Genomic DNA, 72,089 nt, shown 5'->3' with positions numbered 1-72,089 from the left:
GAGTGAGATCAATCTAAAGTCACATAGAAGTGTTTTGGTGGAGTAAGTAAACAACATAACATGAAGTAGAAGCCATACCATTTAATACAAATAAATTGAAGATAAATAAATGACCATTTGTATATGGCATCAAAGAAATTCTAGAACCATGTGTCATAGGAAAATGAATTGCATCAATCTGACATGGCCAACATATGATCATAACTATTTTTGTATAATTCCATCTTCAAAGTTGAGATCATCCAAAATTCAGGATGGAGGAGTCAATCAATCCTTGAATTGTACACTTATTCAAAATTGGAATATGCTAGAGGATTTCACAATTAAACTCAAAATTTGAAGCATTGCTTGCAAATGGGATATGAAGAGAATTTGAATAATAGTTAAACATAACAATAGTCATTCCAACATATGACATGCCCAATCTATCAAAATCAAATTTTCTACATTACTCTTGCCCAATGGGATTTTCTACATTACATGAAGTCAGAGTCATCTATATATAATGTATATCTAAATGTTCGATAACATATCTCTCCATAATCAAATATATATAGTATATAATTGTTAGTTTTCACAATCTCAAATATATGTGTGTGTGTGTGTGTGTGTGTGTGTGTGCGCGCGCGCGCGTGTGTGTTTCCATGTCCAAATTTGATACCATTTAGTACCTAAAAAGGAATGGATTGACATATTTCCAAGGACATGCCTATCCAAATCTAGCCAAAGGATTGATTCCCAAGATAGGGTAGAGGTCAGCATCCCTTTAAAGCCTTGAGGGCATAGTCCAAAGATAGGATAAGGGTTTGGATCTCTAAACTTTAAGGGAACCTATTGTGATTGATATCTAAGAAACTTGGTTATAGCCTAATCTTCCTCTTCATGAACTAAAAGGGTGTTAGTGGTAGTATTAACACTAAGGATCATAAATAGTAAGTTTCCCTAATATGGTTGGTGATTTTTATAACTCTCCTTACTTTGAATAATCAAATAACATAGATTTGGTTCAAGGGAACTTAGTCCATTTAGTTTATGCCAAAAGTATATTAGATAGGACTTAATTCTAGTTATGACATGCCTAAGCATAGAAGGGAACATTACATGCTTGGGCATACTGCTGGGTACAATGAGTCTACAGATTATAGGTGTAACAAACTAATGGTGAGGAGATAATGAGATCCTCAATTTTGACTTGTGTTCTAAATCACTTCCATATTTATTCTTGAAAACCCTATTGATAAGTAATCAACTACATGCTTTGTAATTAGAAACATAGTTGTTCATTTAGAAATAACATTCTAACCCATGTCTCAGAGAAATACAAGCATATAAAATTGTAAAATGGGATCAAATTTATGTCCATTTTTAGGTAGTATAATGAGCATATAAATGTTCCTAGTAAGGAAGATGAGTAAGGATTAGGGCTTTATAACCATAGGATAAGATCCTAAGAGCATGGTGAATCCAAAGTGATAAAAAAGCATCTAGGTACCTAGGAAATCTTGCATGGCCCAAAAATAGTGACCATTCAACTTTTTGTGTTTTTACTCTAATTTAGTATATGTTTTCAGGTTGTATTTTGTCCATTTCTAGTTTCTAGCTTACTGGTTGTGACAATTTTCTTTTTATGGATCACATGATGACTTGACCATTATAATTCCTATGGAAGTTCACTCTAGACAACAATTGGTGCTTCATGTGTTAGATTGGGGCCCTTGCCCTTCTCCAAAGTTATCATTTTTTTCTTTAAACAATATTGTCTTGTGTCAAACCACCACTAAGGATGTGACATTTAGTTTGTTTGAATTTCTATGGCTTTACCATTTTGGATTGTATGCAAGATAAATGAGCTACTTGCTATTTTTATGGTGTTTAGTACTTTATTATATTTGCATTCTTAGGAGAGATTATTTGAGAATTGGCTATGAGATGAAGATCCATTTCACTCATATTTTTTCTCTTGTTAGCCTCATTCTACTTATGTCTTGTGTCCTTCATACCTTGTTCTTGTGTGATGCTTGTGAGCTTAAAGAAAAGGGTAATCCTCTTCACCAAATTTCTAGAATTAAAGTTGAAGCAAAATCTACAAACATTGAAGAAAGTGTGAGTAGTATAAAATTAGATGGAATTTCATTCATGATTTACATTGTGGAAAAAGATCATAGTCTAGGAACTGGGCATGATAATCCTCCTACAACCCCTTAGTGCTTAATCTCGTACTATTTTTCATATGTTTCTTCTCAATTACATTATAGTACTTTGTGTTCATCATAGTGTTTTTCCATGTATCCAAATAGTTTGTGGACATCGTGTATTTAATTTAATATGTCATCTATTACATTTTGATCCAACCCAAAATGTCTCCTTCCACAACACCTTCCATTTGGCTATTTTAGCCATAGGTGTTGCATAAATAAATGTTTATTTTGTTTGTAGGGCTTCTCGATTAAATGTTGTTCAACATTCTATTTTTGGATAAATGGAGGGCATTTCTATTTGATATTTGACAAGAAATACAATTTAGAGTTTATTGGTTAGTTAGAACACTTAACAATGAACAACTTACATTTACTCCTTCATATATGCCATGATTTTTATATAAACCACAAAAATATTATATTTTCTATCTACCTATATAGATATAGAGAGATCATTAATCTTTTTCAAATAACTAAATCAATATGTAAAACATTTTAATGTATACATTGATCCCAAGTAAAACATTTAATAATTTTTTATGTAAACAATGTTCTTCTATAGTTAATATTTCTGAAATCCTGTGTACTCAATATGGGTAGCCATGAGAATGGTATTTTGTATGTGATTTTTTCCATTATAATGTTATATAATTTCATTAATTGTAATATCTCACTAATACATTTCATACCAAATTGCAACGGCAATGCCATTGCATTTTTTCCGTCACAACCTTGTTGTCGCAATTGCGATAATAGGCCATCGCAATTGCGACGACGACAAGGTTGTGATAGAAAAACTACAATGGCACTACTATTACAATTTGGTACCAAATGTATTAGTGTCTTCTCTTCAAATACTGATTTGCTCCATTATAATCATTTCCACATTTCTCTGAAACAAGTGACAATTTTTGGACTTCATCAATTATAGTATTAGAACCAGAATTGGTTTCTTCTTGGCTATCACTATTGTTTGAAATACCACCGTGCCATCTATAGTTTGCATAGTCATGTGCATATTCTCAGAGCGATAATTGGCTATGTACTAATAAGGAGTTAATTTATGTAGAAGGCATCTTCATACAAAATTTCAATGATATGGTCTAGTGAGGATCAGGCAGAATGTCAATTATATTTGTATTTGAATACTTTGAATAGACCTGAAACTTATTTGATTTTAGTTGATATATTTTTGGAACAATATACATCATTTTTTTATGCTCCATGAGACTGATCCTGACTGATACCTGCCAACAAAACTATCACTACTATTTAGTTGTGTCTTTTTTTACTAAAGGCTCTTTTTATATGGTTGAGTCTCGAAATATACTTGTCTCTAAATTCATGCTTTCTTGAGACCATCATGTCTTTAATAATCAATATCAGTCTTGTAGATATCCTTTGTGATAGATCAAACCTATTAGATTAAGAGGCACATAATATCTCATAAAGTCTCCCATGAGAATGCATACTCTCATCTCTATATGGCTATTTATATCCATTCAACATGTTAATTCTTTGTAGATGTCAATGTTACATGAAAATTTCACATCTTTGTAGTGTTCAAATAAGAATCCATAAACAATCTCTTGTTTGAGTAGTGATATGAGGACAAGACATTGATCTCCAATATGTCTTCACAAATGGAGACTCTAAATTTCATGAAAGTCTAGGCTCCATTATATGATAGGAATGGATGAGTGACATCTCTTCATTGTAGCCTCAATGTGAAGCTCTTCATTGCACCTATTGATTGATCAAATAAATAATCTACTTTAGACTTAATTAATGAATTAACCATTCTTTACAAAGTGATTTGTGATCTATTCTCTTGCTGATTGAAAGAAAATAATTGTTATTTTAAAAGTGATGATAACAAATGGATATTATAGTAACTATGATGATCACTCTACCTTGATATATAGTCCACCAAGTATTCTCATTGCTTAAATTAATCATTAATAATATTCGATACTATTCAAAATTATTTATGTTGATCATTGCTAAAGCAATATTTTAGATTTGTGTCATACTTCCTTTGATACCATATTTTTCTTTAGAATATTAATGCAAGGAACTTTACGATCAATATGTAGAATTCCATATAATGGACATGTCAGAACATGAAATCTTTGTTTATTATGTGAACCTTACTGGCTCAATTTAATCATAGGTAATATCATGATCTTCATGTTGATGAGGTTGGTGACTAATAAGATCATTGAACCCAGATCATACTTTGGATAAGCTTAAGTATAGATTGTTCACTGCCACCACTTGGGGGCCACTTCTTGAGATTTAGGACATAGCCATCTCAAAATTTAATAAGCTCTTTGTTCATTCATTGGCATCATTTCAGAGTTTATCTTCAAAATTTTAATGTGTTTTTTATTCTTGTTAAGGAGATGATTTGAGAAATAGTTTCAAAGGTGAAATATCCTCCCTAGTCTTCTGGTTTCTCAAATAAGATAAAGTGTGGTAGTGTATTTCTATTTCGACAAAGTATTTTCTCATTTTTTATTGTTACAAGATTAATCTAAGTTAATTTTGTACGTATAAAGAGTGGGTAATTTCTAATAAGGATTTTTTATGCCAATGATTTGTAGCTTTTAATCTATTAGACTTTTCCTTGTCTATTCCCACTAGATAGTCATTACATTTACTAGTCACTCTAACTACATAAACTTTACATTTACATAAATGAATAGTGGAGTGGTGGAACACTGATCCCATTGAAATTGAAGCTAAAGCAAATGAAATTGGAGGTGTGTCCAATATTTTAGATGCTTTCACTATAAATGGACAACCAAGAGACCTCTATTCATGCTCAACATCAGGTACCTATTTTCTTTTTGTTAGAAATAGCTTTGCATTCAAATGGGTTTAGCTCAATCGGTCAAAAATAGCTAATTCTAAACAGTTCATCCATTTCTAACTAAAAAAATTCAACATAGTGAGCAATGAAATTTGATTTATGTAGGAACAACAAGGTTTAGTAGATACAATAGGGAAAAACATATCTTCTTCGTTTGTCAATGCTGCAATCAATAATCAACTTGTTTTCATGGCTGCATCACACAATCTCATGGTGATATATGTGGATGCCTCCTACACAAAGTCATACACAATGAACACTCTCATGTTAACATCTGGTCAGACTATAGATGTACTTCTCATAGCTAATCAATCCAAACTCAAATACTACATGGTTACCAAAGTATACACTAGTCATTTTGAATCAAATATTGACAATGACACAAAAACTGCCATTTTGAGCTACATGGATTCAAATGCATTTGCCACTCCAATATTTCCAAACCTTCCAATATTAATAGGCTTCCTTATTGACCCCATATCAAAACATGTTTATCAAAGATTTGTTTTTCCATCATCTTGAAATTCTCCTTCATAGTATCAACATCAATAACCAAAGAATTATCCTTTGCTTGAACATTTCAATTAATTGACAAGCAACCATCTACATTTCAACCTTAAGCTGATTACAAGCCTTTCTAAAATTTAATTTTCTCCAAAAAATCATATTTGAGTCCAAGCATCTTCCATACTATACTTGTTTTACCACAGGTGGCATATGTTCTCATTTCCATTCAAAAAACCTTGTTTAGCAATATGTGTATCATTACTTGTTGTAGTTATTTCTTTGAGGTCTTTATGAACTTTAATTCATGTAGACTCCTTTTTATTTGTTCTATCTTTTCTTTGACCTTTGTTCTCTTGATATCAATAATATCACTTTCACTGTATATATATATTTTTTTCCCCAACAAATTTAAGGCTATTTATTATTATTTCCTTGACCGTTTTGCTACTTTTCCATAGGATTATTATTCATAGATCTTTCCAATAATATCCTTATTGCTCTTTGAATTGAGGTCAAAACAATTATCTATTGTGTTCAAAGGGTGAGTTGAACTATTTATCATAGATTTAAGAGAAGAAATCAAGACTCTTGCATGTTTTTAAGTTGATATTTAGTATGTTCATTTTTCTACTACCAGTTTAGTTGCTAAAAATTGGAACTTGTGAATATCCCTTTCATGTGAAGGAGCATTGAGATCTACTTTGGTGATATTTGAAACAGCTAAGAAGCAATCCCTCCCATTTTTTAAATGCATGAAAAATGAGGTTAAAGTCAACTCCAACAAAGTTTGGAAAATAGTCTATTTTATCTAGAAAAAAATAGTCAAACCCTCTATTTTTTGGCCAAAAATTAGATAAAAAAATTACAGATGCTTCCATGAAAAATTTGGAAAACCCATAGTTCCACGGGGCTTGGGAGATGGGGGAACATAGGGATGAGATGAACAAGGGCTCCAATTTGGTTATGGTGAGGGGATAGCAATGGGATGGCATAAGAGCAATGATGGAGGGGGGTAGAACGATATACAAATTGAGGTGAATTGAAAATTTTAATTCACAATCTGCAATATGACATCTTTGTAATGTCCAATTAAAGACAAACTAATTTTTTGATGTTAAAGGTTGTGTTTGGTATGTAATGGCATGTGCCATGTGGAAAGCGAATTTGGGGGTGTGCTAATTGAGGTGGCAGAGGTGGTGGCTTTGCACTTATCTATTGATCTAAAGCAACCATCTTCACATTTCCATGAGTGTTGGAATGAAACTATAGTATTAATATCTTTTTCTTTAAAATATAGATAGAAAAAAAAAATATATATATATATATATATATATATATATATATATATATATATATATATATATATATATATATATATATATATATATATATATATATATATATATATATATATATACAAATCTATTAAAAAAATTGAAGGATGCCCAACACAAGTATGAATATTCCAAGTCCTCTATGTGCATGGACATTGGAACCCAATTTATTGTACAATACTACTCCAAGAACTATGCATGCCACCCTGAAGATGAATCCAAAGACCTAAATACAACATGCAGATGGTACTAGGGTGGATCCCACTATCAAAAGTAGCATGCTATGATTGCACACAACAATGATTCCATTTATATTGAAATCTTGCTATCATGGAAAATCTTCACATGCATCCTTATGGTAGTTGATTCTTTGAAGGGCCTCCCTGAGAATATCAAACTTGACACCCCTAATGGTCTGTGGATTCATACTCTTCTCTTAACGATTCATCTATGGTTGGTGATGTTGCTAATATCTCTGCTCTATTTGACTAGGCTTGCACAATAGAATGTCCCCTATTCACTTCCACAAACATCTCAAGTGCTAGATGCAAGCTCTGCCCTTACCATCACTTTCTAGATCACCACAATGAAACATTGGAACAATAACCACTGTCGAATCACACTCTAAAATTTGTGCCAATGGAGTGAGAAAGAAAAGCATCATTAGGGAGTTGTGCATAGAAAATAGGCTGCTGCTTCATTCCACGCTTATAGATCTAATGTCATTGATTTCTTTTGGAATTTGGTATTACATTCATCCTTTTCTCATTCTTGGAAATGACTCCCTTGTCACTTGTGATAAGTAGAACAACAACTAGATGATGACTCACCCTTCAGATCACTTTCCACGCAACCAAAATGACAACCACTATCAAACCATTCTACAAATTGTACTAATGAAGTTTCATAGAGATGACTTTGGGGAGCCCTTGCATAGCAATTAGGATTATTAATAGCCCTCTAATAGAAAGGATGCTAATGCCAATATTCAAAATCTGGAAATGTATCTTTCTTGAACACCAACACTGATTCTATTGGAGGCTCACTGGGAGCTTTCATTATCAAATCTCTCATTAGCCATGATAGGTTCATAAAAAATTGCTAGAGTGCCAAGTAGCCACCTAATGCTAGAAGAAGGGTCACAATTACACTAACTTTAAAATTCTTGAACAAACAACAATACAATGGCAACCACTTCGGAGCCTCTTCTAAAATTGCACTGGTCCAAGAAGATGATCTAAGAGAGGGTCCATGGGCAAGCATTCATTGGGGGATTCACCAACTTTATTTCTTTTTAAAACTTCATAGTTTGGTCAAAATTTTGACCATATCCTTAAGGTTTTCCACCAACAATTGGTTGAAATTTTGACACACCTTTTGATCATGACCATGGCATTATGGTTGTGGGCTAGGCTAGAATTGGTCAATATTTGAACCAATTCTTGAAAGATTTCCACCAAGATTTGGTTGAAATTTTTACCAACTTGTTGGTCATGACCATGGGATCTTGGTCATGAGATGGGCCAGAATTGGTCAAAATTTTGACCAATTCTTGAAAGTTTTTGACCAAGAGTTGGTGGAGATTTTGAACAATTCTTGTAATTTTTCTATTAATATTTGGTCAAAATTTCTAGCAATTCTTGAAAGTTTTTCACCAAAAATTGGTGGAAATTTTGATCAATTCTTGAAATTTTCTACCAATATTTGATAGAAATTTCCACCAATTCTTGAAAGTTTTTGACCAAAAATTAGTGCAAAGTTTAACCAATTCTTGAATTTTTGTACTAATATTTGGTCAAAATTTCAAGCAATTTTTGGTTGAAATTTCAACCAAGAATGGAAAATCAAAGCGAGCATAGAAAAAGACTTTTCAATGAATGTATTTGTCAAAATTTTTACCAACCTACAAGTTGGTCAAAATTTCAATTAGAAAAATAGTGACAAACTGCTTGGTCAAAGTTTCAACCAACCTAGGTCAAAATCTTGACCAAAATTCATCAAAAATTGAGTCCAAATTTACTAGTGGCTTTATGTTTTGATGAGAGATGTTTACAACTCATTATGAAGCTTGTCACTACTTGTTCCTTGGCTTTTTTGGTTAATGGGATTTCATATGGTATTTTCACACATTCTAGGGGTTTGAGGCAAGATGACTCGATTGCCCCTATTATTTTCACTATTATGGATGAGTGTCTTTGTAGGTATATTGGTCGCCTTGTTAAAGATGGAGAAATTTAGGGTGTGATGCCCTCCTCCTAACCTCTCTTATGCACTCATGAGAAATTTGTGGATGAAACTATTTTTTTTGGAGGGCATCTATTAGGGAGGCTAGGAGTCTTAAAAGGGCTCTAAATTTGTATTCTATAGCTTCAAGAAAATTGGTCAATTGGGATAAAAGATATTTATTCTTCATTCATACCCCTATCCTAGACAAAGGAAGATTGTTGATAGTTTGGGATGTTCTATTTGCACCTTTATGATTATTTATCTTGGCCTCCCTTTGCATAAAAATCCTCTTGATTCCTTCTAGGAAGACCTTGTGGAGAAATTTAATAATAAATTATTGAGCAATGGAAAGGTAATATGCTTAGCCAAGCTAGTAAAGTTACTCTTATGAAGGCTTCTCCTCAAATCCTTCCCACCTATGCTCTTAGTCTCTTCAAAATTCTAGCAAAATATGTAGCTTCCAAAGAAAGAATGCAAAGAATTTTTTTTGTGAACTAGCACTAAAGAAAGAAAAAGGATGACTCTTATAGCTAGGGTGAGTATATGTAAAATTAAGGAAGAAAGGGGCCTAAATATCTAAACCCTAAAATGTATGAATAAATCTCTTCTTGCTAAACAAGGATGGAGAGTGTACCAAGATGATAAGGAATGGAGTTCCATTTGGAAGTATAAATATCTTTATGATTGATGGAGACACAACCAAAGACTAGAAAGAACACATGGGAAAAGGAAAAATATTATGATCAACGAAAAATGCCCTATGAGCTTACAACAATATGATTCTAGAGAAAGAAATCCTCCACACAATACCTTCTCTCTAATGCCACTAAGTGTTGCTTTTACAATGCCAAAAATGTTATTAAATAAGCCCCAAATGGTTTGGAGTTAGGAATACATTCTAGAATATGCCACTTGGCATCCACCGCTAAAACAAAAGGTTCCAAAAATCACTTTATAAGTCAATGTAAAATTAGAAGAATCTAGAAACGGTAGTCAAACTTCTGGGAGGCATAACTTTTGAACCATAGCTCTGATTGACAAACCATTTACATTTCTGGAAAGCTCTCAAAGTGCTCTATAGCCTTATGGACCAGCTTTACTCATTTTCCATTTTCAGCCCTATACAAGGCCGTTCAGTGCCCCATATTTGACTTTGAAGTGCTCTTAGAAGGTCTCCAGGAACCAAAAAATTGCAATAACATTTTAACTATTAAACCTCTTGACCTAATTCTTTTTCTGGAGTTTTCTAAATTACAAATATAACCATTCCTCCAATTTACACCCTCTAACTCACCATAATTATGGCTCAATTACATAGTCCTATTTTTTCAGCATTTACACGTTTCCCATGGTGCTTAAAAACTGTAACCCAGAACACTAATAGTGGAACTGTGAGAGTTAAAACCTTTATTTGACCCAAATGGGTATCCAGAAATGAAAACACATTAAACAAAAACTATTTCTAAGCATATTTTTGGGTGATACAGGATTGCTCTTATACCATTGGATCCTTCTGCATCAATGATGTCCCATCTCTATATGACTTTCTATCTTACTGAGAGATTTCCAATGCTTTGGCCATATGGGGTATGCTGCAAGGGGCCAAATATATTATTAATAAAGGTTATATTGTAGGAAGACACTTAGATTTTGGACCAACCTTTGATGAATTATTACAATGATGCTATTTTCATTGACATGTGTAAATAGATTTTTGGGAGTTTTATTTGCAACTATTGGAGTAATAATGATTGTGTTAATTTTGTGGAGGTTTGTCCTAATTTCATCAATATTCCACTATTCCTAATTCCTCTTGTCTTAATCTTGACTAGTAGGATTGAATGGTGTGGGGTATTTAGTCTAGTGGTATGTTTAAGATGGCCTCTATTTCTAGGGCTAATTTAAATAATAGTCTATCTCCATGGGCTAAAGCTTGGAATGAGGGTCTTATCACTCAAATTGATATCTTCTTCTAGATTTATCTTCAAAATAAAATTTTAACTATTTACCATTTCAAAAGTGAGGTACTTTTATTGTGAACATGTGCAACTTGTGCAATATGGATAGTAAAGACAATAATCACCTTCTCATTCATTATTTTTTCAGCAAGAATGTGTGGAGTATTCTCCTTCACTACTAGAACATCTACTAGGTTCAGCCTAAGAGTCTTTTGGATTTATTTCAAAATTGGAAATGCCTTTTAGATGTCTAGATGTTTTTTCCCTTTGGTTTCTCTCCATTCCTCACCTTTGTTAGGGTCTTTGTAAAGAAAGAAACAATAGGATATTTAGAAACAAAAAATTCCCTTCTTCGGTAGTGGGACAAAAAATCTAAGGGCCATTAAAGAGAACTTCATTTCTTAGAATAAAAGTAAAAGAGATTTAAATATCTTTGACCCTTTTAAAATCAAAGCAAAATAAACAAGATGATAGCTTAAAGTTAACTTTGATGGATCAACTAAAGGGAACTGTGGGAGACATGGGTGTGGTGGAGTCTTAAGGTATGATAATTTTAGGATAGTGGATGTTGCGGTAGTCCATATAGGTTCCTCTACTAGTCAAAGGGTGGAAATCATTACTACCCTTTTCATTATTAGAATTATAGTGGAAATTGGTTATTGGGATCAACTAAAGGAAACCATGGGAGACATGGATGTGGTGGAGTCCTAAGGTACCATAATTGTAGGATAGTGAATATTGTGGTAGTCTAGATAGGTTCCTCTACTAGTTGAAGGGTGGAAATCACTACTACCCTTTTCATTATTAGAATTGTAATGGAAACTAGTTATTGGAATTTATGGTTGGAAGGGAACTCTTTAAACATTATAAAAATGATGAATGATAAAAACTTAGTGAAGTTGAATATTGAAGGAAGTATTGTGGAAATTAAAAAAACTCCTTAATAAATTTGATGATGTCATCATATCAAACATCTATCAAGAAGTCAATAGAGTTGTTGATTGGATTGCCAACAAAATTGTTGGTTCAAATAGAAAGATGATGTGGGCATAGGACCTATGTGAGGAAGTTTATTTAAAGGTGATTATTAATTATAATTTGACAAGAGAAGTCAAAGGAAAGATTACTTGAGATTTCACTGATTGAGAAATTTTGCAGTGGTAATAATAAAGGTCATTATTATTTTATGAGGAAGTACCAGCTCATTATTGTAGTCCTTACATGCCACATTTTTTGGGTAGTCTAGCTTATCGAGTTAAAATATTGTTATTATTTTTCTCTTGTTACCATTTATTTTAGTGTTATAAACATTTGGTAAACTAAGGGAGGTAAGCTAAGGAAGTAGGAACTCTCAAATTGTAATAACTGGAAGGCAAAGCATGCAGAGTGGACTATTCTTCAAAAGGGTAAGGTTGTGTTTCTTGAGAAGTTGCATGGATTAAACTACATATTGTTGGATACAATTGATTAATTGTGTATTATCTTTGATGTTACACAAACTTCATACCATTATCAATCAATAAATTTTGAGCTCACTCAAGTAGTGAAGACAGTTTTCTATGTCTACTGAGTGTTCCTATGGTTTCCCTGTTCAGAAGGCAATGTTTACCGAGTTCACTCAGGTGTCAAAGGAAAGTATGCAGAAGATGAGTGTTAACCGAGCTCACTTAGCTAATGAAGGAAATTTGGATGGAACCAATTCTAACTGAGCTCACTCAATTGCCAAAGGATTTTTGCAAGATTGCAATGTTAACTGAGCTTCTATTGGTTAACACATGAAATCATTTTTAAGTTTCTACCGAGTTGGCTTGGCTAACAAAGGATTTTCTTATTTTGGCATATTAAGCTCAACTGATTTATCTATTGATTCTAGCTGACTAAGGTGATGAATATTAATTATTCTAAGTTGTATTTGAGCAGGCTTGACAATATGAAAGATATAAGTATAAGGTCAAGTTGTGGTTTCAAATTGTGCAAGTATGAAGATGTTATTGAAGATTTAATGATAAGAAGAGGAAGAAAATTTGAAGGATAAGAAAAATATCATTGTGGAGTAGAAAAGCTATATTAGATCAAGAAGGATCAAGTACAAGCTAGAATAGAGATCTATAATTAGTAATTTAGTTATATTCAAATCAGGTCATCTCATTATTACTCTCTAACCATTATAGTAGTGATCTAAATCTCTTAACAGATTTGTCTTAACAACTATTTGCAAATCCTCTAACAATGTGGAAATTCTATTGAATTGTCTAAAGACCTCTAACAAGGCCACTCCTAATAGGGTGATTAAATCCTTTAATAGGGTTACACCTAATAGCATGTTTTTTAAACCTTTAACAGGGTTCTCTCCTAATAGGGCTCACTTTAGAAGAGTGAAAATAGTAACTAGTTGCAATTGGTGGTTTTTTCCAAATTGGGTTTCCATGTTAAATTCTAGTGTCAAATGTGTTCATAGTATTTTCTTTTATTTTTTTGCAACTAAGTTAAAGTAATGGTAATCATAAATAACATATAAACTCTAAGAATTTATCGAGCACATTCAGTAATTACTGAGTTACAATATTTTATGTGTGTTTACCGAGCATCAACAATATTCATTTTTTAGTTTGTATTTTTACTGACATCTAAGGGATTTGGGATTTATTTTAGTAGTAACTAATTCACCCCTTGCATCTTATTTACTCCTCTTATTTTTCCAACAATTGTTATCAAAGATTTTGGTGCTTGTAGAGAAAAGGTTTCAAGGAACTAAGCAAAAGATTAGGATGTCTTAAAGAAGAGAGATCCCCAAGCTGAATAGAGACAATTTTGTAGCATGGAAAGAACTTATAAGGTTAAACTTGGCTATCATTAGTGACTCAAGATGCAAATATCTTGATACAAAATACAAGACTCCACTAGAACTTAATTTGTTGAAGATATTGTTGAAAAGAAAAATTATAACATCATGATGATTGATATTGCATCTACTCTTAGTTATGCTAAATTTGATGAAGTCAAAGACTACAAGATAGCTCATGAGATGTGGATCAAACTAATAGAAATATATGGAGGAGATGAAAATGTAAGAAGAGCTAAGGCTGAAAGTCTTAGAGGTGATTTTGATCAGATGAAAATACGAGATGATGAGAACATTGCAAAATATGTAAAAAGAATCAAAGTAAGTGTAAGTGCAATCAAAGCATTTGGAGGGGACATTGAAGACAAAATATTTGTACGCAAAGTACTTAGAACTCTTCTTCCCATTTATGCAATTAGAGTATCTACTATTCAAGAGATGAGATGTGATCCAAATAATAAAATATCTTTGGATGCTCTAGTTGGAAGATTGATATATTTTGAGTTAGATAATATTGATAACTATGTTCCTAGTTCAAAGGTTATTGAATCTACTTTTAAAGCTAAACTTTCACTCAAAGAAAAGGGTAACAAATCAAAGTCTAGACAATCAAGAAGTGAAGAATAACAATCAAAACAATGTTTAGATAGTGATCTTGAAGTTTTTGAATCCCTACTTGCAAGAAAGTATTCCAAAGGTAGAGGAAAGTACAAAGGTAAAGTTCCTTTGATATGATTTTCCTATGAAGAAGTTGGTCACATTGCTCAAAGGTGTCCAAATAAGGAAATAAAAGATGAAAAGAAAAGTAATCAACACAAAGGCAAGAAGGATTCCAAGAACTAGAAGGACAAAGGTAAGAAATCTTGTTTTATAGATAAAGATGAAATGGTATATATTGTTGTAAAGGATGAATTTGATGATGAAGGAGATAAGATGGAACTTATCTCTCATGTTAGCAAAAATGATATGTGGATTATTGGAAGGGGTTGTTCACATCATATGACTGGAGATAAAAAAGAAATTGAGCACATGGAATATTATGATGGAGGTAGTGTGAGATTTGGAAACAATAAACCTTGTAACATAAAATGAAAAGGATGTATTGTATTGACTAAAGAAATTTTATGTGACAATGCTTATTGGGTTAAAGGACAAAAGCATAATTTATTGAGTGTGGCATAGTTGAATAACATTGGATTCAAGGTAGAATTCATGAATGGAAATGCCAAACTACTAGACGGAAAAGGAAATTTGGTTGGATCTGGCAAGCAAACAAAAGGTAATCTATAATCTATTTTATCTTGATCTCAGTGATTGTTCATGTTTTATTGCTCAATTAAAAGAAAGATGGTTGTGGCTCAAAAGACTATGTCATATATAATTTAGTAATCTAGTTAAGATAAATGAACATAAAAGCATAAGAGGCATTCCTAATTTGAAGAAACCTGATATGGGTCTATGCAAGAATTGCCAAATTGTTAAGATGGGAAAGACTAGTTTCAAAAGAAAAAACTATCAGTTAAAAGAAGTCTTAGAAATTGTTCATATAAACTTATGTAGACCTATTGGAAGAGAGAGTTACAATGAAGAATTTTTTTTCATTTTTTTTGTTGATGTCTATTCTAGTATGATGATTGTAATGTATTTAAAAGAAAAATCAAAAGCCTTTCAAAAATTCAAGTGGTATCTAACAAGAGTAGAAAAAGAAACTAGAAATAGGTTGAAATGTTTAAGATCAGACAGAGGTGGTGAATTCATCTCCAATGAGTTCAATAATTTCTATATTAAAAGAGGAATTAAAAGACAAGTATCAAACCCTAGTACATCACAACAAAATGGTATAGCTGAAAGAAGAAATATATCTATCATGGATTGTGCAAGAACCCTAATGATTGAAAAGAATGTTGCTCTCAAATACTAGAAGGAAGCTATCAGTACTATAGTTCATACCTTGAACAAGGTACAAGTGAAGAAAGATTCAAACAAAACTCCTTATCAACTATGGTATGTCTACAAACCAAATATAAGTTACTTAAAAGTATTTGGTAGAAAATATTATATCTTAAAAGAGTCTAGAAAATAAATTTTTTATGTAAAAGGTGATGAAGGCATATTTCTAGGATACTCTTGTAGAAGTAAAGCATACAAATGTTTGAATTTATCTACTCATAAAATAATAGAAAGTACACATGTTCGAATTGATGAGTTTGTAGAAAAGAGTGAAGAAGAAAGCATCAAGGAGCCATACTATTATAGAAGATTTGTTTACAATGAACCTGATATGCTATCAAATCTATTTGAAAGAAAGAAAGTTTCATCTCTTGAGTCCCCAAAATCTTTGACAATTACCGAGTTGTAGATAGTTCAACCTAAGTTACAGTTTGAAGGACTTGAGTCATAGCCAAAAGCTACTGAGCTAGTTCAAACTAAGTCTGATGGACTTGAGTCATAGACAGAAGGACCTAAGCTTGAAACTAAAGTTCATAATGAAGATAGTAGAACTCATGCAAAGCCCAAAGATCCTATGTTGGTAAGATATGTTAGAAGACATCATGCACCTAATCATATCATTGGAGATAAATTAGATGGAATAATGACAAGAAGCAAATTAAAAGTTACATGTTTACTTGCTGAATTTGAACCTAGAAGTCTTAATGATGCTCTAGATAATGAAAGTTGAATTGAAGAAATGAATGAAGAGATAGAACAGATAGAAAAGAAAAGAAAATTGGACTCTTTTTCCTAGAGCCAAAGATAAAAAAGTAATTGGAACTAAGTGGGTGTTCAAAAATAAGCTAAATGAAGATGGAAAAATTTCAAGAAATAAAGAAAGATTGGTGTGTAAAGGTTATTCTCAAGAAGAAGGTATTGATTATGGTGAGACTTTTCCTCCTATAGCAAGACTAGAATATGTTAGAACTTTACTAGCATATACAACACATAGAGGATTTAAATGATACCAAATGGATATTAAATCTACATTCCTGAATAGAATTCTTGATCACGAATTCTATATTGAGCAATCATAAGGTTTTGTAGATCCTAGCAAAAGAGACATAGTTTGCAAGTTACACAAAGCATTGTATGGTCTCAAACAAGCTTGTAGAGCTCGGTATTAAAGACTTCATAATTAATTGGTACAAATTGGATTTTAAAAAATAAATGATAATAGTAGTCTATACATCAAAGAAGGATTAGACAAGAAGATTGTGTTGGAAGAAATATTTTTTGATGATACTCTATTGACAAGAAATGATGACTTGTGCAAAGCATTTTTAGAAGAAATGAGTAAAGAATTTGAGATGTCCATATTTGGTGAGATAAAATTATTTGTTGGATTGTAGATACAGTAGAACAAAAATGGTATCTACATCTCTCAATCTAAGTATATCAAGGAAATATTGAAGAAGTCTAGAATGGAAGATTCAAGACTAGTTGGAACCCCTACGTCTACTAGACATAAGCTCTCCAGATGTGATGATTCCAGAGAAGTAGATTAGACCACATACAGATCGATGATTGAAAAATTATAGTATGTAGTACATACAAGGCCTGATATTGCTCTAGTAGTTCAAATAGTGGAAAGATTCTTAGCAAATCCTAAAGGAAATCACATGATGGAAATCAAAAGAATCATGAGATATCTGAAAGGTACTAAAGAGTATGGCTTATGGTATAAACATGGAGGAAATTTGGACTTAATGGTATTTACTAATGTTGATTGCACAAGAAGTATTGATGAAAAAAAAAGCACTAGTGGTGGAGCATTCTTTCTTGGTAAAAGACTAGTGTCTTGGACAAGAAAGAAGCAAATTTGTAAATCTCAATCCACAACATAGGCAAAATATGTGGTAGCAATAGTTAATTTTTCTAACATTGTTTGGCTCAAACAATTGTTGGAAGGGATGAAGATAGAAATCAAGGATCCTATAGTCATATATTATGATAGGGTGATCCCACAATAATGGGTTCCACTTTTTGACCAATTTTGACACTGAAATCAATATTTTTGCAACAAACGTCACATTCAAGTGACTATATCTCCAAAACTATAAATAATTTCAAGATGACATAAACTAGTGATTTCGAATACTTTGTTCTTACTTTGTAACTATATTTTTTAATCTAAAAAAAATAAATATTTATGTCAATTTTTTTTATCTCCTCTGAAAAGTGGTACATAATAAAATTCAATATTTTAAAGAGTGACAGTCCGTTTGACACACAACTTTTTTTCTAGAAATGACAATGAAGTAATTCTTTCAGCGTTGGATTTGTAACATCAATATCTAGTGTCTGCATTTGGTTTGATTTATTTTTGTTTAATATTGTATAGTTTATGATGTTTTGAAGTGACACGAATCATAATTTAGACATACGTTCTGTTTGACACAGATCATTTGAAGTCAATTTATCATAAACCTAAATTTTTTTTTTTGAATAGTAAGGTATCTCAATAAGCTAGTACCTACATATTTTTCAAAAAAAATTTGACCTAATTTACTAATTTTCCCGAAGTGTCGAAGTCGGTTGATGTTCAATTGGTAATGAACCGGTAATGAACCTATAATGAGTTAAACTCATATTTGAAAGTCTTAATGACTAAAATATGTATTAAAATTATAGTCGTTGGAAAGCTTCCTTCGAGCAACACATTTTGACATTTTTTATTTTACAGTAGGAGATCATTCTCCTGCAATTATGGGAGTCAAAAGAGAAAAAAATTAAAAAAATTATGAAAAATGAATTCAAATTTTCCTAATTTTTAGCATTTGCTCGAACATTGTGTTTGAGCGAACATATTATGCATGTTCGCATGAACACATGTTTAGGCGAACATGTTTTTTGCACTTTCATGATGGCCAAAAAAATATCTGGCTATGTTTGTGCGAACATAGCTAAAAATTTCGTGTTCGTGCGAACAATCAAAAAAGCCAAAAAATTATCAAAAATGGGCCATGTGCCTACATGCATGAAACATCATTCTATCCACGAAACAAAAACCACCATGTCTCACATTTCAATCATTGATTGCAAATTTTCATTATAGACATCATTTTGTGCCATCAATCTCCATATTTAGTATCAACCTGATAGTGCATTGCAGGCCTATCTTTGTCACAAATTTTGTCCACAGATAAATCGAAGGTAGGTGAGAGATTTCTCAATATTTGGAAATTAATATTCCTCCTATCTTCATTCACACTTTCATCCATATTTCTTATCTTCGTTCACATTTAATTGAATTTTTTAATTTATAACTTGAATTAATAAAAAATATTTAATTTTATTTTCAAATCAAATTCATTAGATAAAAATAAATGTGTCATAACTCTTTATGAATTCTCAATTTCTATAAAGAAATAATCTAAGGTTTTCATTTCCTTCTAGAACATAGATTAGATGATTTTGTGTTACTAATGGTCTCCTTGCAGCATGTGGCAATTGTGGGATGAAGACATGATCATAACAAACTACTAATGTTTGCTTTGTAGGACGTTGTCGAAGACCATTGTGTGTTTGTCAAAACCATGTGTGTGGATTTATTAGATTAAATAACACTTCGTTTGGTGCTTAAAATGAACTCTTTATTTTTTGCCTAGCATATTTACAGTGTTTAAATCCCTAGGAGTTGCATTGGACATATCTTCTCCCCTCGCCATTAGTGGACCTTGGGTGTAAGAGAAATCCATGTAACTTCTATAGGAGGCCTGCCTTGGACCAAGATACTCGATATTGGGTATGCCAAGGGATGACCTCAGAGTGGTAATGGGCCAAAAGCCAGGTCAACATTCCAGCTGCTATATAAAACTCAATTACGGTGAAATTCATGTCAGCGATATTGTTGAGTGATAGCTCTCCTCCAGTATCCTTGTGGTGCGTCTGAAAACCTCGGTTCTCGGGGCTGGGAGACCTTTTGAGGAAGTTTATCACTCACTTTTTGAATGGAATGCCCTTACTAAAAACCATTTTTTAGTGGCCAAAATCCTTTCTATCCACTAGCTCAAGGGGTCACCCATGCCCGTGAAGACATCCTACATTCTCGCAGTCCTTAGTAGAGACAACAGTCCCTTGCGAAGTCATACCCCTTAGGAAGCGGATCTTGGTAGCCCCGAGAAGTGAGTGTACTGTAAGGGGGAGCCTATGGTGCCAAGGTCCTAAGTTGTCCACTCTGGATAAGTGCGGCTGAACTTTGGTTCAAGTAGGAATTCAGTGGATACAGTCCTAAAGCCTAGGTTGTGGTGTGACTGTTCACTTTTAACAACAACTATTCTTGTCTTAATGTGTCTTGCGTGTGTGTAAAACATAATCAAGATAAAAGCCAACATTCAAATTTACACCTTGAAAATTTGCAAAACCTTGTCAAAATATCAAACATTGTCAAAACATTGTCAAAACATTACAAACTTTGGTTTAATACATTCAAACCTTGGAAAACATAGCAACTTGTGCTCCTAAACGTGCTTGGCAAAACATAGATTTCACTCTTGCATAGCATCCACTTGTATTCTTCATAGTTTGAGCCTCATACTTGCATCATATAGACTTCATATAGCACCTTTTTAGTATCCCTCATATTCACATTGCAATCATTGGCATTTAAGCTTGCATCCTTTGCATTTCACCTCAAAAATTATCACTTTGCATCTTCCATCTTGCATCTTTGCATACTCAACCCTCATCTTGACTACTTTAACCATCATTTCGGATGTCCTACACATCATTTTGAGCATTCATTTCGAATTATCTCCTTCAATGTGTCTCTCCCTCACTACTCTCTCCCTCTCCCACACACACACAAACACTATTTACTTGTGTCTCATTTTTATATTCATCCCTGCATCTCTGTCTACCCCTTTCACTTCTCTCATCACCTATCCATTTTTTTCTCCACATACACCTCTTCTCTATATCCATATTTCTTCTCCATCTCTCCCTTTATCCATCTCTATCCCTATATCTCCCTCTCTACCTTCTCTTAGTTATATATTTCATTCTCACTATCTTTGTTTATCTCTTCCTTTTATCTCCATATCCCTCTTCTTCTCAATCCCTTCACCAATTGAGTCTTTTCTCCATCTCTATAGAGGCACTAGTAAAGTTTGACCCATTTTTCAACACAAAATTTGGAAAACGTAGCTCTTAGAATTGCCTTAATTTCAGCCCAGCTTTCTAACTGCTACCCATGTCAAGGTAGATTTGGCTTTGTCATTTTGATCTTATCTTTTTTTGTCAGTTTTTTGATCAAGATCCAAAGTCTATTGTCATAACGTTAAACTCTTAGGTTAATACCTTGTAAAGATTTCACCTAAGTTCAAAAAACCTTATGTATACTGAGCTATCATTAGCATAATCATATTTCTAAATGTCATTTTTGACTTACCCTAGTGGTATATCCCCCTCATATTGCATTTTTCAAACCCTAACATCATTTTCACTATCAAACCCTATCAAATTGTCCATCAACTAACTTGTCTTCTTGATCACCTATCCTCATTTTGCATAGCCTAAATGTCATTATCAACCCTAGGAAACCATCCCTTGCATAGTCCACTTTGCATACACCTACCTTTACAATCCTTACCAAGTCCAAAACTTAACCCTAACCTTCATTTTGCACATCATAATCTTCATCTTGCATACCTTCAAAATGACACGTTGCATTTGCACTTGCATAACATCCCTAGGAAATTTTTACTTTGCATATCAAAACCCTAGGTCATTTAACATTTTCTCACATTGCATAACATCCCTAAACACTTAAAAATATAAAAAACACTCATATCTTGCATACCCACTTCTTAATTATCAAGTTTTGACCTCTTTTATCAATTGCAACCCTATTTTACCAACTACACACTTCATGGGCGCAGTTGGTAGTTTCAGGGTGCACTTGGTAGTTTTAGGGTGCACTTGGTAATTAGGTGTTTCATTCTAGGTTCCAAAACCCTAATCTGCACTTCCACACCTTGCATTGCATCCCAAGACCTTAAGAAACACTCTAAATCACTCAAAACACTCAAAATTTGCATTTTAAGAAACTTTGGAGCTACATCATTTGCAGAAAAAAGAAGGACATGGGAGCTACAAATAAAAGAGGGGGTTTCTAACCTTGTGTTTACTTTTTTTGATTAGTTTGGCTTTCATGGTAGACTAGTGGGTGTTAATGTATGTTGATTGATTTTTGTGATTTCTCATAGTATATTATGCATTTAACCCGTTTTTCTAGTCCTACAATAAGAACGAAAAAATTAAAGAGACAAAACAATTATATATTTTATAAGAAAGAAAAATTTATTTTTTAGGACAAACATTATAGTATTCATACCATGTTATTTGTTTGTGATTCAATGATGGCTTAAGAAGGATTTGGTGCTTTGCTACTTGTAAAGAATGTGACTCACAGATTTTAGTCATATAATGAAAAATATTTATGTCTTGTTGCAGACGACTGCATTCTATTGATTTTTGTCAAATAATTTAAAAGTACTGACAGCGACAGACAAATCCGTACAATAATTTTTTTATCTGGTTATTGCACGAAATTTATCTTGAGGCAAGGGATAATTTTTTTTTTTTTAAATTTTATAATGGGAAACAAGAGAGGAAGGCAAAACAAATATGCAAGGAAAAGATTTGATGAAGCAGAACAAAGAAATATTCAGAAAACTGTGGCACGTCATCATCGAATTAAACAAGGTGAAAGAAATGTTGAAGAAGGCTCAACAATAGTACAAGGAGTGCCTATGGGAGAGAGGTCAGGAACACTCCCTACAGAATGTCAAACAATGAATGTTGAAGAAGGTTCAAGATCAGTCCCTATAGAGGTTCAAATAACAAAAGTCAGAGAAGGGTCATAATCTTTCCTTGTTGAATCTCAAATAATGGATGTTGGAGAAGGCTCAAGATCGGTCCCTGTAGAAATTCTAGTAATAGAAATCAGAGAAGGGTCGAGATTAGGTGCAAGAACTAGTATGGATGAACTCTTAAATATTGGCCAATCTGTAAAGTATGGTATTTCTCATAAGAATTTAGATCATTTACTTTAATGGATGTAGATAAATTGAGAAAACTTGGAGCTAGTGTTCAACCATTAATTTTGTCTAAGTAAAGGTCAATGAAGAAGAAGATAAGAGAAATTATGACTCAATTTGATAATACTGAAACACTTGAACAAGCTCAGTTGCTTTCACTTTTGCTTACACAAAAAAAGTTGCAAGAGGCATTGAAATTGTTAGGTGTAAACACAACATCAAAAAAGAGAAGATTTTCTAACATGCAAACTGATTTGATTGAAAATGTTAAACAAGGTCTGAGAAACATAGGAAAACACTCTCGAACTAAAGATAAGTCCGCGGCAAGAAAAGTGATGTTGATGTCTCTTGTAAGTAAGAATATGACCCAAAATAGACAAATATCTTCAATTTCGTCTAAAATGGGTTTTAGTAGGAAAATAATGAGAGAATATGTTAAGAGAAGATTAATTGTGGATGACATTACTATGGAGGGTAATTGGGCAATCATGTGTAGAGCACCTCATTCTGATAGGATTGAAGAGTTATTAAAAAAATTAATCATATCATTTTGGATTGATAACACTCATCCTTCATCAAATAGTAGAGATGTTATCAGGCATAGGATTGAACCTGGTCAATATGAACATCATACAAAACATTGGTTGGACACAACACAGCATGAGTTATATGTGTCATTTTTTAGTCAACATCCTAATGTAAAAGTTGGGCAAAACATTGTTTGAAAAATTGAAGCCATACTTTGTGAGGTCAAACAAAGTGTTTGAAACGTGTTGTTGTCATCATCATATTGAGTTTGATCTCCACTATCAAGTATTTCGAAAGTTTGTAGAAGACACATATGGTTTTCATGTTTCTCCTCCTAGTAGGAGAAGTGAGTTTATATCATACAATTTTGTGTGACAACATAGATGATCCAGCTGGTCAAGTAAATTGCACCAAAGGATTATGTGAAACATGTGGTGAATTGGCTCTATTTCTTTTGAAAACTGAAAATATTGATGTAACAAAAATATTGAATTGCAAAAGTTACAAGTATGTCAAGAATGAAACAAAGTTGGGGAAAGAAACAAAAAGGTTGGAATATGTTGAAGAGGAGGTTCCTGTTCTAACATTTATGGACAGATTTAAGAAATTGATTCAACCTTATATTTGTCATGCATTTTTTTCAAAGTGGCAAGCACAACAGTTTCAAACTCTGAGAGATAATTTTCCACTTGGAACAATTGTATCAGTTGTTGATTTTGCAGAAAACTATTCATTTGTTCATCAAAAAGCAATTCAATCAGATTATTACTTTAATAAGCAGGTCACTATTATGGTACATGTTTTTTATAGACATTGTAAGGAAACTTGGCAATAAAGAATATAACCGTTTCCACATAACCCATAATAGATTTGAAATAAACACAGAATTAAAATCCACATGCAAGAGACTCAGACAACATACCCACAAAAACTGACACAAGATATACCCTGGGAAACCCTCATTGAGGGAAAAACCCAGCCTCCAAAAGCATCCATCACCATGTATTATTCAGCAAGATAACCATTGCCATACAACCATGGAAGCCTTCATGGCCATAGCCACAACTGAGCAAACTATGTGAACAAGCATGAATCCACACATCCCATGCCATGCTTTCAACCTTCATAAATGCTCCCTTGGCTAACCTGTCAAGCCTTGTCCCGCTCGACTCTTTCCTTTTGTCTTCTCCTTGTCACTCTTTCTTTTTTTTTTATACAACAACTACCCTTGTGGTTGCTTATATAGTAGCAAGTCCCACAAAACCACTAAGTGGTATTACATAAACCATGTGCTAAAACCATGTGCTACCTAACCCACTGACCCCCCATTTAATATTGGGCATTTAATTCTTTCCCCCAATATTAAATAATTACATAAAATATTATCACAATGTTACAATACAACTCATCAAGAATATTCTATGGGAATCTTTACATGTTGCACATCCATCTAGGCACAACATTACATAATAAAAATAAAATAATAAAATAACAATATTATGCAATGTGTGCAACACCCATTATCTCAACAATCTCTGACTTGTTGTATACATTGCATAGGGTCAATCCGTAGCCACACAAAATGAACAAGGGAACAATCCCTCCCAGCACATCCACCATCATGGATCAAAATACACCAAGTGCTCCATCCTGGTACCCGCAACAAAATCAAAGTATCCAGCATCTCGAACATGAATGATCTCACCTCCTATTACGCCACTCCCACTGGACATACATAGAAGCCATCCAAAAAGAAAGCCACCCAACCTATCGCATTAGAAGATCATAAAATCCTGTACCAACTAAAATTCCAAGCACAAAAAACCTGATCCAAAGGTAATCACATGTATTTGTAGTTGTCAAAATATCCATAGCAGAAATAGCACCCACAACAAAGTGTCAAACCCATCCAACTATCCATACCTCAAAGGTATAACAAGTGAGTCTTATATCACCGACATATCCAATCTATAACCTGCAATCATAAGCCTCAAGAGCAATACCTGCCACATATATACCAAGAAGCTCCCACTGCAAAAGATAATGTCAAATCTATAACTAATCCACTCAACACATCTCAAAGAAGTGAATCCATGTAGTATCAAGGACATCCACAATACATAAACTGATATCTTGCAAGAACAACTCTCATAACAAGTCTCCAATTCTCTCCCAAGTTCTCCACAACCAACAAAGGAAAGAGAAAGAAATAACCATGTCATCTGTCACATGACATGCATGAGCACAAACCAGTGATCACAATCTCTAACCATTCTCAAATCCAATGTAGGCAAAACTAAACATCTAGGAAGATAATCGAGATCGGAGAAAACATGCAAATCATAACCTATATCATGTCCTTCTACACACACCTCTAGATGTAAACTATGCAAGTATGATCTCCTCCATAAAACCCCAACAAGAAGCCTCAAAAATACCCAAACCATACCATATAACTCATCATGGATGTAAGCCTCTCACAAGAAGATCAAACTCAATAAACCATTCCTAAACCAAGGAATATGCCCAATATAAAACCATCTCCCAAACTCAACCAGCATAGAAACATATGCACATGGAGATAACCAATTCTAAATCATCTCTCAAATGAACCCTCCAGAACTAAATCATGTACCATAGCTCAAGATCCATATCCATGAAAGATAAGCATAAATATAATGCAACTGAGAGAAACAATGGGCTATACCTCTCAAGTAGCAAACTGCCGAGTAGACCAAGAGTGGGGAATGAGAATGCTCATCAAGATACCCAAGTCTCCAACCAAGACTCATCTAAGAACAATCTCCTCTCAAGTCCATATCAGGTGACTACCCCTCGGACTTCCTGTTGAAACCATCAACCATCACAACAAATACTTCTCTAATCCAAGAGAAATCAGCGTCACCACTATCTCTAAGTATCCATGAGCACCTGTAACCAATCAATCCATGCCAACTCCAAATGCAACATAGCAATATCATGAAGTATCCAGCTTATGATCAGTGTACTCAATACTAAGAAACTAAACCAAGATCAATGTCAAAGTTCCAACCATGGCCTCAAGATCATAAACATGACAACATGATCTTACCATCTCAACCAAAGAGATAACATGCTCCATATGAACACACCATAAAATGTCACAACTCTAAACGCGTATCAAGAGTATACCATGACATAATAATGAAACCATCCTCACACCAAGGATAACATGCCAAATAAAAAATATAAACCACACCTTTGCCAAGAACCCTGTGAGTCCTCAAGATGCAACCATCTCCACACACCATGAAGAAAACCATCTCCACATACCATGAAGATAACCAAGAGCTCCATGAGTCCTCAAGATCTAACCATCTTCAAACATCATGAAGATAAAAAGTACACCATGCAAATGTTAAAGACACTTCCGCAGCAACAGGATCTAAGACAAACCTCCAACATCTGCAAACACTCAATAAATATATCAATGCCAACAACTCCCACTCAACTATGGTACCAAGTCACCTATGGCATCATAAAATTCATCCTCTCCAAACCAAGAAGATATAAACCAAACCAGGAACTAATCCTGCACTGTCACCCCATCACTGTCATAAGCTCCCACTAAACCGTGTATCCAAGCTATCCATGACATCATGATGAAAACCCATCCTCTAACCATGAGAATCAACCAAGGCATCAAACCATCAAAGAACTCAAAGTGCACATCATGAGCTCCTCAAAAGAAACCAAATAACCATGATCTTCAACCAAGAAGATATACCACCATAACCAAATCAAAAATCCAAGCTAATGAACATCAAGGATGTACCTGTATAGCCAATCATGTCATGCAAAAAATCCATGACACCATGATCACATCCATGAACCGAGCATCTAGCTCTCAGTATGTCCAACTTATCAGCATAGTTAACCACAATCCTCTGCCATGATTGTCCCTGGTAACAACATCTCATCCCTTCTACATGAAGATAAAATCATGTGACTTAGGGCATAGACAACCCAAATCCAAGCCACCAATCTGAATATGTATCAATAATGAAAGATCAATGGGCAAAGACAACCCATAACCAAGCTATAAATGCAACCTGTAAGTATAGATCGCTTACAACACTGCACAACTTGTAGATCCAACAAGTCATCATGCATATCCAAACTAAACACTGATAACTGTATCATCATGAGACCAAACTTGAGTATACAATGACATCAAATCTTAAATCTCTAATGCCATAAACTCACAATATTACCATAGTCAAAATATACCTATAAACTGTTCAGATTAATATATCAACAAATAAATCATGCCAAACTTGCACCAAATATGAACCAATTTGTAGAGCTCTCCAAGAGCTTTTCGTTGACTACTCGAAGTCCAAAATCCGACTCCGTATGCCCAAGTTATGCCCTAATCCGTGCTCAAAATAAAGAACATCTGACTTTAGGGCTCTAAAAACCTGACAAAATCTTAAAATCATAGAACCAAACCTACACCATCTTGTAGTGCTCTGAATTATCTTTCCAACGCCTATAAGAACTCTAAAATCCGATATTTTGAGAGAAAGTTATGGTCGTTTTACTAAGACAGTCTTTTTACCATTTTCAGTACGATTTTTTATTTTTTATTTTTTCAGTGATGAAAATTCCGACGGGATTAAATTTGATGGCCATCATGGGCTGAAACCAAAAAACTCTTTCATTTCTTCTGAACATGGCCAAACTAGGGCATATTATATATCAAAATTTATGGAAATGTTGACCCGGATCCAATGGTGAGGTCTATTTTTACCCAGGAGGTCATTTCTGCATGCTACCCCCCATAACCCTCATTTAAACGAAACATCCGAAAAAATATTTTTTGTCCAACAATTTCACATGCCCAAATCTTTTAACATCCCATCATAACAGCAAACCCAAAACCCTTAGATCTGCAATAAAACATTCATATATCTTGCCCTTTCTTTTATCTTCTCATGCATTCCCATGGATTCAATCTAGGGTTACAACAACACAACCATAGCTCTGATACCACTTGTAAGGAAACTTAAAAATAAAGAATATAACTGTTTCCACATAACCCATAATAGATTTGAAATAAACACAGAATTAAAATCCACATGCAGGAGAATTAGACAACATACCCACAAAAACTGTGACACAAGATATACCTTGGGAAACCCTCATTGAGGGAAAAACCCAGCCTCCAAAAGCATCCATCACCATGTATTATTCAACAAGATAACCATTTCCATACAACCATGGAAGCCTTCATGGCCATAGCCACAACTGAGTAAACTATGTGAACAAGCATGAATCCACACATCCCATGCCATGCTTTCAACCTTCACAAATGCTCCCTTGGCTAACCTGTCAAGCCTTGTCCCGCTCGACTCTTGCCTTTTGTCTTCTCCTTGTCACTCTTTCTTTTTTTTTTATACAACAACTACCCTTGTGGCTGCTTATATAGTAGCAAGTCCCACAAAACCACTAAGTGGTATTACATAAACCATGTGCTACCTAACCCACTGACCCCCCATTTAATATTGGGCATTTAATTCTTTCCCCCAATATTAAATAATTACATAAAATATTATCACAATGTTACTATACAACTCATCAAGAATATTCTATGGGAATCTTTACATGTTGCACGCCCATCTAGGCACAACATTACATAATAAAAATAAAATAATAAAATAACAATATTATGCAATGTGTACAACACCCATTATCTCAACAGACATGCACAGTTAGATTTGGATGGTGTTCAGAGTATAGTTCAAGCACGAGTAATTATAAAGGAATATCATTTTTATATAAGTGATGATAAAGAACATGACATTCACTATGTAGAACATTCTTTTCAATACGTTCTTTTCTTATTTGAAAGAAAGAAACATAAATGTTGATAAACATTATGTTTGGTCTGATGGATGTGCCGCATAGTTTAAATCATCTAGACCATTTTATGCATTGTGTAGATATCATCGCAGGGTAAAAGCATAGATCCGTGTCACCGTTTGTGATATCAAAACCTATTTTGGTCAAATTTCATTTCTCTATCAAAACTCAATTTTATTCAAAAACTAAAAATACCCATTTATAGATCTTAGATTCAATATCATCATTATATAAATTTTTGAGTGTTTTGATTAGTTATAATATGTTAAAATTTCAAAATATTATAAGTCAATATTTCAACATTTCAGAAGATGCTCACTTAAAAAATGGAAAAAAATAGTAAATCATACCAAAAAAACAAAAAAATTACATTTATCTCTAGAGGAGAGAGTCATCTTCATGAATATGTAATTTTTTCTCAAGAAAGTGTAGATTTGATTGTGAAGTTTTGATGGGAGGAAAAAACTATTGGCTTCTGAGAAGGTCGAGCTTGAGTACTTATAACAAAGAAAATATAGATAAAAACTAATTATTTCTTTTTTTGTGCACTAGATATACATGTCATATATAAGATATTTTCAAATCAAAACAAAAAAAGATGATTTGCATTTTTTTTTTTGATGGGAACTACACCCTCTATTTTTTATAGTTAAAAAAGGGACTTCAAAATAAAAGAAATGAATAAATTCTTACTCAGAAAAATTTAAAAAAATAATAGGCATAAAGTTCATCCAATTCTACACATTTCATCAGTTTACATCATTTTCAAATTCTAAACACAAATACCATTTTTTTTGTCATTAATGTTGAACTGTCACATTCTGATATCACTTTTCTTCATAAAAGGTGACACAGGTTTGTGCTTTTACCCCGCAATGAGAATATAAAACACATATGGAATTTCTTTGAGAGTGGTCATGGAAAAGGTGAACATGATGGTGCTGGAGCTTGCATCAAACGTGCTTTGTGAAAATATCAAATGAATTATCAGGGAGTTCATGTAAATGATGCACATGATGTTGTTGAATGGTGTAAGACTCATTTTACATTAGATGAGGTCGGGACATCATCAACAATGAGTCAATAGACACCATATAGAGTCTTCTGGGAGATAACAGGTATGGATGTGTACGTCTATTTAACTTTTATGCACGATTAAATTATAAAATTTTATTGTTAAGTTTTATTTCTAAATTCGTTGAAGTTTAAATTTAATTTTTCTATATTTTCAATTTAACGAACTTTCAGGTGTCAATAGAAAAAACATGCATGGTTGCAAGAGGATAGAAAAGACACGTTCTTTACATTCAGTCATGAGTACAGATAATTGCAATTGGACATTGAAGACAAGAGAATACTCATGTTTTTGTGACAGTTGCATTGATGAAAACTATGAAGAATGCATCAATCAGACACATGGATATACAGGTGCATGGATTTTGGTACCACTTGATGTTACCGATAAATTTGATAAAGAAGATGAAAATTTTGATGATATTCCATTGATTTTTGATGATTATAATCATATCTCTGGATTGGTAAAAGTGGGTGAGTATCATAAAAATTAATCTCAAGTTTTTATTTAATTATCGATTTCAACTGTCTTATATATATATTGTACACATGCATTCATGTATACTTTTTATGTAGGAGATGTCTTTGCAGTGATTGCTGAGCCTGGAAATCATGAATGTGTCAGTTATTATTTATTGTGATGTACTACAGAGAGGACAAAGTTATATGACCCTGAAGAAAGTGATGGAATGTTGTTCCCCATAGGTAAATTATACATATACATATGTATATGCACATATATATTTAAATAAATATATATATTTAGGTAACTTCATATCTATCAAATTTTAAAACACTTAAATTTGTGGTACAGGTTCTGTTGTGATAGAGGGGACATATTTGAAGCAAGAGAAAATAGTCCAATATGGAATACACTTTGTTGATTATCAACCTGACAACAAAGTTTTACAATATAGCCACCTAGTCGTTGCTACAGGGCTTTGTCTGCATCCAATCAAACTTAAGTGTGCATGTCACAAGTGGAGACTAGACAGTGAAGATCATGAAAAAATATTGCATGTTATAAGTGTACATCATGGTTGATTAGACCTTTGAGATTTGTTTTATAATAATCTGAATATCAACTTTGGTGAAATGTGTTTTCAATTACATACTATGGTGAAATTGTGTTTTTAATCTGAATATCTGAGTTTCAGTTATCATTAGTTTATTTTAAAAACTATAATATTAATTGTACTATGGATGAATTTAATAATTTAACAACTCGATATAAATAGGCTAGAAGTTAGTTTGAACTTACATAATTTCATTATCTATGTTACAATTCTTAAATATCAACTTCTTTTAAAACTATTGAATTTCATCTTGAATTAAATGTGTTTAGATTAATTGTACGATCATAAGTTCTTTATTTTCATTAATTTATTAAAAAATTATATAATTTAATAATTTAAATTAATTGTACCATGGATGAATTTAATAATACTTCACCTTTAAAAGTTCCAAGGAAATTCAAGTAGTTGCAAACAATAAATATGGTGATTTTGTATCATTGTAAAACAAAATGCATACTTTCTAAGCCCACGGAGGTCCTCCAAAAGTTATAATTAAAAACCATCTGTTAAAGAAGATCAGAAACATTATTATTACGATAAACTTCCATGACAAACCACTTTAGAGTCGGTTCAAAAAAATTCGTTGGACGACTAAAAATTGAACTCTCATTAAAGAAAAAGTATTTTATGATTATAAACCTTTATAAAATTAATTTGAAAATGAAAAAAATTCCTATTCTTAGTTAGGGTATGTAATCCTTTGATTTGACAATTTAAAATCAGTAGAGAACATTCTATTCTGGTTAAAATCAATTTTCTATTTTTCAGGTAGTTTATTAACGTTGAGTTATTTACAAAAAAAATGAGCCTACACATTGATCAGGAAAAATTACTAGCTGAGGCTTTTGAGTGCATTATTTCTCTCACTTCCATCACAATGCAAGGAAACTCATAATTTAAAATAGATACAACACAACTTAAATGTATTCCAAATCGATGAAGAACAACTTCTGCTCCACCAATACCAGAAAATAGAGAAAGTACTCTGACGCCATCAGGATATAATGCTTTCAAGACTGATAAATGATATGCAACTGTATCTGTTTGGAATGAATTACCCAAACAACACAAGCAGTCAGTCGGACATGAAGTTCTACGAGTGTGATCTCTATCAAATTTTAATATAAGCTCTATCTCATGGAGCTCTAGAGGGACGAGGTCACCTTGCCCCACCCATACCAAATTCCACTCTTCACACTTTTGAAGTATATATTTTTGCGTACTATCTTGTAGTTGCCCTCGTGCATTCTGAATCATAACTCTCAATTGATCAATATGGACAATGCCACATTGTCTTGAGTCTATGGAAATTTTTTTGTCGTCTGATCCCATGAGGACCAATACTTTTTTATTTGTGGAAGTGCTTCCTGAATAGTCATGGGGGGAGAGGTTCTGCTTGAAATCACCAATAGGTTTCCTAGGAACTCCAAAACCAATTAGTTCATTGGGACACAAATTAGGGATTGCATCACATAATTCAAACATTGCTTGCTTGTCTTGCATAGTACCCTCTATGTATTTTTTATACTTCAACACTTTCATTATCTATGTTACAATTTCGAACTTACACAATTTCATTATCTATGTTACAATTCTTAAATATCAACTTTTTTTCAAACTATTGAATTTCATCTTGAATTAAATATATTTTTAATTGTATGATCATAAGTTCTTAATTATCAAATTTAGTTTATTAAAAATTTATATAATTTAATAATTTAAATTAATTTTACCATGGATGAATTTAATCATTTAAATTCATTTATCAACTTGTACACATATACACGTCTCAAGAATAAACATCTACAGATATAATATATCTCTATGTATCTGAAATGCAAACTGTAAATCTTGAATAAATATACGTATGTAGCAAAATATTAAAAGTCATATATACGTACATGTGATGGTATCTAACACTGAAATACTCAATAATCAAATAAAAAGTGAAAGTACATGGATGTCATCAAGGAACTGAAATACACATGTGTACATGTAAACTGGACCTCCAATATATATGCATCAAAAAATATATAAATTTGATCTACTACTAGAAGGACCCCTCAAGACGCATACGAACAGAACGACCCTCTGATTGAGTCTCCTGTACATCCTCTTGTCGAGGCACATCAACCAAGCCCTGCAAATATATATACATATATACATACATGTGTTAGAGTTCTATCTTTAAAACATATATATACATATGTGCATCATGTACATATACCTTCAAATTAAATACAAATTTGCATATATATATATATATATATATATATATAGTTTTCAAAATATTTAAATAACTTTAAACAAACTATTTAAAACTCAAGTACCTGAGCACTACCAGGTGCCTCAATAGAATCATCTCTCTCATGTATATGATGCCCTGAACCAATAGTATGTGTAACCATGTCTCAGCAACCTGTGCCTACATGATTTATTATGAGTTAAAGATTAAATTAAATATCTGCATATATATCTGAACTAAATTTTTCAATAAATGAACATATTTTTTAATTTCATATATATTTAAAATTAAAAATAAATTATATATGTACCTAGGTCTCCGGAGGTGGAGGATGATCAACAGACTCCATCATATCATCTACTGATGCACCTGAGCCTGAAACTCCTTGTCCAACTACTAGTAAATCTGAGTGAAGTGGACTGTGTAACTAGCTGAGTACATCTGGTGTAGAATTAGTGCTACCAGGTCTGAATAATAGGTCCATGTATGATGAAAGACCTAGGGTCGAACTAGTATCAATCTCAGATAGGCCTTGCAACTGCTCACCAAAATCATCAAGGCCCTCAGCTGTGATATGGACATCTCCAACTCGTATGCTCAAGTCATCTGTAGAGTGTTGTGAGTCTGGTGCCGAATGCTGTGAGCTACGCATAGGTGTATCATCTGTCACTAGTGTGGCGGCCTATGTCTGTTGAATTGTGTCAGGGCTCTGATGCTGTCTAACAACATCCATCACCGTGTGTACTGGAATCCTCTGTGTATCAAAAATATAGCTAATAAAGTGCAACATATCCTCCAAAAAATACAATGACATATCCATATGTGTCTGCTATCTTGAAAGACCACAAATATCGCCTGGCAGTGGTAGCCCAATAGCTCTATATGCATCATTAGAGGAGGCACCTGAAGTGCTACTAGATGCCTATGAAGATGGTCAACCAAGTGGACGAGGACATTGATTATGAAGATAACGACCAATAGAATCTGATGTGATACTAGCTGCCACAGATGCAATGTGCCCAATACTGTCAATTGCTTCCCTTTGGGAAGCAATGACAACTCTATCTGCAATAGGTGCATGTGTAGGAATTATAGGAGGCATCCTCAGTCCAACAAACTGTCTAAGATCTGCAGGTGGCAGATGATCTACACTGCGATACTGGTCACGATCTGCCACCCGACCACGCCCCTGTCCATAATAATCAGGAATATCCAATTAGTTGACATTGAGCCCTATACGAAACTCAGTGTACAACTGCTGTGCAAAATAAAGGGGTATTTGATCGTTATTAGGATAACGACCATATGTAGCTAAAAATCATGGATAGATCATGCTAGGAATAATAGGGTCTTTGCATCGTGTGACTCTGTAGCCTCTCACCCTACCCTATGTCCCCTCATAAGCTGGAAATAACTCTCTCCGGATGACGTCTTTGGGGGCTACCCTCTTGACATCATCAAATGATGCATCTCCTAAAACCTCAGCCCTAAGCTCCCTAGATATGGAAGCTAATATGGCAGGAGTAAATGAATGGTGACCTCTAAACCTAGCTATCAAATCTTGTAAACTCGTACATATCGTAGTACATATGTCTCTATAAACACCATCATCAGAGCTCAATATAGAGTGCTGCAGTCTAGCAACCTCATGCTCTAAAAATGCAAATAATGCATCAATATCGATGCATGGAGGTGGTGCAGCAGGACCTCTAGCAAGAGCTGCAGGTGTAGCCTGACCTGGAACATGAGCCGCACCAGGAGCTAGAACATGAGCTGCATGACGAGCCCTACATCAAGGTACACGAGGAGCCCCACCAGAAGCTGTAGCATGAGCCCCACCATGAGTTGCACGAGGAGCCATATCGGGATCTGCATCAGGTGCTACAATAGGAACCACATCAACCTGTGTCATAGTAGGAGCCGCAGTAGGAACTACATCAGCTATCGCACCAGAAGTCGCATCAAGCATATCGTGTGAAGCCATATCTGTAAAAATGTATGAAGAGCTAAATTGTTTGTTGTACATACTTTTTTATTTTTAACATTAAAAATTATACACATGTAATTAAACATACATCACACATCATGGACCTAGATAATCTGTAACACATCCAGACCTAGATTAATTTGCATATAAGTATAAGATAACTTTAAAGTTGAGAGTTTGGTTATGGTTAGAGTTAATTTGTTATTCTAAGATTTTATTATATTTTGGAGGGTATTATTAGAGAATTCAATTAAAGGGTACCTAATAAATTATTTATATTAATCTTAAATGATAATGTTTCGAGGTTTGAAATTCTTGATTGATATTATTAGCAGAGTGAGTCACTGGACTCATAGGTGGCTCTCATCTGCTGGGAGCGTTACCCTGTTCAAGACTGTGATTCAGGCTCTTCCTATTTATAGGTGTTTAGTGCAAACACCTCTCGTGGGAGTTTTGAAAGATTTTGATGCTTTGTCACGACAATTCCTTTGGTCAGGCAATCTCCAATCTTCTAAATGGAGCTTAGTCAACTGGGACATGGTTTGTTTGCCTAAGTTTGCTTGGGGTCTAGGCCTTAAATGTATGGCTCTCGGTGTCAAAGCTCTTGCTGCAAAGTTATATTGGAGGTGGTGCAAGAATCAAGATTGGGATTGGGCCAAGATTCTTACCCATAAGTATTTCTTAGGAGTGGAGGTCCAGGATATTCCTAGACTTGAGCTTAATGGTAAGGGGTCCTTTATTTGGGACACCCTTAAAAGGGGTGCTCCTCTTATCAAGGATGGCCTTTTCTGGATCTGTAATGAGGGGTCAAGTGTGTTATTCTGGCAGGACTCTTCGGATGGCCACCTTCCTATTCTCTCTAGTTTTCCCCACCTTTTGCCTCTATTTCATGTTTTTTCTTTTGTAGGTTGGACCATGGTAGCTCACTTCAAGACTGTTTGGAGGTGTGTATTGATGAAGGTGGCTAGTTGGAAGGATCCACAAATTTGGCCCACAGGGGGCTCCTCAGAGATTTGGGCTAAATTGGCGCATCTTCTCTCTGCTAGGCTTTATAGCTCTTCTAAAGACAAAGACATCCTGGCTTGGGGTCCTTGCCCAAAAGGTAAGTTAAGTGTGGCCCAGGGATATGCTCGGCTGGATAGCCAATGTAACGTAGTTCAGGTGGTTCCTTGGTGGAGGAAGGTCTGGAATAAATTTTCTTGGCCGAAATGTAATTTTTTTCTATGTTTGGTTGTACAAAATAAGTGTCTTACTTGGGATAATCTCCAACGAAGAGGGTTTCAAGGACCCTCTTTTTGTCCCCTATGCATTATGGATGGGGAAGATGTTTCTCATGTTTTCTTCTTATGTCCTCTCTCTAGAAAGATCTGGCATAAGTGGTGGGAGGCGTGGTGCCATAGCCGTATTCATGCCGAATCTCTTATTAAATTTTGGGACAGCCTTGGCAGACCCCCTACGAAAACTTAATTCCTTGAGATGGCCTGGGCTATTGGACCTTCTTTCATTCTATAGAATCTTTGGTTCGAGCGTAATCGTCAGATCTTCTATAATTCCAACTTGGGAGCCACTAAACTATGGTAGTTGATCCTAACTAGGCTTCAAGAGACTATCTCTGCTAAATGTGATATGTCAAAGCTGGTAGATCCTAGTGATTCTCGTATTATCAAGAATTTAGGATTAGTGGATAAAGGATTTGGAACTAGTAGCAGTAAGAGATCTCGGCCACGAAAGAGGAAGGTTTGTAGAGTGGGGAGATGGAGTCTTCCTCCTGATGCAGTCCTAAATATTGACACTGATGGCTCCTCCCGTGAGAATCCTGGACTGGCTGGAGTGGAGGGGGGGGTTGGGAGAGATGCAGATGAAAATGTTATTTTCATATTCTCTATTTAGAAAGGAGTTCAATCCAATAATGTGATGGAGGCTTTGGCCATTAAGGTGGCTATGGAGCAGGCTTGTTCTCTTGGTTGGAGGAGAATGGTGTGTGAGTTTGACTCTCATATTGTTGTGATATGATAAATAACCGGAGAGTGGATGAATCTAGCTGGAAAATTGCCTCTATTGTTAGAGAGATTCTCCACTTGAGTAGCTTTGTGGATGGGATCTCTTTCTGTCATATTCCGAGGGAATGGAATGGAGTGGCTGATGTCTTGGCAAAATGGGCATCAAAGAAAGGTGCTGGTTGCGATATTTCTGTTAGGGATGATCTTCCTGCTAATCTTGCTGGGACTTTCAAGCAATTAGTGGAAAAGGATAGAATGTAATTGGTTTTGGGTTGGTGTTTTCGTCGGTTGGGTTTGAGGCCTTCTGTAATTTGGTTTTATTTGAATAAATTTTTACCCCTTTTTTTTTTTTTTTTTTAAATAATGTTTCGAGGTTTAGGTTTCAAGTTGGGTTACATATATATCATTTAAAACAAGGGTCATACTTAATGTATGTGCATGTATCTCAAATGTAATTTTTAACAATTTAGGATTAGGGCCAACTTGTTTTAATTTTATGTAAGTTAGGCTTCAATTAGGTTTTCAAATAGGGTTTTAGTGTAATTAGGCTCAATTTTAGGGTAAGATTTAAGACCTTATGACACTGTCAAGGTTTACACAAACTTACATAATTTCTAGCATTAAATTTAAGGGTTAATATTAAAGTCCATGGTTAAGAATTTAGGATAAGGGAACTTAGCATATGAAGTTTATGATTTGGTTCAAGATTATGATTTAGGGTATTTATTATCATTTATAATATTGGGTTTAGAAATTAAATTTTAAGGTCAAGGTTAGGGTTTGGATAATGGTTAGGGTTTGGGTTTGGTTAGGTTAGGGTTAGGGTTTGGATGTACATGTATGTTATATTCATACAGGTAGAAATGCAAATTAATCTACACTCTTATATATGTATAATTTAGGATCTCCCCTTAAGACATGTCATTGAATTATATAGTTAATTATATACTTCTAATTATTAAGACATTAAAAATAATAACATATGTACATTTAAACATGAACATTGAAAACATATGTATGTACATCTATATCTACCACATGAACATATTTACATGTACATTTATGAAATAAAATATACATTTTAATCTACATTCTTATGTATAATTTAGGATTTCCCCTTAAGACATGTGTTATTAAATATAGTTAATTACACTTAGTTATAAGATAAATTAAGATCAATAGTTAACATATACACAAATTATACATATAAAAATGTGAATTTATTAAAAATATGTACATACATTTACTTTTAACCATGAACAAATATACATGTACATCTATGTTCAAAATAAAAAATTATACATTTTAATCTATATTTTTACATGTACAATTCAGGATCTAGACCCTTAAGATGTGTCATTTAATTAAACTTCTAAGATTAAGACATTAAAGTGAATTTGACATATTTACATTTAACATTAACACACACACACACACACACACACACACACACACACACACACACACATATATATATATATAATTTGACTTCTAAAATTTTGTAATGTTTTTCTAATTTTTTTAAAAATATTTTTTCTAATGTTTTTCTAAATTTATTCTCAAAATATTTGAGAACTATAAATTTTCTAATATTTTTCTAATATTTTTTTAAATTTGTCTTCTAAAATTTATATTATTATAAATTTTCTAACGTTTTTCTTATTTTTTTCTAAATTTGTTTTTAAAAATTTATATTAAATTATAAATTTTCTAATGTTTTTGTAATGTTTTTTCTAAATTTATTTTCTAAATTTTATATTAAATTCTAAATTTTCTAATGTTTTTGCAATTTTTTAAAAAAATTGTTTTCTAAATTTTATATTAAATTATAAATTTTCTAATATTTTTTCTAAATTTTGTTTTAAATTTATTTTTTAATATTTTTAAAATTTTTTATATTAAATTATAAATTCTCTAATATTTTTGTAAATTTTTTTCTAAATTTGTTTTCTAAATTTTGTAATGTTTTTGCAATATTTTTTTCTAAATTTTCTAATTTTTTTTAATGTTTTTTTCTAAATTTTCAATTTTTTAAAAATATTTTAAAATTTTTTTCTAATTGTTAACTATTTGTTTTCTAAATTTTATATTAAATTATAAATTTTCTAATGTTTTTGTAATATTTTTTAATAATTTTTTTGTAAATTTTATATTAAATTATAAACTCTCTAATGTTTTCGTAATTTTTTTTAAAATTTGTTTTCTAATGTTTTTCCTAAATTTTATATTACATATTTTTTACTATTTTTTCTAATGTTTTCTAATGTTTTCTACATAATATTTTTCTATTTTCTAAATTAATATAAATAAACAATAAAAAATTAAATTAACATTTAGATATGTTTTATAAACTATTAAAAACATAAATAACATTCAAATATATTTTCAAAACTATTAAAAACTATCTAACATTCAAATATGTTTTAAAAACACAAAAAGAATGTATTGAAAACATTAAAATCTATTTTGATAATATTAAAAAAATACTTTAAAAATGTTGAAAATATTAAATTAATATTATTTTGACATACCCGATAATGAAAATGAGAACGAAAATGAGAAGATGATGTCGACGGAAGTTGCTCAAGTCACACGTTCGCCCGAATGCTCAATGAACAATGCTTGCTGTAAAAATGAATTTGGAAAAGTGAAGAAGACGTTTTAAGCCGCCGAAAATTTTGTCAATATATGTTCACGTGAACATGTGCTGCGTACTTGTTCGCGCAAACATGGCACGATATGTTCGCGTGAACACTCGGCGGAAACATGTTCGCGCAAACATGTCTAGGGTGTTCGCGCGAACGTACAAGAAATGGAGATGTGAAAATTTGTCATTTTTTTGAAGTTTCTTCCTCCCACAAAAGTGGTACCTAGTATTGTGGGTTCACGCGATAACACTAGTGCAATTAATATATCAAAGAATCCAATGATGCATACCAAAACAAAGCACATTGCAATAAAATATCACTTGCTAAGAGAATTGTTGCAAGAAAAAGAAGTTAGATTGGAATATGTCAATACAAAAGAATAGATTGTAGACATATTTCACAAGCGATTACCTAAGGATGCATTTCTATATCTACGAGGTAAGCTAGGGGTCATTCCTCTATCTAAAGTTCACTAAATGAAGCTTAGTGATGCATCAACAAGAGCTAAGTTGAAGATTAGTTAGTTGGTGCAAAATTGACAAAGGTATATTGCAAATGAATCAACTTAAAGTACATTGATATTAACAAAGTTATTTTCTCTGGCATGTGTTGTCAAAAAGGGAGAAGTTTACTATCATATCTCTGAGAAATTTTTGGAACAAGAATAAAGTAAGGAACTAAAAGAGGGAGAATTTTACTATCATTTTTGTCATTCCAAAGAAGGAGAAGTTTTTTATAAGAGGGATAAAGTTTTGTGAATGAACTTGGCAAGAGTTGTTGCAGACAGAGGAAGAATCGAGTGAAAGAAAGAGCTCATATTGACAGAGGGAGTTCTTAAGAAAAAATTCAAAATTTCATTGTAATATGACATGTTGTGTTGCCATCAATGCCAAAGAGGCAGATTGTTGGATACAATTGATTAATTGTCTATTGTCTTTATGTTACACAAATTTCATATCATTACTAGTTAGTATATGCCAAGCTCACTCAGGCAATGAAAACATTTTTCCGTGTCTACCAAGAATTCCTATGGTTGCCTAGCTCAGAAGGTAATATCTATAGTGTTCACCTGAGCATCGAAGGAAAGTATGCAGAAGATGAGTGTTAATCAAGCTCACTCAGTTAATGAAGGAAAGTTTGATAGAACTAGTGCTAACCAAGCTCACTCAATTTTCAAAGAATTTTTGCAAGATTACAGTGTTAACCAAGCTTCTATTGGTTAACATAGAATATCATTTCTAAGTTAGTTTCTACCAAGTTGGGTTAGCTAATGAATGATTTTTCTTATTTCTTCATATTAAGCTCAATTGATTTATTTATTGATTCTAGCTGACTAAGGTGTTGAATATTAATTATTCTAAGTTATATTTGAGCTGACTTGACAATATATAATATATAAGGTCAAGTTGTGGCTTCAAAGTGTTTAGGTATAAATATGTTATTGAAGATTTAATGATGAGAAGAGGAAGCAAGTTTGGAGGATAAGCAAAATATCCTTGTGGCATAGAAAAGCTATATTCAATCAAGAAGGATCAAGTACAAGCCATAAAAAGGATCTATAATCAAGAATTCAGTTGCATTCAAATTAGGTCATCTCATTGTTACTCTCTAACGATTTTAGTAGTGATCTAAATCTCTTAACATAATTGGCTTAACAACTATTCACAAATCCTCTAACAAGGCGATAATTCTATTGAATTTTCTAAAGACCTCTAACAAGGCCACTCCTAAAAAAGTGGTTAAATCGTTTAACAATGTTACACATAACAATGTCTTTTGTAACCTTTAATAGGGTTGGCTCCTAACAGGGCTCACTTCAAAAGAGTGAAAATAGTAACTAGTTGCAATTGGTGGCTTTTCCTAAATTGGATTTTGGCGTTGAATCCTAGTGTCAAATGTGTTCATGCTATTTTAATTTATGTGTTTGAAACTAATTTAAAGTAATGGTAATCACAGATAACATATAAAGTTTATATGTTAAAGATTTACCAATCACATTCAGTAATTACCAAATTACAAAATTTTATGTGCATTTATTAAGCATTAGCAATATTCAGTTATCAGTTTGTATTTTTGCTAACATCTAAGCGATCTGGGATTTATTTTAGTAGTAATTGATTCACCCCTCCCCTCTCAGTTACTCCTCTTATATTTACAACACATATTATTAAGCATTTTTTCAAGAATTGGTCTAGCGAGAGGGTGTCTTTACATTGGGTTACTATTTCTTTGACAGAGGTATTTTAGGCAGAGATCACTTGCCTCCCAATAGGGGGTATAAAATTTTAATAAGAAACAAAAATATTGAATGTCACCCTTAAGAAATTTCCAAAAAATAATGAAAAGGAAAATAAATTGGTTAAGAAGGGGGATTTATCTAGCCTAGATCAAGGAAATATAGCAAGATGTTTTATCTTGTGTGCATGAGTACTTTATACTAGATGGTCATTCTAAAAGGGTTCAAAATTTTCCCTTCATTTTCTTGAAACATTTTAGATGTATGGATAGGTTATATTTTCCTTTTTCTTTGAAGTATTTGGTTTTTTACAGTCTCAAATCTCATAGGAAGAAAGAGAGGAAACCCATCCTTCATGAAGGATTTATCATATTGATTAAAGAATATAGAAAAATCAATGTTGCGAAGCCCTTGCCTTCAATGGGGAAAAAGGAATAACTTTTTTGGAAAAGAGATTATGGAAAGTTTGGTGCTAAGAAAAAAAAAAGCCACATTGAGGAGGTGAGAAGTGAAAAATTTAAATTAAGCCAATGTCTAATGCAGAGAGTGAGGAGAAGAAGGTACAAGAAAAGAATAAGAAGAAAGATATTGAGAAGGGTAAAAATAAGGATACCAGACCTCGACAAGAATTGAAAGAGAACAAGGAAACAATGGAGTCAAAGAATGAAGAGGAAGAAAGGGGTGAGATGGAGAGGAAAGATCTTATCTGAAATAATGATGTTTACTTTAAGGGTCAAGGGGTCTCTTTAGAAAATCATGATTAGGAGGGTAGCAATGTTGGCTCCCCAAAATCTAAGATGAAGACTCAAACTACTCTAGGGAGCCCTTATGAGGGTAAGGGTATAATGAAAAAAAGAGCAATTTCATACCCAAGAGGTTATTGACCTTTTGATCAAATCATTTGTCTATTAGTGACTTAACACTTAGTCAGTTGGTTTCATTGTTACTGAGCTCTATAGTTTCTACTGAGCCTATCATTCTTCTAGCAATGTAAATTAAGTGTTTCAGTTGCTACCAAGGAAAACAGTCAGAATGTAGTTCATGTTGAGCTTCATACTATCTACTGAGCATCTAAGATAGTTTACAATGCTTGTTGAGTTCTACAATGTCTATTGAGCTTTAGAGGAAAAGTGCAGTATTAACCAAGCTCTGTAGTGTTAACCAAGTATATCAGTTTCTACCAAGCTTGTATTGTTAACAAAGTGAATTCACTATTGACCAATCCATGCAGTATCAACTGAGTGATTCAATATCTGCCAAGTTTCTCAGTATTCATCAATTCATATAGTGCTAACCAAGTTCCTTCTACTCCAAGTGATTAGTATGGACCAGTCTTCAATGCCAACCAAGTGCAAGAGTGTATCAAGTGTTGATAGTGTTTTCCAAGTGTTAGAACATCACTAAGTTGTCTTATAATATTGAGTTACAACAGTCGGCCGATTTTGTGAATTATAATGAATTTGGTATTGTATCCAACTCCAGAAGGTGATTAAGTGGATTGATATATGTAATGTATTATATCATATCCAAAAAGAAATATTTAAAAAAGGTAAGAAGCATATGAGTGCAAATTAGTAAAGGTTATAAGAAGTATAGGGTATAGAAGTGGCTTATCTATCACAACAAGGTGATAATTATAATTCAAGGGATCTCATTTGGCAAACTAGAGTTGTAGATTAGAGATCAGCCACGAGTTCATCATAATAGGTGCATCAGTCTAATCCTCTAATAAGTTGGACTTAATAGTCTTTTTCTAAATCTCCTAATAGAGTGCATACTTCATTGTATGTTTGTAAAACCATTTCATAAGATGGACTAATAGTCCTTATTACTCCTACCAGGATAGATCATCAGAAGTGACCAATTGTAATCCCTAATGGGCCAACATTATACTATAGTACCAAAGCTTGTGGGTATCATCCCCACCTAATTTTTAGTTTCTATTTGGAAGGTTTTTGGGTTACCAAATATTGTGTCAAAATGTGATGAATGTGTTGTTGATTTCATTCTTTTATGCATGCAACTAGATCAGATTATATGGTGATGGTTTAATTGGTGAATTGAGTTTAAAATTTTATTGGTTCATGATTCAACCCTCCCCTTTTAGCAACATAGCCTACCTTATATTTCCAATGATTGTTATCAGAGTATTTGGTTCGCACATCAGAAGTTTAACATCTTGAGAAAAGATCAAAGGCAGTGGACATATATAGGCTAGAAGAGGCTATTGAGAATGAGAAGTTGGATTTGGAATTAGCAATAGGACAACTCAAGAAAGAAAAGGAAAATCTCTCTCAATCCTTGCATATAAGGAAGGAACTAGCAGTAAAATTAAATGAAAATCTCTACATTTATGAAAGAATTTGAAAGACTTGTGCGAAGAGAAAAGTTCAAATGAAGTTGATGCAACAATCAAAGACCTACTTGAGAAGAATCTTAATCTTCAAGAATGTTGCCCCACTTTCCATTTCGTGCCTATCTTGCAAAAGTTGAAATTTAACTCATATAATGTTTAGTCTGGTTGAGTCAGTTGGTCCTTTCCTCCTTAAGTGATAAGTATCTCCATTGGGTTTCCATCTTCTCCCTTCTCCCGCATTACATAACTGGGTGGGTTTCCTTATCATCATGAGTCTTGTGGGTAGCTTAGAACCTTTCTTGATGGAGATTCTTGGATTATGTTATCTCAGATGAACTTACTTGCAGCTCATTTTGATCTAGGCATAAAGAAAAGTGAACTTGTGGAAAATCTAGTTTTGCCTTCCCCTTGGCGGGTTTTCGCACCTTGAAGGTGAAACTCGATGGAGATTTATGAGTATAGTTTGTGAGCTTAAAGAAGGAGAGTAGGATTATATTATGGATTAATCATTCAAGTGTTGCCATATTTTTATTGCGGGAATCATTCAAAATTCAATAAGATGATCAAAATAAGTTTCAGTAGAAAACTCTAAAACAACTTCTTCATACCTATATTGAAAAGGTGGAAATTTAACTTGTATCATGTTTAGTTTAGTCAAGTTAGTTGTTCCTTTCCTCCTTAAGTGATAAGTATCTCCATTAGGTTTCCATCTTCTCCCTTCTCCTGCATTACATAAACGAGTGGGTTTCCTTATCATCATGAGTCTTGTGGGTAGCTTAGAACCTTGGTTGATGGAGATTCTTGGATTATGTTATCTCAAATGAACTTACTTGTAGCTCATTTTGATCAGGGCATAAAGAGAATTGAACTTGCGAAAAATCTAGTTTCGTCTTCCCCTCGGCAGGTTTTTGCACCCTAAAGTTGAAACTCTGTGGAGATTTATGAGTATAGCTTGTGAGCTTAAAGAAGGAGAGTAGGATTATATTATGGATTGACCATTCAAGTATTGACATATTTTTACCATGGGAATCATTCAAAATTCAGTAAGATGATCAGAATAAGTTTTAGCAGAAAACTCTAAAATAGCTTCTCCTCGATGAACTTCGAACCAAGAAGTTAGTTTTCCAAAAAGGAATTTGTATAAAGGTAAAGTAAGTATATAGGTCCCATTTTTTACTTTCAAAGTCTCATTCATATTTTTTGAATGTTTGAAGTCAAGTGATTTGGGCATAGGAGGCAAAACATAGACAAAGGTGGAAAAGTGGAGATTGCCTTCCCCTCTGGGAGGTTTCTACCCTTGGAAGCAATTTTATGCATCTAATGGAAAACCACTACTACAAGTATGGTTATTTGGCAAATTGATCTCGAGGTATTTTGGAAAAGTAATGGAAGAAAATTTGTTACATATGTGAAAGTATTTTAAATAGAATTTAGACAGGTGGGTTTTCTTCTAAGGAGTACTCCGTTTCTATTTCTCTAAAACTAGGTAAATATGGGAAAGTAAGGTTGTAATTAAAGAAAGTTACCATTGGGCCAATAGAAATAGTGAAAGGATAGGGAAAAATCCATTAGAACCCTCACATTTATCACTTCAATGGATTTGTCCTTAAATTCTCTTGTGTGTCATGGATCATGAAAATCAATGGACAGATTAAGGGTTCTTATATAAAGATGAACATAATAGATTTTCAAATTACTGCTTTCTCTTTTGAACTATTATGCTGTTGTATTGAATAGTGCTTTCAAAAACTTTCAAAGATACAAGGTTCACTCCTTGCACTATTTGCAATTGTCAAATTTTAGTTTACCTCTATATCAGACAAAATGGCAATAAGATTCACCAGTTTTGATGTAGTAGGTGGAATCAAATCTACATGGCAGAGTATCATAGACACTTCACTCTATTTCTTTGACATGCAAGATTTACAAAGAAGGTTGAGAATGGAACCAATCCATCCCATAATGGAGAAACTCTAAGGAAGTGGACTGGTAAAAGAAGCCATATTTCTAGTAGCAATACAAGCCCTAGAGCTAATCATTGAATGTATCAATCACTACAACCCGGATACTAAGAAAATCTTACTGCTTGATGAAACAGTGTTAATCTGAAATGATAGACAAGTAGTAATCAATTGTCTCCAAATTCTAGAGTGAGAAAAATTCTCTAAATTGATAGTAGGAGGAGCTATGTCAGAATTCTCTCTAAAGAAAATGGTATGGCAGAAAGAGATTATGAGATCTTGGTTTTAGAAACCAAGGGGAGCTAAGAGTAAGTTTCCTAAAACCCTTTTTGGCATTGATCTTAAGCCTGAGATTGTGGACATTCTAGTCCTTTTGCATTAATTGAAAGGTGAAGTAGAAGCACTTAATTTTGTAGAACATTATTTCTTTTTGGTGCAAATAATTTGCTCAGATACACAGTATATTCACTGGGTGTATGAGGTAAGCGAGCATCTATCCAGAGCCCTTAGTGCAGCAAAGTTCTACAATTAATTTTACATGTCTTCTTTCTTAATATATATGTTAGCTTTGGTACAATTATGGCTAGGCCTTACTAGAAAAGAGAAATTTCTAGATGATGTAAAGAGTTATGAGTTTTACCCCTGCTTGTAGTTACATAATAGTTATGCAGAGTATATCAGAGTTAATGATGCAATTACAATGAAGATTTGTAGGGAACTCCAAGGATGCCCAGAGAAGAGATTCAACCTAGAAGTGATGGTGACCATCAGTCATTTTGGTAGTTATTTCATTCAATCCTCATCCTTTTCATATTTATGTCTTGTAGCTTTCGATGGATTTCCCCTGAAGCTACCCAAAAACCCAAATGACATGATAGTGCTCATTGAGATTGTGAGATAATAAATTCAGGTGAACATGTTGAGCGCTAGTTTGAGGAAAAAGGGAAATGAATTCCCCATGAAAGTTGGAGCCTACAGTTGTGAGTCTTGATTAGATGCTAAGACCATGCTTAAGGCATTTGAGAACAAGTATAAGTTAGAGGAGTATGAAGTGGTGAGGCCTATGTTTGATCCAAATGGGTATGCCAGAGATGTGCTTCAAATTGGAAGTGTAATCAAGCATGTTACTATTGTGGAGGATTATTGGGCAAATTGTAAAGATGAGTTGGAGAGCCAAGATCGAGCTTTTACTAGATTTACAGTGGATCAAGTAAAGACATATGGCATTGCCTTAGATGTTGAAGGGCTAGAAGATTATGTGCAAAATATGTATAGTAATACATATTTGACAAAACTAAGGAATACTCCTATTAGTTCTAAACATTATGTCAATATAAAGGAAGATTTTAATGTTATGATGGCTCAGATCATCAAGAGGACTGGGAAATGGGTTGAGTGGACAACAAAAAAGGGCTAGAATAAGAGTAAGACTACTCAAGCTTCTCCAGTCGTTGCTACTCCTACTTCTTCTTCTCAGAGTGCCATGCCCAATGTTACATTTCAATAGCTCCAAGTTGCCAGGGTTGTCCTCTACTAGTTATTGGAGTCCAAGATAATACTAAAGAAAAGAAGATGTAAGAGTCGAAGGATGATGTTACTGCTCCAGTCTCATCTCCTCATGTTACTCCAACTCCATCTCCTCATGTTACTCCAACTCCATCTCCTCATGTTACTCCAACTCCATCTCCTCACGTTACTCCAATTCTATCCCCTCATCATGGCCCTATTCCATCTACAATTTCTCCTCTTCTAAACTCAACTAGTTCCCCCACTCAAATAGTAGAGATTGGGGATGAAAAGAGTAGTAGCAGTGAGTCCACTAAATCTGATGAAGCTATGAAGAAAACTCAAGAGGAAAAGAAAGCCCTGAGTTCATTTGGGCATCTTTTTAAAGATCCAAAGAATCCTTTCTCTACAACTATAGTAGTAGCGACTCCAATAAAGAAGAAGATGTTTAGAATAGAGTCACTTGGGACAACTTTTGAGGTGATTGGTATAGAGTCTTGGTTAGAAGAAACTTTAGAAAGGAGAAGAAAAGAAAACGTGAGAGTCTACCTATGAAGGACATTGTGTCTCAAGTGGTTTGCTCCAAGACTATAATGGTGAAAGCTAAGAAGTAGAACACCCTATTGATACTTGGACAAGATCCGAAAAATAGGGCATTTAACCATGGAGATAGCAAAGCCAAATAAAGTGAGAAGAATTGAAGATATATCACCTGATGACTTCACTCTACACTCAAATTATCTTGGAGTAGCTAGACATGATACAAAAGTGGGCTTGTGGAGATCAAGTAATGAGCTGCTAGAAGAACAATTAGAAAGCCTAAAATTGTAAAAAATTAAGATGAAGGCAGAGATTGAAGAATTAAATAGGTTCAGTAGGAAACTAATTGTTCCATTAGCAACCATCACTCGTGTACCTGCTACTTAGAATCCTATTGTAGCAAAAGTACATGCTTTTATCTCACAACTCTAGAAAGATAGGCATTTTGACCAGATTGGAAAGGAATGGAATGAGAAACTCAATTTAGATGGAATTTCTCTGATTGATCAAATTAGAAATGTTATCCTTCGATTGGAAATTGAGAAAGATAATATCATATAGAATTGCAACACTTTGGCCACAGTGAAGGCAAGATGTGATGAATGCATTTCCTTCCTAAAAATGATCATCCAAATGAAGGTAAAAGAGGTAGTTAAATAAAATATTTTGAAGAAAGGGACTGAGCCTCTATTCAAATGGCCTCAAAGTATGCAATTTAAGTTTGAGATGATTCAAGAAGCTAAATGACTCAAAGAAACTAAGGAAAAAGTGAAGAGGACCCAAGACAAAGCATTCAAACTCATGCGAGGATTACACACTAATTCATAGACTAGTGGGCACGGGAAAACTCCTATTGGAGTAGAAGTAATGAAGAAAAACTTATCCACATACTTGAGTAATCGGTCTAGAATGACTTCAAGTAGTCAAAATAGTGCTAGAGTTGCAAACACTTGGTGGATGTGTACACATGGCTATGGAAGAATTGCCAAATTAGTTAAATGCTATGAAGGAATTGGCTTGACAGCATTCAAAGTGGCTCTTGAGATTCACTAATGTACATGTGCCTAGTCATGAGGAACTAGTTCTAGTTATAGTTGCTACCAAGGCATATAGGGAAAAACCTGAAAAGGGGAAGAATTCCAAGTGATTCAAATGATGCCTCCTTTTCACTTTCTGTTGCAATTTTTGTCAATTTTATAAATTTTGTAATATGACAAACTGGGATCTTGCCATTTGTCCTTCTCAGAAGATGAACTGATTAAGTTTCTATTGTAACCATCATCTCTTAAACCCTATACGTATGAAGTTGAATGATGGATAAAGATTGGCAAAATTTTTGGTGTGAAATACTTCTTCTTGTAGAGACAATCGAGGGTATTTGATATTAATTATTTTCTATTCCAGTTAGTGTTAGTTTAAGTTTGTGTCTTTCTCTTATGGTTTAGATTGGAATGAGGATGAAATAGAGTTTTACTTCCCCTATTTGTAATCCAATGAATGAATGTGATAAGTATTGTAATTGTTCATTTTGAGAGGAATTTTAAGTGTTATCAATTTAGTAGTTAAAGTATAGATTTAAGTTCTTGTTGTTTAGCTCATGGGAAAGTTTTGTGAATTCATAAGATGTGTGGATGTATAAAAACAAATAGATTATTAAAAAATTATATTTTCCTAAGTTAGATCTTGTCTAAGTCTAGCTTGGTTATACCTCTACTGTTCTCAAGTTAACAACACACCCCTAATTAGATGATAAGAATAAACATAATTCACTAAAAATATATCATAGGGAGCTGTACCTATCAATTCAGAGAAAATCCCATTCATCTACAGATGGATTTTCAATTGTTGTAACTAGATATTGTTCAACACATTAGGTATTTGAGAGTCAAATAAAAAAGAACAAATATATTTACCAATAGATTTTTGGTGACTTTATTAGGAATACGAATAGTTTCTTGAACAAAAAGCCTATGTCATGAGGAAAAATGGTACTACCTCATGAAAATATTATTCCAATTCTCCAACCCAATCTTTGTTTTCAAGACGATCAAGAAGATATAATTTCTTCCCTCAACACATTTGTTTGGAGACATAGGAGGAATGTAGAACATTATAGAAATGCAAAGCAGGTATTAGAAGAAGAAGAAAGAAGAGCTAAAGCCTTAGAGAGAGCTATCCAAATGAGAAACATCCAAAGAGGGTAAATACAATTGGGGCAACAAGCTTAGAGATAAACTCAACCCAACATCTTGGAAAATTTTAGGTTCCTTAGAAGTACCAAGGAACAAGGTGGGAAAGACCCTATCTTTGATAAGGTTACATAGCTCAGTTTTCCTATCCTAGATGTTCCAAAGTGGAAAAATGAAGACAAAGGTCAAAGTAGGCCATCTTCACCTATTGGAGATCAAGATACTAGTACTTCTTATTTTTCTTGTCAGGTGTTAGCACTACATGGGGTAACACCTCCACTAATTGTTAATTTTCCTCCTTATATCTCTAAAGTAATCATGGCTACTCCATGGGCTACAACAATAGGACCTTTAGCCTTGAACACTTATCACCCACTTTTGGCTTGATCCAAGAAGAATTTCCCTAAGTTTTTAGGCGATGGGAAAGTTACTACTGATGAGAATATTAAAGCTTTCTTTGCAGCCACTCACATCCTAGGTGTTGGACATGAGGATGTAGCTATGAGATTGTTCATGGAAACCCTTCCTAATATTGCAGTAGACTAGTTTTATCACTTAGATGATGGTTCAATCGCTAATTGGCTTACTTTAAGAACTGCTTTTGAAACAAGGTTTAAAATTGCAGAAGATGAAGATGTCTCGTTGACACAACTTACCTCTATCAAGAAGGAACCTACTTTGAGCATGAGGGATTTCACTGCTAGTTTCAATAAGATCATCAACCGGATTCCAACTGCAGGTAATTTGATAACTTTCTTCATAAGTGCAATTCCTCTAGATATTAATTATGATCTGAGAAGAGCACATCCTGATGATTTGGTTGATGCCCAAAAGAAAGCAATTGAGTGCGAGGATGCTTTAATTTCTATGAGAAAATGGAAGCAAGAGCTTCATACTAAGGGAAGTTCTAGTAGCACTACATTATCTAAAGAGATGATATAGAAATTGTCAAATGAGTTGGTGGCCATCAAGAATTAGTTACCAAGATTTAATAATCCCTACCAATGGAACTACCAAAATTTGCCTGGAAGAAGTAATGAAGGAAACTTCCACAGCTTACAAGACCATCACCTAGATTACAAATCAAGGCAGCATTGAAGAAAGGAAATATGTGTGTCTTTCATTTGACCATAGATCACGACAGTGACAACTGCCCAGAAATAGCCTGCATGATGCAATTATTGTCTACTAATGAATTGAACACTACAACTCCCACTTCAAATCTTGATTCCTATCAAAATGGTGACTTTGGAAACCTATTTTTAGAATACAAGTTAGATTCTGAACCCAAGGGAGAATGTTATGCAACCATTGATGGGACTTCGTACACAATACTTGCTTGAGGATAGAAATAGAAGAATAAATTCTTTAGTCATGCTCAAAGAAATGATTACAGTCCTTTAACAAGTAATGCATCTGCTGATCAAGGGACATCTACTTCACATGTGAGTAAGGAAAAGACATCTTTTGATTTTATCCAATTTTGTGAGGAATCAAAAGTTCAAATTTCCACTATTGGTTATTTGAAATCACATCCTTCTGAGCTAAAAAGATTAATAGACTAGTGTAAAGGAAACACATCAGATATAAATTGTAACATAATGGTTGAGGAAGAAAATGAAACCTTAACATCTGGTATATTTAACCAAAAATATTCCACAGTCTTAGCAACATCCCCTAGGAAAAAGCCTAAGCCCTTTTATATATTATTATATATTAATGGATGTAAACTCAGTAGTTGTATCATAGATTTGGGTGCATCAAATAATGTCATACCTTATTCTGTGGCCAAAGCTTTAGGTCTTAATCTTACTAAAGTGCATGGAAGATGCTACTCGATGGATTCCAAACAAGTACCTTTTCTTGGACAAATAAAAGATGCACAAGTGGCTCTAGCATCCCATCCAGAAAAGAAGCTTTTATTAACTATTCTAGTAGCTTATATCCTAGCAAGTTATGGAATCCTTTTAAGAAAAAGTTTTTGTCGAGACTTGGGAGGAGAAATAAAGCTAGATTGGTTTCAGGAAGTGATACCTATTGGAAATAAGAAAGTTAAATTAGAACCTGAGGAAAAATACAAATTCACAGTCATAAAGTTAGATGATCACATCCAGCTCAGATTCTATACCAAGAGCTAGAATTTGGTAACTACACGTTGTTTACTAAAGAAGACTCAAGAAGAAAAAAATATGACAATTAGAGTGAGAAAGTGTCTAAAAGAAATAAAGATGTATCAAGTATTTGGACACTTGAATTTGATGGAAGTTGTGCTTCTGCAGGATCAGGAGCAGGCATGGTATTGATATTCCCATATGGAGAATCTGAACCCCTAGCTTTTAAGCTAGAGTTTGGAAATACAAATAATACAGTAGAATATGAGGCCATATTATTGGGGATAGTAATAGCAAAAGAAAGAGGAATAAAAATATTGAAAGCCTAGGGTGATGCATAATTAATTGTAAGATAAATCAAAGGCTAGTATTTAGTGAAGAATCATAAGCTAAATAATTGTAGGAATAGAGTTTGGGATGAGATAGAGGACCCAGATGCCTTCTCTATCATAGCAGTGCCAAGAGAGATGAATATAATGGCCGAGTCTCTTATAGTTTTTGCCTCTCTATTACTTCCTCACCTAGACTTTTAGGATAAGAAGTATTAGATTGAAATTATATATCGATCTGCTACTCTAGATAACACAAAATCCTGGCAAGTTTTCAATGATGATAAGAGCTTACAACTTTTCCTTGACAATGATAAGTCTAGTTTTGAATAAGAGTCTAGTGGTAATGATCATAAAAGCTCTAGTGCAGATAAAGAACAGAGCCAAAATGTGGGAGTTCAATTAAAAGGTAATATTATTCCTCCTTATTTTGTAGCCTTAGAGAAGTTGTTTAGCAGGCATGATGCCTATATTAAGTAGAAAGGGGCAGAAAAGGGACCTACCACTAGTGAATATGAAGGAGTAAATATTGGAGATATTCATGATCCTAAAATGATTAACATTAGAAATTTTTGTTCTCCTAAAGAAAGAGAAGCCGCAAAAAAGTCATTTGAGGAATATAGTGATGTTTTTGCATGGAGTTATGAAGATCTGAAGAGCTATAGAAGAGGAGAAGTGAAACATTAGATTCCTCTCAAACTAGATGCAGTTCCATTTCGGTAAAAATAAAGAAATTATAATCCTAAAGTTGCAGATGCCATCTTCTGAGAAATTGACAAAATGTTGAAAGCAAGGATCATCTATCATATTCATCATTCCAACTAGATAGCCAACATAGTACCTATCAAGAAGAAAAATGGGGAGATAAGAATTTTTGTTGACTTCTACAATTTGAACCAGGCATCTCTTAAAGATAATTTTGCTCTTCCAAACATGGATCATTTATTAAAAATAGTTGCAAGATCTAAGATGATGTCTATGCTTGATGGTTTCTCAAGTTATAACCAAGTTGAGGTAGAGGAAAAAGACCAGCATAAAATGGCATTTACTACTCCTTGGGGTAAGTTTACGTATCACAGAATGCCCTTCAGATTGATTAATGTTGCCACCATATTTCAGAGATGTATGAGCAAAACCTTTGCTGACTTAAAAGATAGAATCATAGTTATATACTTAGATGATCTTACAGTATTTTCGAAGAGGAGCAAAGATCATATGGATGATTTGAGGAAAGTGCTATAGAGGTGTCAAGAGCATGGAATATCTCTCAACCCAAAGAAGTCAATTTTCTGTGTGACAAAAGGAAAGCTTCTTGGTAATATAGTGTCCCAGGAAGGCATTAGAATCGACCCTAAAAGAGTAGAAGCTATTCAGAGACTAAGCCCACCCTCAAACAAAATAGTGGTTAAAACTTTCTTTGGGAAGGTGAATTTCCTTAGAAGGTTTGTGCCTAATTTCACAAAAACTACTAAACATGTAGTGGACATGATGAAAGGGAATTCAAATTTAAAATGGAATGAGGCAGGAAAGCGAGCTTTTCATGATATAAAAACTACTATTGCTAATGCCTTGGTACTGTGTCATCCAAATTATAAATAAGATTTTATTATTTATTGTTATGCTTCTGAGCATACATTGTCAGCTATCCTTATGCAAGAAAATGATGAAGGAATTCAAGCTCCCATAGCTTTTATGAGCATACCTTTAAAGAACCATGAGCTGAAATACTCACAAATTGAAAAGCATTCTTTTATAGTAGTCAAGGCTCTTAAAAATTTTAGGTTCTATATTTTGCACTCCCATTCAGTAATCCTCATCCCAAACACAACAGTTAAAAGTGTATTAAAACAACAAGATATAGGTCGTAAGGTCAGAGGAGCATGGGTAGCGAAAATACAAGAATATAATATAGAGATTAAACCTATGAAGCTAATAAGAGGGAATGCTCTATGCAGAGAAATTGTAGAAAATAGAATCTCTAAAGAGTCGGAAGAATCTGCTAAGAAGCAGTTAGTGCTAGCTATAGGACTCTATGATTCATGGTTTGAAAATATCTCTTACTTCTTAACATATGGTGAATGTCCAAAAGGCTTGAATGTAAAGCAAAGAAGAGACCTTAATCTAAAAGAAATTAAGTATGTGATTTGGGATGGTAAATTTTTCAAAAGGGCTATTGATGGTACCTTCCTTAGGTGTGTAGATAAACAACAACAAGACAAGTTGTTGAGGACGTTTCATGATGAAGCTTGCAGAGGAAATTTCTCTTCTTCTATCATGGCCTTTAAAATACTAACGCAATGTCATTACTGGCCTGGGATGTTTAAAGACGCCTATGCTTGGGTAGCAAAGTGTGAAAAGTGCAAGATGTTCTCTAGATGCCCTCAACTAGCTCCTCTACCATTGAGACCTGTTATCATCCAAGGGCCTTTTCAACAATGGGGCCTTGACTTTATTGGTCCTATTAGTCCTACATCTAGTGCTAGTCATCAATATATAATAACTACAACTGACTACTTCACTAAGTGGGTAGAAGCTAAATCTACAAAGAAGACTACTTTCGAGGTGGTGTGTGAATTCATAAAAGAGAACATTTTGGTTAGGTTTGGTGTTCATATTAAATTACTAACAGATAATACATCTTATTTTTCTTCAATCGAAATTACTGATTTCTATTTTGAGTATGGGATCACCATTGGTCATTCATCTAATTATTTCCCTCAAGGAAATGGTCAAGTGCAGTCTAGCAATAAGAACTTAATTAATATTGTTAAGAAGCTAGTCTCAAATAATTAGAAGACCTGGCACAAAAAAGATTCATGAGGCACTCAAGGAAGATAGAGTGACACCCAAGAGGGCAATTGGTATATCCCCTTTTGAACTATTTTATGGAACTTAAGCCATTCTACCTCCACCTCTGGAGTTAGCCATGAACAAACTCAGAATAGTAATTTAGGATGATTTTTATAAGGATGGTCTAGAGAAGGGGATCCTATATCTGAAAAAACTTGAAGAAGAAAGGGGAGAGATTGTAGAGCACATTACACAACACCAGATGTGAGTGAAAGAGCTTTTTGATAAAAAGAAAAGACCCAGAAAGTTTATGATAGGAGACATGGTGTTGCTTTGGGATAAAAGAAAGGTTCTAAAAAAAATGCATAAGAAGTTTGATACTTTGTGGAAAGGCACATTTAGGATTTATCAAGGACTTGAAAATAATTCTTTCAAGTTGGCATATGAAGATGGTAAATTATTACCCCTGACTTATAATGGTTAGGACCTCAAGCTCTTTCAAATTGCTATTTGAAAACAAGTAAACCCTATGTTGTATTATATTTAGGATTAGTGCCTTGTATGTGTCTTAGTTAGCCTTTTCCCTTCCCTTTTTGTTTTCTTGTTCTGTGTTTTGTTTTTGTTTTTTTTCTGTTGCCACCTTTTATCTTCTTTTTCGAAACTAGAGATTTAGAGTTCCTTGCTTGGTTATACTCTACCCAAGTATCTAGTCAAAGCCAGCTATTGCCCCATTTTTCATTCCTTACCTATCTTACAAAAATGGAAATTTAACTTGTATCATGTTTAGTTTAGTCAACTCAGTTGGTCCTTTCCTCCTTAAGTGATAAGTATCTCCATTAGGTTTCCATCTTCTCCCTTCAACTGCATTACATAAGTGGGTGGGTTTCCTTATCATCATGAGTCTTGTGGGTAGCTTAGAACCTTGCTTGATGGAAATTCTTGGATTATGTTATCTTGGATGAACTTACTTGCAGCTCATTTTGATTAGGGCATAAAGAGAATTGAACTTGCAAAAAATCTAGTTTTGTCTTCCTCTTGGCAGGTTTTTGCACCCTAAAGGTGAAACTCCACAGAGATTTATGAGTAAAGCTTCTGAGCTTAAAGAAGGAGAGTAGGATTATATTATGGATTGATCTTTCAAGTATTGCCATATTTTTACCATGGGAATCATTCAAAATTCACTAAGATGATCAAAATAAGTTTTAGCAAAAAACTCTAAAACAACTTCTCCTTGGTGAACTTCGAACCAAGAAGTTAGTTTTCCAAAAAGAAATTTGCGTAAAGGTGAAGTAAGTCAATAGGTCTCATTTTTTAGTTTTGAAGTCTCATTAATTTTTTTTGAATGCTTGAAGTCAAGTGATTCGGGCATAGGAGGAAAAACAAAGACAAATGTAGAAAGGCAGAGATTGCCTTCCCCTCTACAAGGTTTCTACCCTCACAATCAATTTTTTGCATCTAATTGAAAACCACTACCGCAAGCATGGGTATTTGGAAAATTGATTGTGAGGTTTTTTGGAAAAGTAATGGAAAAAAATTTGTTACATATGTGAAATTATTTTAAACAGAATTCAGCCAGGTAGGTTTTCTTCCAACAAGTACTCCATTTCTATTTCTTTGAAACTGGGTAAATATGGGAAAGTAAGACTGTAATTAAAGAAAGTTATCGTCGGGCCAACGAAAATAGTGAAAGGATAGGGAAAAATATATTATAACCCTCACATTTACCACTCTAATGGATTTATCCTGAAATTCACTCATGTGGCATGGATCATGAAAATCAACTGACATATTAAGGGTTCTTATGTAAAGATGAACATAACAGATTTTCAAATTAATGCTTTCTCTTTTGAACTGTTATGCTGTTGCATTGGATAGTGCTTTCAAAAACTTTCAAAGTTACAAGGTTCACTCCTTGCACTATTTGCAATTGTCAAATTCCAGTTTACCTCTATATCAAACAAAATGGCAACAAGATTCATCGATTAAGATGGACTAGGTGGAATCAAGTCTACATGGCAGAGTATCACTGACACTTCACTTTGTTTCTTTGACATGCAATATTTCCAAAGAAGGTTGAGCATGGAACCAATCCATTATATAATGGAGAAACATTGAGCAAGTGGACTGGTAGAAGCAGCTAGATTTTTAGTAGCAGTACAAGCCCCGAAGCTAATCATTGAATGTATCAATCACTACAACCTAGATACTAAGAAAATCTTACTTCTTGATCAAATGGTGTTAATCTCAATTGATCGACAAGTAGTAGTCAATTTTCTCTAGATTCCAAAGTGAGAGGAATTCTCTAAATTGATAGTAGGCTGAGGTATGTCAAAATTCTCTTTGAAGAAAATGGTATTGTAGAAAGAGATTGTGAGATCTTTGTTTCAAAAACCAACGCGAGCTAAGAGTAAGGTTTTGAAAACCCTTTTTGGCACTTATCTCAAGCCTGAGATCATGGGCATTATAGTCATTTTGTATCTATTGAAAGGTGAGGTAGTAGCACTTAATTTCGTAGAACATTATTTCTTTTTGGTGCATATAATTTGCTTAGATACATAGTATATTGACTAGGCATATGAGGTAAGAAAGAATCTATCTAGAGCCCTTAGTGTAGCAAAGTTCTACAATTCATTTTACATGTCTTCTTTCTTAATATATATGTTGGCTTCCTTACAACTATGGCAAGGCCTTCCCAGAATAGAGAACTTTCCAAACGATGTAAAGAGTTATGAGTTTTAGCCATGCTTGTAGTTACAGAATAGTTATGTGAAGTATATCAGAGTTAATGAGGCATTGACAATGAGGATTTGTAGGGAACTCCAAGGATGACTTGAGATGAGATTCATCCTAGAAGTGATGGCAGCCATTAGTTAGTTTGGTAGTTATTTCATTCAATTCTCATCCTTTTCATATTTATGTCTTTCAGCTCTCAATGGATTTCCCCTGAAGCTGCCTACATACTTGAATGACATGATTGTGCTCATTGAGATTGTGAGAAAAGCAATTCAGGTGAACATATAGAGCACCAGTTTGAGGAAAAAGTGATATGAATTCCCCATGAAAGTTGGAGCCTATAGTTGTGAGTCTTAATCAGATGTTAAAAACATGTTTAAGGCATTCAAGAACAAGTATAAGTTTGAGGATTATGAAGTGGTGATGCCTATGTTTAACCCAAATGGGTATGCCAAAGATGTGCTTCAAATTGGAAGCATAATCAAGCATGTTACTACTGTGGATTATTATTGGGAAGATTGTAAAGATGAGTTGGACAGCCAAGATCAGGCTTTTGCCAAATTTATAGTGGATCAAGTAAAGGCATATGGCATTGACTTGGATGTAGAAGGGCTAGAAGATGATGGGAAAAATATGTATAGTAATACATATTTGAATAAACTGAGGAATGCTCCTATCAGTTCTAAACATTATGTGGATATAGAGGAAGATTTTGATGTTATAATGGCTCAAATCATCAAGAGGACTGGGAAATGAGTTGAGTGGACAACAAAAAAGGGCTAGAGTAAGAGTAAGACTACTCAGGCTTCTCCAGCCGCTGCTACTCCTACTTCTTCTCAGAGTGCCACACACAGTGTTACAGCTATAGCTACTTAAGTACTTACTCAATCTGCAAGAGAAGGTGATCAACCCTTAGAGAAGAAGATTCCAATAGCTCCAACTTGCGAGGGTGATCCTCTACCAGTTATTGGAGCCCAAGCTAGTACTGAAGAAAAGAAGACAGAAGAGTCAAAGGATAGTGTTACTACTCCAGTCTCATCTCCTCATGTTACTCTAACTCCATCTCCTCATGTTACTCCAACTCCATCTCCTCATCTTACTCCAACTCCATCTCCTCACATTACTCCAATTCCATCTACAATTGTTCCTCTTTTGAAGTCAACTGGTTCCCCTATTCAGATAGTAGAGATTGGGGATAAAAGGAGTAGTAGTAGTGAGTCCATTGAATTTGATGAAGCTACAAAGAAAAATCAAGAGGAAGAGAAAGCCCCGAGGTCATCTAAGCTTCTATTTCAAGATCCAAAGAATGCTTTTTGGGTATGTGTAGGATCATGGTGTGCCAAAAAGTGGTGATCTGAAAAATATGTAGTTCTGAAATGCCTCAAAGAATTTCAAAATCTATTCCCACTTTTTTCCCACCCATCCTGATACTAAATGAAAACAATTAATACCTTTATAATTCCTACTATATCTTTCAATACCAACCTTATATGGTCATCTTTAAAACGTCTTGAAAATGTGTTTTTGGCATGTTCTTATGTGTTTTTTACTTCAAGCATGTAGCTGACGACTTTTTTTTAACCAAAATTTGATGTAATGAAAAGGGTTTCTTAAGAATGTTCTTAGCTTTTCATAAATGTAAGTTTTGTCAAATTACGAGTTCAATAAGTAATTATTACTTATTTTCTAATGGAGTTAGCTACAAAGTGTTGATTGACATACTGGTTGAAAAATAGCTATAACTTTCAAACCGTATAAGATTTATGAAATCCAAAAGATGCGTCACATTCTATGCTTTGACTAGTATAAGAAAAAAAAAAAAAAAAACTTAATTTTGATTATTTTTGAACTAGTTAAAGTGGTCAGACATGGGATTTTTTTAATTCTGAAAATAGTATAGTAGAAAATTCATAATTAATTATTTATTTGGAATAAAAATTGCCAAAAATATGCGTCACATCTAGGCATGAGTCTACTTTTTATATCTAAAATTATATAAAAATATTGTCATTTGATTATGATTAAGGTGGTCAGACATACACCTACTTTTTATTTTTGCCCTGACATTTTTGTAGTACTACATTAAAATCAAAACTTTTGACCAATCAAATAATTTTTTCTCTAGATAAGGCCTTGTAGTTTAGAAACTAGATTCAATTTCCTACAAATTATTTTCTTACAAATTTTTGATATAAAGTCCAGAACCACTTTAAAATTATGTGTCAAGTTGACATAACCCTAATTTGTTGGTTTTTCACTGCCACTTAAGGCCATAGTTTGGTACACCATGATCCTGCACATACCCTTTTCTGCAACTATAGTAGCAGTGACTCCAGTAAAGAAGAATATGTTTAGCATAGAGTCACTTGGGACAGCTTCTAAGGTGATTTGTATAGAGTCTTGGTTAGAAGACACCTTAGAAATGAAGAAGAAAATAAAAGGTGAGAGTGTACCTATGAAGGACATTGTGTCTCAAGAGGTTCACTCTAGTATTGTAATGGTGAAAGCTAAGAAGTAGAAGCACCTACCGATACTTGGACAAGATCCTAAAATAGGGCATTTGACCATGGAGATAGCAAAGCCAATAAAATGGGAAGAATTGAAGATATGTCACCTGATGGCTTCACTCTACACTCAATTGATCTTGGAGAAGCTAGACATGAAACAAAAGTGGGTTTGGGGAGATCAAGTAATGAGGTGATAGAAGAACAATTGGAAAGCCTAAAATTGTCGAAAATTAAGATGAAAGTTGAGATAGAAGAATTGAATAGGTTTATTAGGCAACTAGTTTTTCCATTAGAAACCATAAATGGTGTACCTAATACTCAAAATCCTACCATAGCAGAAGTACAAGCTTTTATCTTGCAATTCTAGAAAGACAGGCATTTTGGATGGATTTGATAGGAATAGATTGAGAAACTCAATTCAGATGGAATTGCTCTGATTGATGAAATTGGAAATGTTATCCTTTGATTGGAAACTAAGAAAGATAATATCATATCTAATTGCAACACTTTGGTCTTAGATAAGGAAAGAAGTGATGAATGCATTTCCCTCCTAAAAATGATCATGCAAATGAAGGCAAAAGAGGTGGTTGAAGTAAAGATTTTGAAGAAATAGACTAAGCCTCTATTCAAATGGCTTCAATGTATGAAATTTAAGTTCGAGATGATTCAAGAAGCCAAAAAAGGACTCAAAAAAACAAAGGAAAAAGATAAGAGGACCCAAGACAGAGCATTTGAACTCATGTGAGGATTACACACTGATTCACAAACTAGTGGACAAGGCAAAAATCTTATTGGAGTAGAAGTAATGAAGAACAACATCTCCACATACTTGATTAATCTATCTGGAATGACTTCAAGTAATCAACATAGAGTGGTAGAGTTGCAAACACTTGGTGGATGTGTATACGTAGCTATGGAAGAATCACCAAATCAATTAAATGCTATGAAGGAACTGGCTCGAGAGCATTCAAAGTGGCTCTTGAGATTCACTAATGTACATGTGCCTAGTCATGAGGAACTAGTTCTAATTATAGTTGCTGCCAAGGCATATAGGGAAAAAGCTAAAAAGGGGAAGAAGTCCAAGTGATTCAAATGATGCCTCCTTTTCACTTTATTTTGCAATTTCTATCAATTTTGTAGATTTTTTAATATGACAAACCGGCATCTTTCCATTTTTCCTTCTGACAAGATGAACCGATTAAGTTTCTATTGTAATGGTCATCTCTTAAACCCTATATGTACAAAGTTGAATGATGAATAGAAGGTCAACAAAAATTTTGGTGTGAAATACTTCTTGTTGTAGTGACAATCGAGGGTATTTGATATTGATTATTTTATGTTCCAATTAGTGTTAGTTTAAGTTTGTATCTTTCTCTTATGGCTTGGATTGGAATGAGGTAGAAACTGAGTTTTACTTCCCCTATTTGTAATACAACAAATGAACATGATAAATATTGTTATTGTTTGTTCTAAGAAGAATTTTAAGTGTTATCAATTTAGCAGTTAAAGTATTAATTTAAGTTCTTGTAGTTTAGCTTGTGGGAAATTCTTGTGAATTCATAAGATGTGTGGATCCATAAAACCAAATAGATTATTAAAAACTTCTATTCTCCTAAGCTAGATCTTGTCTAAGTCTAGCTTGGCTATACCTCTATTATTCTCAGGTTAAGAACACACCCCCAATTAGATGATAAGAATAAACATAATTCACTAAAAATCTATCATAGGGAGTTGTATCTATCAATTCAGAGAAAATCCCATTCATCTAAAGATGGCTCTTCAACTATTGTAACTAATATTGTTCAGAACTTTAGGTATTTGAGAGTCAAATTAAAAAGATCAAATTTTTTTACCAACAAAGAAGAAGTCAAAAAACTGAAAAGAAAAAGAAATATAATTAGTCATGATGTGTGAAAACTTGGAACAAATCGACAAAACAAAAGAAGAGAAGATATTTCTTAATAAAAAGATTGAAGGAAAAAACAATGAAATCCATCAAGTATTCCTTTAGCAAGTAGTCTGTATTGATCAACTCAACAATTCAAATGAAGAAATTATGAACTTTAGAATAGAGAATGAAAGACACCAAAATGATCTTAGCATGTAATATTAGTTTTTGGTGAATGACCAGGAAAGTACTATACATCATAAATTCTTTGGGGCTTAAGTCATTGCCTTGAAAAAATAAATTTGGGCCCTATTTTATTAAGATTTTGGGCCAACATGTAATTATTAATTATAACCCTAAAGTGGTAAAAATACTTTTATAAAAGGGCTTAGGATTAGGGATTGTTTCATAGTGGTGATGCAAAAATTGGTTCTTGTTATGGTACTAAGTTGTAAGGGATTACAGATTGTAAACAAGTTGTAATCACTAGATCGTAATAATATCAGACTTGATGTTTGCCCAAGGATTGAGTGCACTATGTTAAATATTTTTGTATAATGTTCTTTTTTGTGTGATCTATTATTTTTTGACAGTCATTATATTTGCATATAATTTTTATTTTTGTCTATGGTTTAATCCTAACAAGTGGTATCAAAGCCTAGTTATTTTTCAATTATTCTCTTTAGGAAAGTCTCACAGTTGAGTGGAAGCAATAGTAGATGAGGCTAAGCTAAGGGTTGACAAGTTTAATGGAAAAAAAATTTAGGTATGGAAGACTATCTTTATCAGAAGGATTTATGGAAGTTGTTGGAAGGAAAAACCAAGAATTAGGGATCTATGTCAAATGACGACTAGGATCTTTTGGACATAAAGTCACCTAAAAGCATTCAATTATGCCTAGCACCATTGGTGGCATTTAATATTACAAAAGAAAAGAAAACATAAGAGTTGATGCAAACCCTAGCAAAACTATATGAAAATCCCTTTGCTTCAATCAAGGTAATTCTCATGAAGCATTTATTTAATATGAAAATGGTAGAAGGTGGATCCGTTACAGATCATTTAAATGAGTTTAATGCTATTACTAGTCATTTATCTTTTGTGGATATCAATTTTGATGAAAAAATTAGGTCTCTCTTGATTTTGTGTTCTTTGCTCAAAAGCTGGAATGGCTTTGTAATGGCTATGAGTAATTCTATTCTTGGATCTAGTACCCAAAAATATGATGATGTGATTGATTTTATTTTGAGTGAGAAAACTTGTAGGAAGTCCTTAGGTGGATCTACATCAGGAAGTGCATTAAATGCACAAATTGGAGGTAGAATGACTGAGAGAGAAAGTAATTTTGGAAATTGTCAGAAATCAAGAGGAAAGTCAAAGGGGGGGAGTTCTCAATTGAGATGACCAAATAACTGCTAGTACTGTGGGAATCTAAGGCATAAAAATAAAGATTTTTGGAATCAAAAGAAAAATGAAGGAGATAAACTAGATGGATACAAGGAGGTAAATTTGGTAAATAACAAATCCAAAGAGGATGCTTTCCTTATATCTTTAGAAAGTATTGATCATTCATGGGTTTTAGATTCTAGTGCTTCATTTCATCCAACACCTCATAGAGGTTATTTCATTGATTATGTCCAAGGGGATTTTGGGCTTACTTATTTGGGAGATAATAAACCCTATCAGATTGTTGGAAAGAGAAAAGTTAAGACTAAGTTGCAAAATGAGAATCATTGGCTTCTACATGAGGTAAGACATGTTCCAAGGTTGAGCACGAACTGAATTGCAGCAAGGAAACTCAGTGATGAGGGTTGTGTAGTTACCTTTAATGATAAAAATTGGAAGGTTTTCAAAGGTTCCTTTAAGTAGCAAAAGGTGTTAAAGTAGACACCTTATATCTTTGTACAGGTCATATTGTTCCTTCTAGTTTAATTGTTTTAGAGAAAAATGAATGTTCAAGAATAATTGTTGCATTTGAGTAGGGAGAACAAATAGCTGCTATAAATTCTGATATAGTGTTGTGGTATAGACATGGGTACATGAGTGAGAAAGGTATGAAAGTACTTCATTCAAAGAAAGTTTTACTAGGATTTAAATGTGTTAATATTAATTTTTGTGAAAGTTGTGTGTATGGAAAACAAAAGAATTTGAGTTTTATGAAAATTGGGAAGGAAAATGTAAAGGAGAAATTAGAGCTTGTGTATATAGATGTATGGGAATTGGCTCAGGTATCTTCCCTTGGTGGCTCTCATTATTATGTTACATTTTTTGATGATGCAACTAGAAAAGTATGGGTTTATTTCCTTAGATAGAAATCTTATGTATTTCAAACTTTTAAGAAATGGAAATGCTTGGTTGAAAATGAGACTAGTAAGAAATTAAAATGTTTCGGATCTAATAATGGTGGTGAGTATTGGAATCATGAATTTTAAGATTATTGCTCCACTAATGGTATTCATAGACATAAAATTTTTCCAAGGACTCCACAGAAAAATGGAGTGGCTAAACACATTAACAGGACTATAATGGAGCATGCGAGGAGCATGAGGTTGCATGTTGGGTTTCCCTTACACATTTGGGTGGAAGCTATCAATACTATTGTATGTTTGATTAATAGATGTCACTCTACTCCTTTGGGTTGTTGTATTCTAGAGGAAGCATTGACTAGTAAGAAGGTGAGTTATTCCTTTTTCAAAACCTTCAATTGTGAAGAATTTTCTCACATAGATTTAAAAATAGAACCAAGTTGGAAGCTAAGTTGGAGAAATGTGTCTCTATTGCATATGGCATTAATGAATTTTTTTATAGGCTTTGGGGTTTTGAAAATCATAAAATTGTAAGAAGCAGGGATGTCATATTCAATGAGCAAGTGTTGTACAAAGATCTGTTGCAGCAACATGAGAAGAAAGAAGATTATTATGTAGCATTGGATGATTCTCTAAAAGATGATGTTCCAACCATTTCTCATCATGTGCAACAAACCCATCAAAAAATACCCACACACTAATGAATGTTAGATAGTCAACAAGGAAAATTAGACTTTTAGAAAACAAAAATTTCCTCTTTGTATTGTATTTTATTAATAGATGCTAGTGAACCTAAATGTTATGATGAAGTTGTGTAGGTGGATAGTAAGATTCAGTGGGAGTTTGCAATGAAAGACAAAATGGACTCTTTGCTAAAGAATAAGACATGAGATTTATGCAAGTTTCCTATAGGTAAAAGAGCTTAATAGAACAAGTGGGTTTATAGGTTAAAAGAAGAGGATGGAGGTAAGAAAAGATTTAACGCTAGGTTAGTTGTAAAAGTACTTGCACAGAAAAAAGGAATTGATTTTGATGAGATATTTCCTCTTGCTATACTGTTTTAATTATTGTGACCACTAAAGATTTGCATTTAGAGTAGCTTGATGTTAAAATAGCCTTCATGGTGATTTGGATGAAGAGATATATATGGCTTAGCCATAGGGATTTCAGGTCAAAGGCAAGGCGAACTTAGTGTGCAAATTGAAGAAAAGTTTATATGGCTTGAAGCAAGCACCTTAGCAATGGTATTTGAAATTTGACAATTTTATGCATGAGCAATTATATAGTAGGTTTAATTTAGATCATTTTATTTATTCTAAGAGGTTGGATAATGATATGCTTGTAACTGGGTCTAACATGGATCATATTAAGGGGCTGAAATGCTAGTTAGTACATGCATTTGCTATGAAGAATTTGAGGGTAGCAAAACAAATCCTTGGTATGAAGATTTATAGAGATAGGAAGAACAAAAAATTGATGGTAGCTTAGGCTGATTATTTTGAGAAGGTGTTGCAACATTTCTCTATGGAGAATGCTAAAGTTGTTAGCACACCTTTACCTAGTCATTTGAAGTTGGCTAAGGAGATGTGTCCTAAGACAAGAAGAGGAGGATAATATGTCCAAGGTACCCTATGCTTTAGCTATAGGAAGCTTGATGTATGCTATCGTATGTACTAGGCTAGATATTGCACATGTAGTGGGAATCGTTAGTGGGTATATGAGTCATCTAGGAATTGAGCATTGGAGTGTAGTCAAATGGATTCTTAGATATTCAAGAGGAACATCCAATAAGTGTTTACACTTTGGGGGCTCTACTACTACTTTACAGAACTATGTTGACTTAGATTTGGCAAGGGATGTTGATACTAGGTGGAGTACTATAGGTTATGACCTTACTATTGGTGGGCCAATTGTGAGCTAGATTTTCTAAGTTACATAAGGGTAATGCTTTATCCACCACAGAGGTAGAATATGTTGCTACTACAGAGAAAACTGAGGAGATGATATGGCTTCAATTCTTCTTGGAAGAATTGGGACACAGTCAGAAGGATAATTATTTGTTTACAAATAGTCAAAGTGTCATCCATCTTGCAAAGAATTTAGATTTGCATTTAAAGACCAAACATATAAAATTGTGGTACCATTTCATTCGATCAACTTTGGAGGATGGATAGTTAAAGCTAGACAAGATACATATAGATGACAATCCAACAGATATGTTTACAAAGGTAGTAATAAGGGAGAAGTTGAACTCCTCTTTAGCTTTAGTTGGTCTTCTAGACTGAATAGGAATACAAGAACAATATAGTCCTAGGTGGTTTGATCCAGTGGGAGCCTCATGGAATAGTGACATACCTACAATATTAGTCTCCAAGTGCGAGATTTGTTTTAGTGTGGAGCCTGATTAGTCCCAAAATGGGAGATTGTTAGATCATGGTGATTGATCAAGAAAGTACTATACATACTTCATAAATTATTAATTATGACCCTAAAGTGGTAAAAATACTTGTATAAAAGGGCTTAGGGTTAGGGATTGTTTCATAGTGGTGATGCAATAATTGGTTCTTGTGATGGTACTAAGCTATAAGAGATTAAAAATTGTAATCAAGTTGTAATCAGTGGATCATAATAATATCAGACTAGTTGTTTGGTGGATGTAGCCTAGGGATTCGGTGAATCACATTAAATCTTGGTGTCTTGTGTTCTTTTCTATGTGATCTTTTATTTTTGATATTGGTTCAATTTGCACGTAATTGTTACTTTTGTCTATGGTTTAATCCTAACATGGAAAAAAAAAACCAATGAGAGGATGATGAAATCTCAAGAAAGCATGAATTGATTGAATGAGAAAAATAAATGTAGACATAAAGGTAAAGCTAGATTAGGATACATAGAAGAAGGTGAGTCATCTAAGAAAGGATCTCAAAAGAATAAAAGACCTACTTGCAATCATTGTTGTAAGATAGGTCATATATAAAATAAGTGTTCGAGGAATGGTAAATCAATGTTCAATGGAAAGTGCTACGATTGCAATAGAAAAGGAAACAAAGCAAATGAATGTAAAGAGAAATCTAAATTTGAAGCAAAGTGTTTTAATTGCAACAAACAAGGACATAAATCGTCAAAATGTAAGACCAAGAAGTGGAACTCAGTAGAGAAAATTGTGAAAGGAGTATTTGGTTGGGATTACAACACATGGTCTAGATGTCACTACTATGGTGAGTTTGGACACATTGGAAAAAATTGTATAAATCATCACATGAGGAACAGACACACTACAAAGAGGTGTTTTGTATGTACAAAACCTGGACATCTTGCCAAGAACTATATGAACAAAGGAAGAGTTAAAGATGAAAAGAAACATAACGATGACAATACTAGAAAACAAATGAGGCATCAATGGGTACAAAAATATCTAGAGAATGCAAGCCAAAGTCCTAAAATTATTGACACCTAAGTCAATGAGTTGGGTGGGATAATCATTTCACCATAGTCATCCTTAGGGATTACTAGAACTGTGATTCAGAAGATGACATCTCACATTAGTTCCAATTAGCAAGTAAATAATTCATTCCAACATTCAAGATGCACAAGCATCACTGAATTAACATGACAACTAAAGACCTTACCAAGTAAAGTTGAATCATAAGACCTTACTGAGTAAGGTTGGGTTGCATAACTTTACCAAGCTTTGGATGTACATATTGAGTTGGTAACTCTATTAAGTACCAAGATCAGACTGAGTGTTGGTGACTCGTGACTCTACTAAGTTCAAAACTCTCTCTAAGCTAGTAGTTCCTACTAAGTTAAGAGACTTTACTGAGTTGAAGGTGTCTACCAAGCATTAAAGACCTAACCTAGTGGAGGACAACTTATCACCAAGCAAACATTGGTATGAAATATTAGTGATGATTGTAAAGACTATATTTTGTTAAAAGGATGAAATTGATTGAATCATTTCACCACAAATATTTAGAGCTAAGAGAGAAGAGCAATTCAAATCCACCAAGCAATTTGAAGTAGTTGCTGTCAAAGTTTGCTTCTATGTTAAATTTTAACTAAGTAGAATGACATCTTCCTATAGAAAAATGAAAAAGGCTTCAGAGATGTTGCTTCATGGATTTGATTGCAAGGTTCCCAAATTCAAGTTGAGTCTAGTAGTTGTAGAGGTACTTGACCCTATTGGAGCCCAATTTCAGATTCCACCAAAGGTACTTCTTATTCATGATAGTAGGTCATTTTTTCACTATTCAATTCAAGATTTGGGAAATCTGAACTAGGCATACAATGGATAGTGTTTTGAAACTCAAGCATAAACATTTGGAGATGAAAAGTTTGATGCATATTTTACATATGCCAAGAGATTTAAAAGGGAAGTGGATTAGGTTCATCTTGAGTCAAGTCCATGACATGTAATTATGGTTGGATCATTGTATTCTGATTACAAAGAAGATGATACACAAAATTACCAAGTTTTAAATGTTGAACAAGGTGAAGACCACAAAAACCTTAGGTTAGGTTGAATTTGTATCACCTAATCTAGTAGTGCCATGAAGGAATACTAACTTAATAGAAGCATTCACACAACTAAATAAGTTAACACTTATGATAGGACCAAGATTATCATCAAGAAGGAAGGAAAACCAAAAAATGGTATGCTCCTTATGATATAACCTATGATGATGTAGATATGTCACTGATGGATGGGGATGTATGCTCATATTGTGCTCAAGCTTCCAAAAGGTGAGAGTTTTTACGAAGTGTGTACATGGATGAAAGTTTCAAGAATGGGGGTATAGATGGATTCAACATTATGGTATTTTAGTATTTTTTAGGCTCTCAAAATAGCATTATAAGTTTGCATCAAAGTGAATTGATGGATTTGTAAGAGGGAGGGGCTTTATTTATAGGCCAAGGGGTAGAGAGATGGATGGTTAGGATGCAAGGATGGAAGAATGGTGAGGAAGGGCCAAGATGCTTTGAAAGGGAAGCACATGGATTGTGTTTGTTTAGATCCACTAGGGGAATGACATGTCATAAGGAGGATGAGTGTGAGGGATGGGATAAGGGTTGGCCAAAGGGAGCAATGAGGGATAAAGATTGGTTTAGGGATGTTTTAAGGGTTTGGATGGTTTATTAAATGACTTATTTAATAAAATGAGGGATGTGTGATTAAATTAAATAGGTTTGAGGATTTATTTAATTTAATAGAGGAATAGGGATTTAATTGATAATTTGATTTTGGGTTATCATTTGATTTTATCAATTGGACTATAGTTAATTAAATAAATAAATTAACTAGGGGATGAACATATATTAATTAAATAAGAAATATTTAATTGATAATGTCCTAGGAGATGACTAAATAAGATTACCTAGTGATGTAATCAGATTTAGGTTTCTACAAAGTGGACGATTGCTAAGTGGGATGGAAGAGATATAAAGTTAAATGGAGTAAATGATATGGAAATAAAGTTTACCATTCATGTCATTGTGCATAAGATATATTTCTCAAGTCATCTGAATAATATTTCATCCAAAGTTGTTGACCTAGCTTATATGGTGGTGAAGAACAATATATCCTTCAACCTTTTGGAGTTGTAGTTGAGTCAATTCAGCAAGAACATGGAGAGAATTTGAGTCTCAAAGAACAATCCTTATAAGTTGGGTGAACTCTATTGACTTGTTTATTTTTCTATGTGCAAATTTTTTTTTCCTTCAAAAGGAACTGTGGTGTGGAAAAAGGATATACCAGTGTTATATTAGAGTAATGATTTTATAGAAGAGATGAGAGAAAATTTTGAAAGTATTTTGGATAACTATTTTGAGTCCTTCAAAGTGAAAATGTAAAGCAGATTCAGGATACCAAGGAATTTGGTACAAGACTATGAGCAAGATATATATGTTTTGGTTGATTATGACAAGGTCCACATCTAAGCAGTCAAGCATAGAGTGGCATTGGTGAAACCTTTGGGATATGAGCTAAATATTGATGACACCAAAGACATAATTGAAGCTATCCTAAATGAGTTAGAAGATCCCAAGGATCCATATTTTGGAACCTATGAGGAAGCAAAGGCTAGAATTGAACTGGAAATCAAGCTTCCCCAAGTAGTAAAGAGAGGAAGAAAGAAGGTGGAGAAAATAATGAAGAACAAAAAATCATTTAGTTCTCCTCTCATGTTAATTGAATTAAAAGG

This window comes from Cupressus sempervirens, chromosome 5 (genome assembly GCF_028749045.1).
Source record: "Cupressus sempervirens isolate cs-2001-9-10 chromosome 5, ASM2874904v1, whole genome shotgun sequence".
NCBI lineage: Eukaryota > Viridiplantae > Streptophyta > Pinopsida > Cupressales > Cupressaceae > Cupressus > Cupressus sempervirens.
Note: the sequence above shows the minus strand (reverse complement) of the source record.